Source organism: Mytilus trossulus, chromosome 5, assembly GCF_036588685.1.
Source record: "Mytilus trossulus isolate FHL-02 chromosome 5, PNRI_Mtr1.1.1.hap1, whole genome shotgun sequence".
Taxonomy (NCBI): Eukaryota; Metazoa; Mollusca; class Bivalvia; order Mytilida; family Mytilidae; genus Mytilus; species Mytilus trossulus.
The window spans coordinates 8600632-8672720 of record NC_086377.1 but is presented as its reverse complement, the minus strand read 5'-3'; the positions used below and the strand labels follow the sequence as shown (position 1 = coordinate 8672720).

The window sequence follows — 72089 nt, the reverse complement described above, 5'->3', positions numbered from 1 at the left end:
TTTCAAATGTTTCATTCTAATGACCTAATAAATGTTTGTAGCTGCCAACGATGAATCTTGATTGAAAATGCAGTAAATTGTCTTTTTATCTTTCAAAAATCCCACTTTGAAGGTTAGATGATTTCAAGTATGTTCAATAAAATATGCCGATTGAATTTTGAAAAGACGCTTCTTCTGTTGATATTGAACAGAAGCTAGATATAGTTCACAAGTATTGTCTTGCAACAGGTTGACAACGGAATTCTAACTTAGTTATATCACTATCGTAAAGTATTGTCTAGCAAAATGTTGACAACGGAATACTAACTTAGTTATATCACTATCGTAAGCTATTGTCTTGCAACAGGTTGACAACGGAATACAAACTTAGTTATATCACTATCGTAAGGTATTGTCTAGGAACAGGTTGACAACGGAATACTTACTTAGTTATATCACTAGCGTAAGCTATTGTCTTGCAACAGGTGGACAACGGAATACTAACTTAGTTATATCACTATCGTAAAGTATTGTCTAGCAACAGGTTGACAACGGAATACTAACTTAGTAATATCACTATCGTAAAGTATTGTCTAGCAACATGTTTACAACGGAATACTAACTTAGTTATATCACTATCGTAAAGTATTGTCGAGCAACAATTTGACAACGGAATACTAACTTAGTTATATCACTATCGTAAAGTATTGTCTAGCAACAGGTTGACAACGAAATACTAACTTAGTTATATCACTATCGTAAAATATTCTCTTACTACAGGTTGACAACGAAATTCTAAATCTAAGTTATATCACTATCGTATGGTATTCTCTAGCAACAGGTTGACAACGAAATCCTAACTTAGTTATATAACTTTCGTAAGGTATTGTCTTGCAACAGGTTGACAACGAAATACTAACTTAGTTATATCACTATCGTATGGTATTCTCTAGCAACAGGTTGACAACGAAATACTAACTAAGTTATACCACTATCGTAACGTATTGTCTTACTACAGGTTGACAACGATTTACTTACTTAGTTATATCACTATCGTAAGGTACTGTATTATCTAGCACCAGGTTGACAACGGAATACTAAGTTAAATCACATTCGTAAGGTTTTTAGGAGGTTGACAAAGGAATTAAAAAATAGCAATATAATTATCGTACGGTATTGTCTTGTACCAGTTTGACAACGGAATAATAACTTAGTTATATCACTTTCGTAAGGTATTGTTTTGCAACCTGTCGACAACGGAATACTAACTTAGCTATATCACTATCGTTATGTAATCAACAGATTGACAACGAAATCCGAACTTAGTTATATCACTTTCGTAAGGTTATGCATTGCGGATGTAATTGTAAGCTATCTGTTTAATACTCGACACTTACCCGCTGAAAATATAAGTATATAAATCATAGATCGCAGCATTCTATTTAATAATGGAATATTATCACACAACGTTGGCATTACTTGATTCACATATCAACAGTTAGTATTGTATTTGGTGGCATTATTTGATCTAAAGATCGTCTTATGATATTACATTTTGATGTGGTGGTGGTTTTTTTCAGAATATTGAACTTGTTCGTTAATCGTCAAGCCAGTAATTTATGCAAAAACATGTTTTCTCAAATGCAAGGTGTATATTATCCTCCTTGTGTCTCTGTCATTTAAACGTAAATGCAATATTTTTTGAATAAAAATCAATTGTGTGTTCTGTGCGATTACGTTTGATGTATTACATTATTTGTTCCGGTTCTTTATTACTATTGGACATGTTTTTTTCATATTATGTCAACTCCGATTTATAGATCTTTAAAAAATCATCAGATAAACAGATTCCGACACAATAACTTGTGAATTACGATAGTTCTCCTTTCTCGACAATCAAATGTTATTTTTTTTTAAAATCTCGGCAAGTCCCGCGCTTCAAATAATAAAATTAAACTGTCTCAAGTGGAGAAATATCAGTATACATTGGCTGCAGTGTAGGAATCTATATTTAACAGTCATACATCTCATGGCCAGAAAAAGAAAAAAACATGTTTTGATAGATAGTTTAGGATAATTGCTGCACGTACTAACACACTATATAATGCTATGTCGATCAATGGCAGTTAAGTCTTAAACCGATATCCTAACTTGTATGCAGATTTGATTTGTACATAAATCATACATGCATACAACGAAGAGACAATTATAAAAAAAAATCAAATCAAACAAAGCACAACAAGTGTGCAATATGTAATTGACAAGCATGAAAGTATGATAAATATGGCAATCACGTATATTAAAAAAAATATATAATCTAGAGTTGAAAAGATCTTAAAGTAAAGGATTCGTAAATAATAACATAATATCCGAATCCACTACTTCCTAAAATAGATTATCTAATTCAACCCGATGATGAATCAGAGTTGCAGTTTCAATCTACTATGTTCTATATAAGGAAATTCCTGTACCAATCAGGAATATGAAAGTTGTTATCCATGTCTACTTATTGTTTACACTGATCAATTTTGTTTCCTTCTGGTATTTAACACTTACTATTTGCTGAAAAAAAAGAGAAATACACGTTTGATTTCTCAAGAATTATATTTAGCCATTAATTTTATCAATTATTATGTTCTTCGATATTTATAAAAGGCATGATTAAAGTGCATGTATATTAATGTATTGTAGCTTAATTTTATATTGACACAATATTACTTAAATTAGTGTAGATACATGAAGTACATGTAATATAAAAGATAGACATTTTTATAATAGGAAATAATATCATATTCTTCCTTAAAACGTACTGGTCGAAAACATCAATATTTAAAAACATCAATAGTTGATGCCTTGTTGAGAATAAATCAAAGATAACGCATTTTGAAGATTTTACACACCAAGGGGTGACAGGAATAATCAAACGAAAGACCAACATTGATGTGTGTAATGGGACACGATAAACATATGCAGCGTGTGGTTATTCATGACTTTAAAGTTTACCGTTTAGATCTTTTCTACCATCTGAAAGATATAACAGACCAAATTAGACATATATATATACGACATATCCCCTTTCTCTTTAAACACACTAATATAATGAACTCGTTGCATCGTTGGAATCGTAAAGTAATTAACTATTTTAAACACAATAAAATGAATTTGATTCTTCATAATAGCTGAGGTATAAAGTCTGACTACATGTTCTTTTACATAAAAGCAACATATGCATACCGCTGTTCCAAAGTCAGCAATCGATTTGTGAGAAAACTGATCCGGGAAACAAACTTAAACAGATGGAAACACATAACTATCATAGGAAAGCAACGAAACAACAGAAACACCAAAGTGCAACAAAAAATCTAAACGACACACACAAACAGAGTTAGATACGAACAACAATATAACTATCTACCATGTTCCTGACCAGATACAGCGCATTTTAAGAATAAAATGTGGGTTGAACCCGACTGTGTGGCTATTCAAACCTACATTTGTGAATATATTAAACATGTTAAATATGTTGATAGTTTTAACTAAGCATATAGCCACACTGGTGTTTTTCGAATAAAAAAATGAATTTTCTCGACTGGAAAAAGATATTTGCTCTGCATTTATAGAATCACATAACATCAGGGATATTTTTTATATTTTTTTCAGGTATAATGTTATTTCTTTAATCATCATCTTTATGTATAATTTGTTTGCGTGATCTGTCTACAATTAAACTTTTTTTAATTATAAATACAAACAAATGAACATTGGAGACAATATAACAAGCATTTATCAAAAAGTAAAATCACCAAAATAGTGAACTCAGAGGAAAATCAATATGGAAAGTCCATAATCACATGGCAAAATCAAATAACAAAACGCATCAAAAACGAATAGACAAGAACTGTCATATTCCTGACTTGGTACAGGCATTTTCAAATGTAGAAAATGGGGGATTAAATCTGGTTCTATAGCGCTAACCCTCTCTCTTTAATAACAGTCTCATCAAATTTCGTTATATTTACATGATGCGTTGAATACACAGTCACAATTAACCAGTTTGCAAGTTGGCCAGTTCATTGTTGCATTAACTTTAATGGTTTTTCCAGATTAAAATGTCGCAGAATCCCGTTCGTTCATATAGTCCAGTCACATCTACAACCACAGTCGCTCTCTTTACATTGTTGCCAAACGATACGAATCTGACTTTGAAAAGTAATGGTTAAAAAGTGGTAATATTTTGTGCTAACTTTAGAATCAGTTCCTTTGGTTATTTAGATTGTTGTAAAATTGGAAGAAATTCAAAAGCGTTTTTAAAATATTGTAGTTCTATGATTGACAGTTATATTTTCATAAGAATAAGTTTCCTTCTGACGTCTCGGTTTTGTGACTTGAATGCTCACTACGTGGAGTATTTCAGCAACATCTACTGGGTAATCTTGTTCCCGTGAATAATGTTTTTTAATAATGCAAGTTTTAGTTCCTCCTATAGTTTCATTGGCTACTATAGTACATACGCGTTTGGTCATATTTAAAGGGATACTCTGTGTGCTGGATGGCATATTCTGATATTCCAATATTAATAAATGCTTGTAATTCAACTTTTCTTTTTAGAATATTCGACCCTTTTTTTAAAAAGAAAACTGTTACTGACAATTTTCTGCTAAACCGTTGATAACGGTCCAAAATGTGTAAATGACTCGAAACAGTTATACTTAACTCCGAATTATACACAAGAAACACAAATTTAAAAATCATATAAGGCTAACAAAAACTACATAAATAAAACCCAAATATAAACATTAGATATACCGTCTCGGTACAAAAATCGCACAGAGTACCCAAATTGAACATATTAGTAAAAGTAGCAGAGGTAATGTTGCATATCTTCATAGAGGTTGCATTTCTGTAAATATTGACAATGCAGCTTTCCATATGAACTCCTTTTACGGCTGAAACTGTACCACTTTTACTATCAACTTTTACTTGGAACTATACTCTTCTTCTTGTGAACATATGCCTTTATTCATATTCGACTTTATAGGGGAGATTCTCAGACAAAAATGAAAATAAGGTAGAAGTATCATTTAACTTTATGTACTGCTATATAAAAAATGTCATCTGCCTAATATAATTAAAAGTTATTATGGTGAATGCATCTATATAATAGAATTTTAAAAACAGGACACCGAAGGTTATAGTTACGTTTGCCTTATTTTTTGGCTGATACCTGAAATTCGTTTTGTAACTAAATTTTATGAAAACAAAACATACTTCGGCTATCCAGTTATATTTTTCCGTTTCTATGTAGCAACATTCACGCAAAGCCTGCACATGGAGTAATTACCTCCCAATTGTTACGATATTTCAACGCTTGCGTTTTCTGTCATGATTGCCTCGACAGTGATTTGTTGCGTACACTGAAGCTATTATAAACAGGTTTCTTATTGTAAAGTAGAAATTACCCTTCCGAATGTTTTACAGACGCCGTCAATATTTGGTTGATCGGTACATGTTTGCGTCACAGATCATAACGGACATATTTCAAACTTCGTACATCACTTAAAATTACTGACCATCGACCTCATATATCCTCTGAGCATCTGAAATCAACCCGAATTATGGTTGCGACCGTCTTGCTCAGTATACAGTGTTTTTATGTAGTGAGTTTGGTTGCATGTGTGTTTGTTTGGTTTTTCAATGAATAGACTATTTCACAGTTACCCATAATTCAGCGCGCGGTGGCGGAGTTCCGGTAAAATTAGATAAGGCGACAAAGATGTAAAACTGGACAATTTATATAAATACAGATATAATGTATTTACCAGACACAAGTTGGTTCCTTTTTCCTTTTTCCTTTTTCGATATTCAAATTTTAAAAAATATTACAAGTCCAAACTAAATTTTTTTTTGCTTCAAAATTTTTTTTCCTCAAATTTTTTTTTTCCTCAAAAATTTTTTTCCTCAAATTTTTTTTTTCCTCAAAATTTTTTTCCTCAAATTTTTTTTTTTCTCAAATTTTTTTTTTCCTCTAATTTTTTTTTTCCTCAAATTTTTTTTCCTCAAATTTTTTTTTCCTCAAAATTTTTTTTCTCAATTTTTTTTTCCTCAAATTTTTTTTCCTCAAATTTTTTTTTCCTCAAAATTATTTTTTTCTCAAATTTTTTTTCCTATAAATTTTGTTTCCTCAAATTTTTTTTCTCAAATTTTTTTTTTCCTCATTTTTTTTCGTTTCCTTATTCAATTTCTTTTTCCTTATTCGATTTTCATTTCCTTTTTCGGTTTCTATTCCCTGAATCGGATTCTATTTCCTTATTGGGTTTCTATTTCCTTATTCGGTTTCAATTTCCTTATTCGGTTTCTAGTTCCTTATTCGATTTTCATTTTCTTATTCGGTTTCTTTTTCCTTTTTCAATATTCATTTCCTTTTTCGGTTTCTATTTCCTTATTCGGTTTCTATTTCCTTATTGGATTTTCATTTCCTTATTCGATTTCCATTTCCTTATTCGATTTCCATTTCCTTATTCGGTTTCTTTTTCCTTTTTCAATATTCATTTCCTTTTTCGGTTTCTATTTCCTTATTCGGTTTCTATTTCCTTATTGGATTTTCATTTCCTTATTTGATTTTCATTTCCTTATTCGATTTCCATTTCCTTATTTGGTTTCTTTTTCCTTTTTCAATATTCATTTCCTTTTTCGGTTTCTATTTCCTTATTCGGTTTCTATTTCCTTATTGGATTTTCATTTCCTTATTTGATTTTCATTTCCTTATTCGATTTCCATTTCCTTATTCGGTTTCTTTTTCCTTTTTTAATATTCATTTCCTTTTTCGGTTTCTATTCCCTGAATCAGATTCTATTTCCTTATTGGGTTTCTATTTCCTTATTCGGTTTCAATTTCCTTATTCGGTTTCTAGTTCCTTATTCGATTTTCATTTCCTTATTCGGTTTCTTTTTCCTTTTTCAATATTCATTTCCTTTTTCGGTTTCTATTTCCTTATTCGGTTTCTATTTCCTTATTGGATTTTCATTTCCTTATTCGATTTCCATTTCCTTATTCGATTTCCATTTCCTTATTCGGTTTCTTTTTCCTTTTTCAATATTCATTTCCTTTTTCAATATTCATTTCCTTTTTCAATATTCATTTCCTTTTTCGGTTTCTATTTCTTTATTCGGTTTCTATTTTCTTATTGGATTTTTTTTTTTTTTTTTTTTTTATTTTTTTTTTATTTTATTTTTATTTTTTTTATCCAACATATATAATATACAACAGTACAGTTATCAAAACAATTAGTTCATATATATATAAATGTAATATAATACAACCTATTAGAAAATGTATAGAACTTGAAAAATAACATTTTGTTTGGATTTTATAATTGTATCTTATTAAAAAGGACATACAAAAAAAATATAGAGAATTAATAAATAAAAGAATTTTTTTTTTCCTCAAATTTTTTTTTCCTCAAATTTTTTTTCCTAAAAATTTTTTTTTCTCAATTTTTTTTTCCTCAAAATTTTTTTTCCTTTTTCATATTCATTTCCTTTTTCGGTTTCTATTCCCTGAATCGGATTCTATTTCCTTATTGTGTTTCTATTTCCTTATTCGGTTTTGATTTCCTTATTCGGTTTCTAGTTCCTTATTCGATTTTCATTTCCTTATTCGGTTTCTTTTTCCTTTTTCAATATTCATTTCCTTTTTCGTTTCTATTTCCTTATTCGGTTTCTGTTTCCTTATTTGATTTCTTTTTCCTTATTTAATTTTCATTTCCTTATTCGGTTTCTATTTCCTTATTGGATTTTCATTTCCTTATTCAATTTCCATTTCCTTATACGGTTTCTTTTTCCTTTTTCAATATTCATTTCCTTTTTCGGTTTCTATTTCCTTATTCAGTTTCTATTTCCTTATTCGGTTTCTATTTCCTTATTCGGTTTCTTTTTCCTTATTCGGTTTATTTTTCCTTTTTCAATATTCATTTCCTTTTTCGGTTTCTATTTCCATATTTAGTTTCTATTTCCTTATTGGGTTTCTATTTCCTTATTCGGTTTCGATTTCCTTATTCGGTTTCTAGTTCCTTATTCGATTTTCATTTCCTTATTCGGTTTCTTTTTCTTTTTTCAATATTCATTTCCTTTTTCGGTTTCTATTTCCTTATAAGGTTTCTATTTCCTTATTGTATTTTCATTTCCTTATTTGATTTTCATTTCCTTATTCGATTTCCATTTCCTTATTCGGTTTCTTTTTCCTTTTTCAATATTCATTTCTATTTCCTTATTCGGTTTCTATTTCCTTATTGGATTTTCATTTCCTTATTCGATTTCCATTTCCTTATTCGATTTCCATTTCCTTATTCGGTTTCTTTTTCCTTTTTCAATATTCATTTCCTTTTTTCGGTTTCTATTTCCTTATTCGGTTTCTATTTCCTTATTGGATTTTCATTTCCTTATTCAATTTCCATTTCCTTATACGGTTTCTTTTTCCTTTTTCAATATTCATTTCCTTTTTCGGTTTCTATTTCCTTATTCAGTTTCTATTTCCTTATTCGGTTTCTATTTCCTTATTCGGTTTCTCTTTCCTTATTCGGTTTCTTTTTCCTTTTTCAATATTCATTTCCTTTTTCGGTTTCTATTTCCTTATTTAGTTTCTATTTCCTTATTGGGTTTCTATTTCCTTATTCGGTTTCAATTTCCTTATTCGGTTTCTAGTTCCTTATTCGATTTTCATTTCCTTATTTGTTTTTTTTTCCTTTTTCAATATTCATTTCCTTTTTCGGTTTCTATTTCTTTATTCGGTTTCTATTTCCTTATTGGATTTTCATTTCCTTATTCGATTTCCATTTCCTTATTCGGTTTCTTTTTCCTTTTTCAATATTCATTTCCTTTTTCAATATTCATTTCCTTTTTCGGTTTCTATTTCCTTATTCGGTTTCTTTTTCCTTATTGGATTTTCATTTCCTTATTCGATTTCCATTTCCTTATTCGATTTCCATTTCCTTATTCGGTTTCTTTTTCCTTTTTCAATATTCATTTCCTTTTTCGGTTTCTATTCCCTTATTCGGTTTCTATTTCCTTACTGGATTTTCATTTCCTTATTCGATTTCTATTTCCTTATTCGATTTCCATTTCCTTATTCGGTTTCTTTTTCCTTTTTCATTATTCATTTCCTTTTTCGGTTTCTATTTCCTTATTCGGTTTCTATTTTCTTATTGGATTTTCATTTCCTTTTTCGGTTTCTATTTCCTTATTCGGTTTCTATTTCCTTATTGGATTTTCATTTCCTTATTCGATTTCCATTTCCTTATTCGGTTTCTTTTTCCTTTTTCAATATTCATTTCCGTTTTCAATATTCATTTCCTTTTTCGGTTTCTATTTCCTTATTCGGTTTCTATTTCCTTATTGGATTTTCATTTCCTTATTCGATTTCCATTTCCTTATTCGATTTCCATTTCCTCATTCGGTTTCTTTTTCCTTTTTCAATATTCATTTCCTTTTTTGGTTTCTATTTCCTTATTCGGTTTCTATTTCCTTATTGGATTTTCATTTCCTTATTCGATTTCCATTTCCTTTTTCGATTTCCATTTCCTTATTCGGTTTCTTTTTCCTTTTTCAATATTCATTTTCTTTTTTCGGTTTCTATTTCCGTATTCAGTTTCTATTTCCTTATTCGGTTTCTATTTCCTTATTCGGTTTCTATTTCCTAATTCGGTTTCTAGTTTCTCATTCGGTTTCTTCTTCCTAATTCGGTTTCTGTTTCCTTATTTTGATTTCTTTTTCCTTATTCAATTTTCATTTCCTTATTCGGTTTCTATTTCCTTATTTGGTTTCCATTTCCTTATTCAGTTTCTAATTCTCTCTTATTAAAATTTTTCAAACGCTATCAATGTGATTTAAAAATGATAGTAACGTATATATGCACCCACCCCACCCCATTTATATGTATCTGTATTGGGATACTATTATAGAGCGGTAAAATAATATAAGATAATATGAATGATCTGTTGTTTCAATTATTACTGATAGTTCATGTTTGTCCATCGGCTTTAGAATTGGGTGTTTTCAATAAAAACGTCATTTCTTGTCCAAGCTACTATTAAAAAATATGTGTTTGATCTTTACAAGTATTTTTTGTGCAGTCAATACATTGAATAAGATAATGATTTAGATGTGTAAGCAAAGAAACATACTATTTTAGAGGGATTAATAAGATATTTGATTCCTGCATGGTTCAAAATTTCCAAAATGGCATGTTCCTAGTCCTCTAGTTCAATTGATACCTTTGTATACAATATTTTACAAGTACTAATGTTAAAGTTTAATTTAACTTAAATGGGTTGTTATTTCCCCTTTTTGATAGCAGATGTTATATTTGTATATGAATGTTTTATTTAATGTTTAATCATTACAAATTCTATAAATTAAATAGATTTTGGTATTTATAAATGATTTAAAAAAACATATAATTAATATACAGAAATTATTTTAAAAAAAATTGGAAAGTAACAAAAATTTAATTACCAAAATTTAAAAACCTTTAATATTTATAAGAAGAAGTAGAATACAACAATTGTTAAATGGCTGCTACTAAATGTTACATACAGAGTTTGTCTACCACTTTGTGACGCGCGTATTTGAAGCAAACTCTTTTGACGTCCCATCTACTACCATTAAAGGTAGATTAGAAAAGAAAGATGCTGATGTGAGGAAAATGTTCAAAAGCAAGAACAATCTCCGATTTAAACTTTAATTATCCTTTAAATTTGATTTAGGTAATTGATTAGGACGACTACTTTAAAGACGTTTGAGTTTTAGTATTTTTCTTTTAAAGAAACTTTCATTACGAACTATACTGGTATTATGTGACCAAAACATGTTCATTAATTTTGTTATATTCCAGGACTTATATCTTCTTTATCATTAAAGTATAGTGGGCCCCTAATTAGGAAAGTTGTTTAAAATACAATAAGATATTTTCCTTTTAAGTTATAAAAAAAATCGTTGTTTTAAAGTTTATTCATTAAAATGTACACTCTTAAATAAGTTTGAGAGAATAATCATTGACACAATGGAGCAAAATCATCTTATTTAAGGGAAGAGGGAGGGGGTTAAAAAAGGTAAATTTTAAACGAAAAAATATATTTCTTGTTATTTGGCGAAAAAAATAAAAAAGTGGCGAAAAATATATTGTTTTGGCGAAAGAGGTGGCGAAAAAATAATTGATCAAGGGAAAACCCTGGTATCAAGTAGTTATGGAAATATTACAGAAATATGCAAAATAAGATGTTCATAAAACAATGACAACTTGTACAAAATATCTGTACAAATTATAATTTGTACAACATTACATCTTGTACACAACATATATATATGCAACTGGTATGATCCCTTAAATTGTCATTTCAAAGAAAACAGTAGACATAATACAGCGAGTCTTTAAATATTAAAGTAGTATAATCGTAGTTTATATATACAGATAAACGCGAAAAATAATTGTCTTTTCTAAGGTGGTCAGATAGTTGTGGATCTAAACACCATAATATGGACAACGCTCTGATTGGCTAATTTATTTCTCATTTTTGTTATCTATCATACGAGTGGTTGTACTTGTGTGCATGTTTCAAACCGGAAGTCTTATCTATGACTAAAAGTCAGTCGGATGACGGAATTGATATTCGGACTCCTTTTTTTGTTGTTTTTCTCCAAAAATGAACCATAAGAATGGGCGACAAATGCGACTATGCATGTCATCTTTAAAACCCAGAGGCATGATGATTAATTTATCATGGAAGGAAGAGAAGCGACACACAAAAGGAGGTCTTCTCGTTTAATAGTATAAAAATACAAATATAGTACTAAACAATACAGTATACATAGCTACAAACACAAATTAGAAACAACAGTTTTTATATATTAGTATATATATCGGAGTAAATTTGTAATTTATATATAGTAATTAGCAACCTTGTACACGTATGCTAGATAGCCAGTCAATGTCGTTAAAAACTTCCATTTGTTGTATGCTGATTGCAAATTACTGTATATAGTAAGTAAGAAAGTAAGTAAGTAAATAGTTTATTATAGTGTCACGATCCAATATACATCATCATATACAATATAAAAAAATTCTTTAAAACAATATTAGATCCCTGCCTTTAAGACATATGAGACACTTTCATCCTTTTCAAACTAAAAAATATATACTATAATGTAAAAGAAATATTTAAATAATATATGTGAATATAAATAGTTTCTAAAATTTGGTAATTAAACTAATTGAATTTGAATAAGTATACATAAATATTTGTGTAAACTGATTAATCCATCATCCTTGAATGTGCATGGTGAAATTGCACTTTTATGTTCTGTGTAAATACAAAAATGTAACAGTCTCTCATAGTTCTTTTAAGAATGACACATGCATTCTAAATTTTTTATATTATGTACTTTTATTATATTGTGTTTATACTTTCTATGTATGTAGTGAAACTATCCTTGAATCCTTCATTTACATTATGTTTAGATTGTTTTGAACGTTTATATGACATCTAACATCCATCGTCAATCAATCAATAAACTAGTATGATTTGTGGTACGTGTTGTGAATCTCAAGCAGAATTGCTTTTGATACAGATGTACAATATATAATAATGTAAATTTTTCAGAATCAAATGCGAGCTGTTCATAGCCGTGGTCTCCCAGTCGTTGGCATCGTACACAATGTAACAGTGCCAAGTTCAAATCTAGCAGTATGAATGAATCTTTTTATTGTAATTTTTCTCTCGACCAAAATATTGTTTTAAACTTAGTGATACTATATATTTCATTTTTCATATACAATTGATGATTTTGTTTCTGGATTTACATTCAAAGACGTAGTTTGACTGGCAGTGGCGGATCTAGATGGGTCAAATAAGGCGTTGTTTGGACTTTTTTGGGGAAACTGATTAATCAGACAAGTCTTCGAGAACTTTCCCATTTCCCGTGTATTTATTTTTTATGCGACAATTCTTTACTTATAATGATATTGTTTGCTGGTATTTACTGATTATAACAAACTCATGTGATTCACTATGGCGGAGTTGACCAGTTCGCCGTAAAACGTCACTCAGTCATTTTGAAAATCAAATTTCAGTAACACATAGACTGAGGATAACAATCATGACATCTTCAAAACGAAACGGGATTGAACAAGAAAGTATTGACTTGAAGTTCTATTTCACAATTCCACGAGACAGAAAGTTATACTCTATTACACTTTCATGAAAAAAAGTTCCACAACATTATTACTTACCTACGGAAACCTGTGTAACCCCAAACGCCCCAGCCTATTTTTACTAGAAATAACACAGCTGAATGATGGTCCCCAGTCTAAATAGATTTAAAGTGTAAGGAACGAACCATTTGTTAGAGAAGGCGGTCTGAGATATTTGAAAGAAAAAAAAATGACTTGGGTTTTTGTCTATTAAAAACTAAAATTTTGACCGTATCTGGATTGAAAACAATAATCTTGTCCACTTTTTTGTTATAAGAAACGAAAGTTTCCAACAAAATTATTTAGAATTATATAAACATGATGAACAAAAAAACGGGCGTATTTTTTGGGGGCGGGGTTTGCATGTGTGACTGGAATGTCTGTTTCGGCGAACTGATACTGCATATTAAATACTTTTTTCAAGACCGAAATGCCACCGGCTGCTGTGTGTGATCCATTTGTCAACCGTCATTCATAAACTCGCTGTCATTTTAGAATTATGTCGTAGCCTTTTGTTAATTTGGAACCCCGCATTTCCATTAAAAAAATTTGGCGAAACATATCAATAATGGATAAAAATTGCTTGTTTGTCTTTCTTCAATCGTGTCGGTCGTATTGTAAATTTCATTGAAGAGCCCGGCGTATATATTTTTGCCGGTCAATATGCTTTTTGCTATCCGCCGTTTTTTCTCTACCTTCGAAAATATAGTTTAACATGTGACTATCTCTAAACGAATCAAATATGTTAAAATATACGAATTAATAATATATATATATATATAGTGTTTGTATGATATTTTATTAGATAACAAGTGTGGACACAGATGAGTGTGGATTTGTTTTTCGTTTATTTTTTGTACATAAATAAGGCCGTCAGTTTTCTCGTTTGAATTGTTCTACATTGTCATTTCGGGGCCTTTAATATCTGACTATGCGGTATGGGCTTTGCTCATTGTTGAAGGTCATACTGTAGTTGTTTTAATTTCTGTGTCATTTTGGTCTCATTGGCAATCATAACACATCTTTTTCATATGTATTTGCTTACTATTTGTATGGATCTATGTATATTACTTTATGGTGGATCGTCAGTATCATTAGTAAAACTTTTTGTCAAAATGTCGAATTGTTTTTTTTAGTAATGAAAATGCCTGACATGATGCTTGGGGCTAGATGAGCTAGAAAGAGAACTGGTGTTGTGGTTTTTTCTTCAATTCTTTGATAATATTTCCTCCAAAGCTTGTCAAAGCAAAAAGGAGTTTTTACTAATGTGAAAATGATATCGTGAAAAGATCCTTTGTCAGCATGCTTCAAAGACTCATAACTGTTCTTAGAGTAATCTGGTAGAATTCAAGCATGTAAAGTGGATATTATGAGCATCTAGTTAATGTGTCTAGATATCTAAAAAGTTATAATATTCAATACAAAAATGGTAGTGCAAAATTATTCTCTTTTTATTTTTTTGGTTATAATATATGGACACAAATATAAGTGATACCATTACAGTATTTGTTGTGGTATGAAAGTGTAGTAATTAACATTTACTGTAACAATGTTAGTGAGAGCCGTGGTGTAGTGGTTAGATCATCGAACTACTAACTTAAAGGTTCCTGGTTCGATTCCCGTTCGGGATGACAATTTCAGGGACTCAATTTTCTGCTCTCCCTTGACACCATTTGCGAGTATGGTCTTAAGGAAACGATGATAGTCCGTCGCAAGGGGACGATAAATGGCTGACCCGTGATAAGAGAGAGTCATATCTCTTGCACGTTAAAGACACCCTTGTAGATTTCGAAAAAGAGTAGGCTAATGCCGCTACAAGGCAGCACTCTCACCCGCAAAGTGGAAAGGGATTAATATAAGTTGCAAAACTTGTTTCCCAATCCAAACATATGTTAATTCACACAAATTAAGAAATAAACAAATAAATGAAAAAATATTGAACAGGTACAATGAAATATAATAGTTTTAGAAATCAATTAGGCCAGATAGGCCTAAATTTGTTCTTCTTCACATAATTGAATGACCATTTACACTCAGGTCCTAGTCTTTAGTAGGCAATACAGATGTATTAAAACAACATAGCATAATATTGTTTGAAGGGGGAGTAGCATTGTCCGGTTTTTTCTTCTTCAATTTGATCAATAGACACTTAATGTTTGGTTCAAATCGAAATAAAATGCTTTTTTTTTTATCTCCCTATTACATACTAGTACATTGTACATAGAATGAATACTACTTTGACAAATCCTTGTACATGAGATTGTATGTCAAATCTTTATTTCACAAAGAATGAATTGCACAGCAATGAACTCAGCTCAAAGCAAAGCACTTTAATGATACACTTAGACAGAGAGCTCAATCCAGTGATATACTTTGTACTACAGGTTCTTCAGGAACATCATCGACTAAAACCATATCTCACCAACATGACTTACTACATGGTTGGATCTGACAGAAATCCTGAAAAAGACATGAATTTTATCATCGTATTTTAAGTATATATACACAGATTAAAACTTTCGCATTTGTGGCAAAAACATTCAGTATTTAGCAACTTTCAATCGCTTTATGCACAAATTAATATAGGTTGAGTGCCTCTCTTGTCGGCAATAAGAACATACCTCCACTTATTTTTAGTCAACTGATGAAGAAACATTCAAAACTATAGAATTTTATTTAAGACTTATCAGTGTCTATTTGCCATCGCCACTGAATCAATGATATATGTACACATCTATACATGTAAGACTAACATTAAAGTATATCCGACTAAAACTGACGTTCGGTCTTTACTTCATCCCAAAAAGCTCGCTATACTTTTCCTTTTTTGTCTTTTGTTCGAGCCTGTATATTGACCTCTAGATATCTTTCAATTACATCCAGTTTGGTGCGTGTTGATGTTTGATAGTTGTAAATATAAGGAAATAGTAACCGAATAAGGAAATGAAAATTGAATAAGGAAAAAGAAATCAAATAAGGAAACAGAAACCGAATAAGGAAAAAGAAACTGAATAAGGAAATAGAAACCGAATAAGGAAAAAGAAACCGAATAAGGAAATGAAAATCGAATAAGGAAATGGAAATCGAATAAGGAAATAGAAACTGTATAAGGAAATGAAAAAGAACGAATAAGGAAACGAAAAAAAAATTTGAAAAACTTTTTGAGAAAAAAAAATTTGAGGATAAAAAATTTGAGGAAAAAAAAATTTTGAGGAAAAACAATTTTGAGGAAAAAAAAATTTTGAGGAAAAAAAATTTTGAAGGAAAAAAAATTTTGAAGCAAAAAAAATTTTGAAGCAAAAAAAATTTCGTTTGGACTTGTAATATTTTTCAAAATTGAATATCGAAAAAGGAAAAAGGAACCGAATAAGGAAATGGGAATCGAATAAGGAAATGGAAATCGAATAAGGAAATGAAAATCCAATAAGGAAATAGCAACTGAATAAGGAAATAGAAATCGAAAAAGGAAATGAATATTGAAAAAGGAAAAAGAAACAGAATAAGGAAATGAAATTTGAATAAGGAAATAGAAATCGAATAAGGAAATGAAAATCCAATAAGGAAATAGAAACCGAATAAGGAAATGAAAATTGAATAAGGAAAAAGAAATCAAATAAGGAAACAGAAACCGAATTAGGAAAAAGAAACCGAATAAGGAAATAGAAACCGAATAAGGAAAAAGAAACCGAATAAGGAAATGAAAATTGAATAAGGAAATAGAAATCAAATAAGGAAATGAAAATCCAATAAGGAAATAGAAACCGAATAAGGAAATGAAAATTGAATAAGGAAAAAGAAATCAAATAAGGAAACAGAAACCGAATTAGGAAAAAGAAACCGAATAAGGAAATAGAAACCAAATAAGGAAAAAGAAACCGAATAAGGAAATGAAAATTGAATAAGGAAATAGAAATCAAATAAGGAAATGAAAATCCAATAAGGAAATAGAAACCGAATAAGGAAATGAAAATTGAATAAGGAAAAGGAAATCAAATAAGGAAACAGAAACCGAATTAGGAAAAAGAAACCGAAAAAGGAAATGAATATTGAAAAAGGAAAAAGAAACCGAATAAGGAAATAAAATTAGAATAAGGAAATAGAAACCGAATAAGGAAATGAAAATTGAATAAGGAAAAAAAAATCAAATAAGGAAACAGAAACCGAATTAGGAAAAAGATACTGAATAAGAAAATAGAAACAGAATAAGGAAATAGAAACTGAATAAGGAAATAGAAACTGAATAAGGAAATAGAAACAGAAAAAGGAAATGAATATTGAAAAAGGAAAAAGAAACCGAATAAGGAAATGGAAATTGAATAAGGAAATGAAAATCCAATAAGGAAATAAAAGCCGAATAAGGAAATGAAAATTGAATAAGGAAAAAGAAATCAAATAAGGAAACAGAAACCGAATTAGGGAAAAAGAAACCGAATAAGGAAATAGAAACCGAATAAGGAAATAGAAACCGAATAAAGAAACAGCAATCGAATAAGGAAATGAAAATCGAATAAGAAAATAGAAACCGAATAAGGAAATAGAAACCGAAAAAGGAAATGAATATTGAAAAAGGAAAAAGAAACCGAATAAGGAAATGGAAATCGAATAAGGAAATGGAAATCGAATAAGGAAATGGAAATCCAATAAGGAAATAGAAACCGTATAAGGAAATAGAAACCGAAAAAGGAAATGAATATTGAAAAAGGAAAAAGAAACCGAATAAGGAAATGAAAATCGAATAAGGAACTAGAAACCGAATAAGGAAATCGAAAACGAATAAGGAAATAGAAACCGAATAAGGAAATAGAAACTGAATAAGGAAATAGAAACCGAAAAAGGAAATGAATATTGAAAAAGGAAAAAGAAACCGAATAAGGAAAAAGAAACCGAATAAGGAAATAGAAACCGAATAAGGAAATAGAAACTGAATAAGGAAATAGAAACCGAAAAAGGAAATGAATATTGAAAAAGGAAAAAGAAACCGAATAAGGAAATGGAAATCGAATAAGGAAATGGAAATAGAATAAGGAAATGAAAATTCAATAAGGAAATAGAAACCGTATAAGGAAATAGAAACCGAAAAAGGAAATGAATATTGAAAAAGGAAAAAAAAAACGAATAAGGAAATGAAAATCGAATAAGGAACTATAAACCGAATAAGGAAATCGAAACCGAATAAGGAAATAGAAACCGAATTAGGAAAAAGAAACCGAATAAGGAAATAGAAACCGAATAAGGAAAAAGAAACCGAATAAGGAAATGAAAATTGAATAAGGAAATAGAAATCGAATAAGGAAATGAAAATCTAATAAGGAAATAGAAACCGAATTAGGAAAAAGAAACCGAATAAGGAAATAGAAACCGAATAAGGAAAAAGAAACCGAATAAGGAAATGAAAATTGAATAAGGAAATAGAAATCGAATAAGGAAATGAAAATCCAATAAGGAAATAGAAACCAAATCAGGAAATGAAAATTGAATAAGGAAAAGGAAATCAAATAAGGAAACAGAAACCGAATTAGGAAAAAGAAACCGAAAAAGGAAATGAATATTGAAAAAGGAAAAAGAAACCGAATAAGGAAATAAAATTTGAATAAGGAAATAGAAATCGAATAAGGAAATGAAAATCCAATAAGGAAATAGAAACCGAATAAGGAAATGAAAATTGAATAAGGAAAAAGAAATCAAATAAGGAAACAGAAACCGAATTAGGAAAAAGATACCGAATAAGGAAATAGAAACCGAATAAGGAAATAGAAACTGAATAAGGAAATAGAAACTGAATAAGGAAATAGAAACCGAAAAAGGAAATGAATATTGAAAAAGGAAAAAGAAACCGAATAAGGAAATGGAAATTGAATAAGGAAATGAAAATCCAATAAGGAAATAGAAGCCGAATAAGGAAATGAAAATTGAATAAGGAAAAAGAAATCAAATAAGGAAACAGAAACCGAATTAGGAAAAAGAAACCGAATAAGGAAATAGAAACCGAATAAGGAAATAGAAACCGAATAAGGAAATAGAAACCGAATAAAGAAACAGCAATCGAATAAGGAAATGAAAATCGAATAAGGAAATAGAAACCGAATAAGGAAATAGAAACCGAAAAATGAAATGAATATTGAAAAAGGAAAAAGAAACCGAATAAGGAAATGGAAATCGAATAAGGAAATGGAAATCGAATAAGGAAATGAAAATCCAATAAGGAAATAGAAACCTTATAAGGAAATAGAAACCTTATAAGGAAATAGAAACCGAAAAAGGAAATGAATATTGAAAAAAGAAAAAGAAACCGAATAAGGAAATGAAAATCGATTAAGGAACTAGAAACCGAATAAGGAAATCGAAACCGAATAAGGAAATAGAAACCCAAAAAGGAAATAGAAACTAAATATGGAAATAGAAAAGGAAATGAATATTGAAAAAGGAAAAATAAACCGAATAAGGAAAAAGAAACCGAATAAGGAAATAGAAACCGAATAAGGAAATAGAAACTGAATAAGGAAATAGAAACCGAAAAAGGAAATGAATATTGAAAAAGGAAAAAGAAACCGTATAAGGAAATGGAAATTGAATAAGGAAATGAAAATCCAATAAGGAAATAGAAACCGAATAAGGAAATGAAAATTAAATAAGGAAAAAGAAATCAAATAAGGAAACAGAAACCGAATAAGGAAATAGAAACGAAAAAGGAAATGAATATTGAAAAAGGAAAAAGAAACCGAATAAGGAAATGAAAATCGAATAAGGAACTAGAAACCGAATAAGGAAATCGAAACCGAATAAGGAAATAGAAACACAATAAGGAAATAGAATCCGATTCAGGGAATAGAAACCGAAAAAGGAAATGAATATGAAAAAGGAAAAAAAAATTTGAGGAAAAAAAAATTGAGAAAAAAAAATTTTTAGGAAAAAAAATTTGAGGAAAAAAAAATTTGAGGAAAAAAAAAATTTGAGAAAAAAAAAATTTTGAGGAAAAAAATTTTGAGGAAAAAAAAATTTTGAGGAAAAAAAATTTAGAGGAAAAAAAAATTTTGAGGAAAAAAAAATTTGAAGGAAAAAAAAATTTAGTTTGGACTTGTATTATTTTTCAAAATTGAATATCGAAATAGGAAAAAGGAACCGAATAAGGAAATGGAAATCGAATAAGGAAATGGAAATCAAATAAGGAAATGAATATTGAAAAAAGAAAAAGAAACCGAATAAGGAAATGAAAATCGAATAAGGAACTAGAAACCGAATAAGGAAATCGAAACCGAATAAGGAAATAGAAACCCAATAAGGAAATAGAAACTAGATATGGAAATAGAAACCGAAAAAGGAAATGAATATTGAAAAAGGAAAAAGAAACCGAATAAGGAAAAAGAAACCGAATAAGGAAATAGAAACCGAATAAGGAAATAGAAACTAAATAAGGAAATAGAAACTGAAAAAGGAAATGAATATTGAAAAAGGAAAAAGAAACCGAATAAGGAAATGAAAATCGAATAAGGAACTAGAAACCGAATAAGGAAATCGAAACCGAATAAGGAAATAGAAACCCAATAAGGAAATAGAAACTAAATAAGGAAATAGAAACTGAAAAAGGAAATGAATATTGAAAAAGGAAAAAGAAACCTAATAAGGAAAAAGAAACTGAATAAGGAAAAAGAAACCGAATAAGGAAAAAGAAACCGAATAAGAAAATAGAAACTAAATAAGGAAATAGAAACTGAAAAAGGAAATGAATATTGAAAAAGGAAAAAGAAACCGAATAAGGAAATGAAAAATCGAATAGGGAACTAGAAACCGAATAAGGAAATCGAAACCAAATAAGGAAATAGAAACCCAATAAGGAAATAGAAACTAAATAAGGAAATAGAAACTGAAAAAGGAAATGAATATTGAAAAAGGAAAAAGAAACCGAATAAGGAAAAAGAAACCGAATAAGGAAATAGAAACCGAATAAGGAAAAAGAAACCGAATAAGGAAATAGAAATCGAATAAGGAAATAGAAACTGAATAAGGAAATAGAAACCGAAAAAGGAAATGAATATTGAAAAAGGAAAAAGAAACCGTATAAGGAAATGGAAATTGAATAAGGAAATGAAAATCCAATAAGGAAATAGAAACCGAATAAGGAAATGAAAATTGAATAAGGAAAAAGAAATCAAATAAGGAAACAGAAACCGAATAAGGAAATAGAAACGAAAAAGGAAATGAATATTGAAAAAGGAAAAAGAAACCGAATAAGGAAATGAAAATCGAATAAGGAACTAGAAACCGAATAAGGAAATCGAAACCGAATAAGGAAATAGAAACCCAATAAGGAAATAGAATCCGATTCAGGGAATAGAAACCGAAAAAGGAAATGAATATGAAAAAGGAAATGAAAATCGAATAAGGAAAAAGAAATTGAATAAGGAAACGAAAAAAAATGAGGAAAAAAAAAAAAAATTTGAGAAAAAAAATTTGAGGAAAAAAAATTTTGAGGAAAAAAAATTTGAGAAAAATTTTTTTTTGAGGAAAACAAATTTTGAGGAAAAAAATTTGAGGAAAAAAAAAATGAGAAAAAAAAATTTTGAGGAAAAAAAATTTGAGGAAAAAAAATTTTGAGGAAAAAAAATTTGAGGAAAAAAAAATAAGAAAAAAATTTTTGAGGAAAACAAATTTGAGGAAAAAAAAATTTGAGAAAAAAAAAATTTGAGGAAAAAAATTTTGAGGAAAAAAAAATTTTGAGGAAAAAATTTTGAGGAAAAAAAATGTTTGAGGAAAAAAAATTTTGAAGCAAAAAAAAATTTAGTTTGGACTTGTAATATTTTTCAAAATTTGAATATCGAAAAAGGAAAAAGGAAAAAGGAACCAACTTGTGTCTGGTAATGTATTTTTATTTTTCTTCTATTCACTATATATATATGTGGTTTTTAGGTTGATTCTGACCAATGCTTATACTCCCAATTTATATTTATATGCATCTATTATTGTTGCTGTTACCAATTATGTAAATCAATTGTATCCGATTTCATGCCCTGCATGGGCCCTGTAATTTGGTAAATAACATATTCCATTCTATTCTATTCTATAATATAATATAGGTTAATATACAATGGCTTCTTTCCACACAATAAAAGTGCAGCGACATTACTACAACAATCTCCTTTAACACCTCAAAGACATAAAGATGTAAAGTCTTTGAATTCATTGGACTTAAAACCTGCAAATAGTTCTAGACTTCTGAACCATATGGTGTGTATTTTGCACTTGCGCAGTTGGGTTAGAATAATTCAGGGAACAATAGCATACTTGTACCTTCTAACCTTTAATCATTATCTATTTTACCAAATCAAAGTATGAGAATGATTAAATATTCTATAAATATGTAGTGATGTCTGTCCAGGAATTTAGTAATGGACATCACTAAGTACATGCCATATTTAAATAATTAAATATGATGTATGCAGTTGCAAATCATTCATCTGTATGTACTGTGTAATTGTTTATTTTGAAAATAAAATATGAGAAAAATAATAAATGTAAACCGAATAAGCATGATCAGTACTACAAAAAGTTAAGGGCTGATATCTTACCTATTTCTCCCAGCAAAATTGAAGGATGGTTCCTGCTTTCATTTGATAATCATTGATTAGATTTTCATATAAAATACAGAGATTAAAACTTAATGCAGATGAAACAACTACCCACCTGTACTCTTAACAGAAATTGACAGTAAGATTTAAGGTCATCAACAAATCTTAAAAAACCTATGCAATATAGTCGTTCTTCTGGCAAAATTATTAAAATGTACATTTTTAGGTATTTATTGGAAAGTAACATGCATCTGCTATATAAATATGGGCTATTCTTGACAAGATAATGCCAACATATTGGGTAATAGCCTCATTAAGTCCTGCTTAATAACCGAAATCGTCACAATTTTAGCATTTTTGTTTAATTTCAGACGGTTTTCGTCTCAAATAAAAATTGGTTGCATTTGTTTTAATTCTTTATAATGAAATATAAAATGTACTTGATGATAATACATAACATATATAAAGGTTGAGGATGAACACGGATGCGATCACTTTCATGTTTGACAAAAATCATCTGAAAAGTGACATTTTTTAGGCATATTTGAAAGATTTTTCATTTTTCAGCCTGAAACGGACCGTTTATAATGACTGAATCGGTTAAAATCTTTCACATAAACTAAATGAATCAACTGAAATAGACACTTAAGGAGGGTCGTCGGAACAAAAATTTCAGCAAAAAATTATACTTTACTTTTTATTACAAATTTTATTATAACACTATTAGTTATTAATTTATGATTTGGTACAAAAATCAACCACAAAAATCGATTCAGTTTGGCCCCCGATTACTTTTAAAATGTTTATATCATTGAAAGACTCCAAATTATCTCCCTTTGGTGCAAAAATGGCTTTTAATTTTAAATATACTTTTTTAACTCATCGGTGACCTATATTTTCTAATATATGTTTCAAATAAGCTATACATAAACTAAATAATTGTAAATTAAAGTGATTTCTGTAATTATTTTCTTATTTTTATATTACCGCAATTTCATCTATTAGTTCAACAGAAAAAAAAGGACATTAACAAAAATGTATGCTTCTTCCGGTGGCAGATTGTGAGCTCAAATGAATGGTGACCCCATTTTTTTTTTTCATTTTTCTATTAAGTATGGGATAAAGTTCATTTATCAAAAAAATATAGCGAAATCCTATATTAGAAATAAAAATTGAACTTTACCCAGGAGCCCCCTAAAGTGCTTAAAAAGTGTCAAAAATCTTTCGTTAGATGAACCTGAAATTTGAGGCAAAAATCGGCTCTTACGAGATAACTAAAGACACCCGTACCACATACCTATTAGTGTATTGAAGAATTATTGGTTGCTTAATTTAACATGAATCACTTCTGATAATTTGAATTCTTTTTCATTTGCATTGGATTTTCAAGTATGTGCTCAGAATGTGGAATATGATTATTATTATCAGTATTGCTAGTATCATAATTACATATTAAATTTAGTTAGATCCTTTTGATCTCATGCATATGGTTCTTGCATGAACATTGAAGGTATGAAAGAATCTACAGCAACATGGTTGATCGAAATGTAAACAAAGGCAACATAATTCTAACAGACTTATCTGATTCAAGTATTAAATAAAATTGAGAATGGAAATGGGAATGTGTCCAAGAGACAACAACCCGACCATAGAAAAAACAAATTACATGTAGTATTTGCAGACATGCAAATCATATAAGAATTAAAAACCAATTGTTCAGAGAACAATTGAAGGTCTTTCCATTGAAAACAATGTATTTTAATATGAAAGTTGTAAAATTAAGTTTAAAATGTCATTTCAATCGTCAACTGATAGGTTATTGTACGCTGATTCCAGAAATATATGGTTTCTATACAATATTTTTTTTAAAAAGGGAGATAATTTGTTACTTCCGGTTTGAAAAATGCTACTTCCGATAATATTTGAATATTTAATTGACACTGATTCCAAAATGATCTGGTTCTATATACTTTTTTATTAATAAAGTACAAAAAATAGCTACTTCCGGTTTACACAAGGTCACTTCCGGTTGTTTTTTTCAAGGTTAAATGGTTTGATACCTTTTGTCAAAAGTCTCATGGCTATATCATGTATACATATGAGCTGAAAGCAAAGGTCAAAAACTAGAACGTCAAATTAATCTATGACCTTGAGATCAATTTCAAGGTCATAAACCAAGGACCTCAAATCAAAAGACCATAATTCTTAATAATATTTGGTTAATCCGTTATATCACCAAACGAGTATTTTTAAATACAAGAGGGGAGAAAACTCACTTTTACGTTTAACGTACTCTTGCAATCAAAATTTATGTGTTACGACATGTCGCAACTAACAATTTAGAAAAAATAATATGTCGATATCTTATACGGTTTCTGGAAATTAGTGGAAATAAGCCAAATTCAAAAATTAGAATATGAACTTGACCTTTGACCTTGACCTAATTTTTATTTTTTTGAACCAAGGACCTCAAATCAAAAGATCCTTGGTCTCTAGCACTTATGGTTTACAAGATAGAAATGCATATCACTTATATCAAATGCATAAGGGGAAATAACTCTCATATGGAGCGTTCATATCACTTCGGTCAAAATAGGACAAATCATGCGAAGGATATAACGAGCAATTTTGTAAAATAAATATGTCATAATATTTTACGGTTGCGAAGGAGATGCGCTAACAAGGAAAACAGTGTTTGGGGAGATAACTCCTACAAAGAAAAGTATTCGTTTACGCAGGGTAAATTTCAAAAGCGCATAAACTGTTCGATATCATATACCAAATATCTAAGGGACATATTGCGAAACAAATGTTTATCGCAAGAAGAAAATTAGGCGGAAGAAAAAAAAAAAAAAAAAAAAAAATAATCAGAAGAAAAACAATAGGTCTTTCCACAGAAAAGTGGAAAGACCTAATTATTGAATTATAAGTGATTTACTGTTTACGACTTTTGATGATATGATTAGAACCTGCATGACATAGTCTACTATTATTTCGATAATCATGCCATGTTCCTGAGCATATTAGACAACCACAAATCATGATCAGGTTTACTTCAATCAGTTTTCCAGAACGTCCTTTTCTTATAATACCCAATGTTTTATTAACATGTAGTTACATACAGCAGTGTTGGAGTACATGGGACACACGCATACTGAACATTCGGGAATTAAAACAAATTAAATGATATAATTCGCCAATCAGACTCTAAATAATAATATTTGTATGCAACAATTTCTGAAATGTTCATCATTCAGCAATTTCAATAAAATATCCAAGTAATAACATAAATCTTTGTTTATAAGATTTTTCCTGGAGTTGTGTTTTTCCTTCTGTCATGACTCAGTTTATGCTGCTGCTTGAAATGAAGCTTTTGAGCAGAATTATTATAATCACTATGATGGACTCCTATCTGAAAATGTTAACTGACGCGCTGTTAATAACGTTGACCGTTATGTTATCGTTTTGTAACATCAAACCACACTTATGTTGCCAAGGTTAAGCCACAATACCGTGTTTTATTCGCCAGTTACTAAAAACAACGTATCATTTAATATTTATATCATTAACAACATGATAAATTTTATATGTTCACTACATGTTTCCCTGACAGATGTTTGTTATTTTGACATTTGTTTGTTCCTTCCTAGTGAACAAACAAGACTGATGTTGAAGTCAGAAACCCTACAAGCTTATATTCTGGTGTTTTGCTAGTGTATTTAAAACATTTGTTAGGCTTTAAACTCTATACATGACTTTGATAATGATAAAACTACTCCTGACAGAAACAACATTTTAGTTAACTTTTTGAAAAGATTATTTTATTCGTAGCTATAATCATATATTATATCAATAAAAAATATGTACATACAAAATAAGAACATTAGGTTTTTTAGTCCTGTTAGTTGAGAAGGAAATACATTTCTACTTTTATTTATTTGTCTGGCAAATGCTTGTTACTGTTTTTTGATATAACCCATCAATCTAAAAACATGAGTACCATGGACAAATATTATCAAATATTATCATTGTAATGAATCATATCAGTAACAAAATATGTACATACAAAATAAAAACATAAGGTTCTCCAGTTTAGAAGAAAACACATTTCTACTTCTATTTCTTTGTCTGACAAATGCTTGTTACAGACTGTCTCTTAACTGGTTTCGACATAACCCATTAATCTGAAAACATGAATACCATGGACAATTATAATTATTACAATGTATGCACCATAATTACATTATATCATTCCAAAATAATCGTAATAGTATAAATTTGTTGTTATTTGTACTCTATGCGATTTGATTGCAATTGGTTTATTCTTCATAAAACTAAACAGTGTGTGCATGTTATATACTAACTTAACCAGGAGTGACTGTTGTTCATGTTGATTCCGTTGCTTGCTCTTGGATTTTGTAATGATTTGACTAGATAAATAGTAGGTTTTGATGTTGACATTCGGTTTTTATTGTACAAAACTCATACAAGTCAAAGCTTCCGATGTGTTGAATACCGTACTCTATTGCTCAAGTTGTATTTAAGATACCTTTTAACAGTTCATGTTACTTCTGTATAGTATTGATTTCTATAGCTTATATTTATACTTTATACGTTAAAATGTTCTTTGTTCAGTGAGTAGATATCAAGTACAATAACTTACCAATCGTTTTAAATGGAAACAAATTATGCCAGGCCAGCCATTAAAAATAACTTAACAATTAGACAAGTGTCTTTCTAAAGAATATATTTGTAAACATAAAGTATGTCATCCGTCTTCTATCGTGTCTCTATGAAACGCAAGTGAAAAGATTTTTCTGCAGGAAAAATAACATAGAATATGTGGTTTGATTTTTAAACGAGACAATTCTCCAAGAGAAACCGAATGACAAAAAAATTATAAGTCACATAACCTTCTTTAACAACGAGCCCCGAAATGACAAATGTAAAACAAGAGACTAACGGCCTAATTTTTGTTCAAAACGAAAAAAACAAATATGTGAATTACAGGCTGTTCACTTGTGATAGGCACATACTCATAATAACATTAAGTAATGCCTATCATATGCTAAATGGAAGAATAAAACAATAATACGCATGTCATATTTAATTTAATTGATAAACTAAATAAATACTTTAATCTCTACGTCGTTGTATGACGATTTCATACTATGAACTTAAAGTCATCGAAGAGCAATATGGATTTTATGTTTTATCTGCAGTACTTACCCGCCACATGAACATCTACAATGAGAAAAAAAAAAAACACTTAATTATATAAAACATGTCGCTCGGACATCCTTATTAAACTTTGCGTTAACTGGTTCAACAGTTAAAATAAATGTATAGTTATTTAATGATGAAACATAAGATATTCATTGGATTTAAAGCTTAAGATATGAACGTTCTAATATAAATCACAATACACAAGTATTGGAGAAAATTATGGAATATGTGTAATCATCACTATCTGATATTATTCTTAAAAAAAACAGAATTCAAAATATCGCCTGGCTTCTTATAACATTTATATAAGAATGGTTTTTTTTTGGAACTGGCTTATATTTTCCCATTCTTTAAAACACCACACACACAATTCGCTATATGATGTCCATTCATTCTTTTTGTTTGGTAAACTTATCACTATATACTTATCTGTTACATAACACTTACCGATAACTGAAAAATATAAAAAAAAAGTTTGAAATCTAAGGAAAAACTTTACAAAATCCAGATACACATAAAATATCTTCTCAAAACATCAGTTATCAATTTGCTAATTTTTAAATATTGCTTTAAATTGCTTGTTTGTTGCTTAGATGAAACTGTGTGAATATTGTCGCTACTTAAACGATGCTTAAATATAAAACAAAATGACAAACCAAGTTGTTAATATGACTATCTCCCCCAAAAAAGTAAATGACTGTTCAAACCGTTTATCGCTCTTGTACTCTGTACTTGTTTTGGCTTTCAAACTTTTTTCATCTGAGCATAGTTTTTGTGAGGACGTAACGCACGTCTGACGTATACATTTATTTCTAACCTGGTACCCTTTGATGGCTATTATTCGTTTGTTTCTCTGTCCTATTTTTCTTCGATTTATTTATTGTAGCCCTGTCGTGTAATGTTGTCATTTTAATGTTATTATTAACATTGCCATTAAAACGGGAGGTTTGACATGCCACAAAAACAGGTTTAACCCACCATTATTTCATAGAATGCCTTTTACAAAGTCGGGAAAATGGCCATTGTTACTGTATAGTTCGTTTCTGTGTGTGTTACATTTTGGTGTTGAGTTTCTGTTGTAACGTAGTTCTCTTATATTTGATGCGTTTCACTAAGCTTTAGTTTATAACCCAGATTTGTATTTTTCTGTCTCTATCGATTTATTAATTTCGAACAGCAGTATACTATTGTTGCCTTTATTTGAGACAAAACAAATCATAATAGCATCAACTCTGTATGTGTTTTCTTTATATGATGCTTATGGTAATCATATAGCAATCATAGTACTGTAGCAAAAAATCTGAACTTATTATGTCTGACTTGTTCCGCTTCGTCAAGTGCACGGTACTTTTATCAACATAAGCGCTTCGGGCGTTTTGAATTTTTAAAGTGTTTTGCTTTTTTTGATAGACAGAATAATTATGGAAATTCAAAACATACAGAATTGCTGACATTCTTTTCAACATATGTTTACAAAACACTGGCTGTACACATAAACAAGCACATGGCTCAAACTTTAAAAACTCAGTATTGAATATCTTATCATGTCTAATCACTTAACAAACAGTAAACTCACATAAATACTGAACTTCGGGTAAAATTCAAAACGGAAGTAATCTAATCAATTTATTCTCATATTTGAAAAGCTGAGAGTTGTTATTTAAGAACACAAACGCTGTGACATTACTTTTAATCTTTATAAAAGGTTTTTTAAAAAAAAACCCACAGACAATGGTTATCTACTAACAAATGTTCATTCTCAATTTTATTTAAAACACTTCTAAACTAATTTTCTTCATAAAATGGTACTAGTATGTTTATTGTTTAACTTTACTACTCTGCTAACGCCATTGTATAACTATCGTTATATTATAACTTGCATATATAATTGTTTTCTATACTTATCTGTTTGCTACTTGACACTTACCCGCTGAAAAATTAAAAAAATAATCACTAAATACAGCATAATATTGAATTATAATTCAAAAACGAATAAAGTTGACCTTGAGTTGTTTAAACCATTTTTAAGTATGTTGATATGTTAAAACAGTTCTCCAAATAAATTTGTTGTTAAACTTTTTTTAATTTCACCATCTCTGCTTTCAGTGTCTCTCATGCAGTATAATCCATGAAAGAGGGCTGAAAGGTACCAGAGGGACAGTCAAACTCAAGAATTGAAAATATCTGATTTGTTCCGCTTCGCTATAAAACATGACTCAAAATACTGATTTTGTTTTTGTGTATACTGCTGTTTGTCATGGCATTGTTTCCTTGTAGACGAACCTGTCTGAGATACAACATTAAGTTGATATGATTTTTTATTAATCTAATAGTCTACTTCTACCATTTTAACAAAACCTTATATTATAAATTACTAATGTCCATACCTATTTGTTTGCCTAACTTGACACTAACTTGAGGGACAACTTATAGAAATATAACCACAGAAAACAGCATACAATTTAGCAAAGAGAGATAACAACGACAATATAAGAATACCATAGGTAGTTGTGTATAGAATATTTTGAAGTTTCATTATTGAATTAGTTTATAAATCAAGCATGGCAAACATTGGAATGTGATAAACAGTATGTGTATGAATTAAACGTGTCGCTTTATAAAGTAAGAAATCATTTGAGAACTAAGGTTGCACCACACAAAAGTTAAGTTGAACTGAGGTTGAGTAAACTTGTTTCACTTATGCTTTTTATGGTCTAATATTTCAACTGTTCCGGTTATCACATGTCATTGGCTTAAAACATTTCTGGTTATACCATTTTAACGATACTCTAAATCTTCCGACTCTTTTGTAGTTGTAACGCACGTCTGTGTGACATTATTTAAAGGGTATGTGTATTGTATTGCCTAGCTATTTTAATAACAACATTACATCAAACAACTTCTATTATGAATTGCATAATTTATGTGATTTTTGTTTTTATACACCAAGACTTTCGAAAGACACTTTGGTGTTTTCATCCTAAAACAAGTTGACGTAAGGTAGTTATAATCAAAGATAAATAAGTACGAATCGCCAATTGTGAATTAAAATAACATACTATATGAAGTGCAAAAATGAAACACAAGATGCAATATTTACCGTATAACATAATGTTTTAAATAATGTAAAAAAAATGTTGCTACATCAAAATGCCATATCAATTCTCATATAATAGATAACATGGCTCCTTAAAATGGGTTGTATCATTTTAGAACCAAACAGTACCATGATTGTGTATACGTACACTATACACTTATAACATAAAATAAAGGATACAAGAGGGACGAATTTGTTTTTATATATATTTTCCCATTTAATAAAAATAAATATCAGATACAATTTTTAATATCACATGCTGTTTTATTTTTCATTTTGTTTAAACTTATCACAACATACTTATCTGTTTGCTACTTGACACTTACCAGCTGAAAAAAATCAAATACATAATCATTGAATACAGCATAATATTGAATTATAATTCAAAAACGAATAAAGTTGACCTTGAGTTGATTTAACCATTTTTATTTATGTTGATAGGTCAAAACAGTTTTCCAAATAAATTTATTTTTAAACTTTTTTTATTTCACCATCTCTGCTTACAGTGTCTCTTATGCAGTATAATCCATGAAAGTGGGCTGAAAGGTACCAGATAGTCAAACTCAAGAATTGAAAATATCTGATTTGTTCCGCTTCGTTATAAAACATGACTCAACATACTGATTTTGTTTTTGTGTATACTGCTGTTTGTCATGGAATTGTCTCCTTGTAGACGAACCTGTCTGAGATACAACATTAAGTTGATATGATTTTTTATTAATCTAATCGTCTACTTCTACCATTTTAACAAAACCTTATATTATAAATTACTAATGTCCATACCTATTTGTTTGCCTAACTTGACACTAACTTGAGGGACAACTTATAGAAATATAACCACAGAAAACAGCATACAATTTAGCAAAGAGAGATAACAACGACAATATAAGAATACCATAGGTAGTTGTGATAGTAGATTATTTTGAAGTCAGATTATTGAATTAGTATATAAATCAAGCATGGCAAACATTGGAATGTGATAAACAGTATGTGTATGCATTAAACGTGTCGCTTTATAGATTTAGAAATCATTTGAGAACTAAGGTTGCACCACACAAAAGTAAAGTTGAACTGAGGTTGAGTAAACTTGTTTTGCTTATGCTTTTTATGGTCTAATATTTCAACTGTTCCGGTTATCATATGTCATTGGCTTAAAACATTTCTGATTTTACCATTTTTAACAATACTCTTAATCTTCCGACTCTTTTGTAGTCGTAATGCACGTCTGTGTGACATTATTTAAATGGTATGTGTATTGTATTGCCTAGCTATTTTAATAACAACATTACATCAGACAACTTCTATAATGAATTGCATAATTTATGTGATTTTTGTTTTTATACACCAAGACTTTCGAAAGACACTTTGGTGTTTTCATCCTAAAACAAGTTGACGTAAGGTAGTTATAATCAAAGATAAATAAGTACGAATCGACAATTGTGAATTAAAATAACATACTATATGAAGTTGCAAAATGAAACACAAGATGCAAGATTAACTGTATAACATAACGTTTAAAATAATGTAAAAAAAATGTTGCTACATCAAAATGCCATATCAATTCTCATATAATATATAACGTGGCTCCTTAAAATGGGTTGTATCATTTTAGAACAAAACAGTACCATGAATGTGTGTACGTACACTATACACTTATAACATAAACTAAAGGATAAAAGAGGGACGAACTTTTTTTTAATATATTTTCCCATTTAATAAAAATATCAGATACAATTTTCAATATCACATGCTGTTTTATTTTTCATTTTGTTTAAACTTATCACAACATACTTATATGGTTGGTACTTACATGCCCCTGAAAAAAGAATTATAAATTCAATTAAAATCTGATGAATAATTTGAGAGAACAACGAAAGGGGAAATACTCATCTAAAAACATCAAGTACAACGTTTTACTTGTGCATATTAAGTTCAGCATTTTGTCTGGAAATGTTAATCATATTTAGAAGATACTGTAGTTTTCAAATGTGAGAGCTATTACAAAAAAGTAAAAATATACAAATAAAAAGCAAATTAAATGATAAAAATGAATATATTTCTCCCATAATAATTGTAAATGGATATTTAAACTTTAGGATTTATTATATATTTGGAGATTATAACAATCATAATATAAAAACAAATCTGTATGTTTTGTATTCTATGGTATCCAGTTGTAAATTATATAACAATCATGTTAGAAAAAAACAAATACAAACGAGTTCTTAATTTTATCAATTGCGTCTGTATTATATTGGATTATTTACGACAAAACACTAACAACAAATACTATCTAATAAGCGAAGTTTTAACAACTTTATGGATTTATCAGATATTTCACATTGTATAAAGATATACAGTATTTATAATGCCCAAGTGTCATAAAGTTCAATGCAGGTTTAAAAATATTTCATGTAAAACTAAATTAATTCAAAACCATCTATAAGAAATAGACTGAAAATGAAAAAAAAAAATTTTCAAAACCTGATTTTGAATCATAAATACCTTCTGCCAAAGTTTTTGAGAAAATCCTGTGAAGGTTTGACAAATTATTTGATATGTAACAAACGATAAACCTAGACTCCTATCTAAGATCCTCGAGAAAATGTTGTCCTAGTGTTAGTTCAATCAGTTTTGTGTATGTTCTCTATTGACAATTAACTGTATTGGCTTTCATGGTCTCTAAAATCACCCCGTCTTTTTATTTACTGTTGTTTGTCTCTTTTTTTGCCATGGTGGTTGTTACGTTTACATTTGACGAATGATTTTGAATGTCTCTATATAATCTTCCGCCTCTTTAATGGCGAAACGTGCGTCTGTATTTTGTATTCATTTGCTTGTCTTTTCTGTCGTTCTGAGTACAATTACGTTATGAGTTTGAACGTTTCTTGGTATCTTCTGCCTCTTTCGTAGACATAACGGGCGTCTATCATACATCATGTTAAAGGTATACAAAAAAGAAGGTGTGGTATGATTGCTAATAAGACAACTCTCCACAAGAGACCACACGACACAGACTTTAACAACTACAGGTCACTGTTATGCCTTCTGACAATAAGCAAAGCCCATACCGCATAGTCAGCCATAAAAGGCCCCGATAGGACAATGTAAAAAAATTCAAACGAGAAAACTAACGGCCTTATTTATTTAAAAAATGAACGGACTTGTTTTCTCTAATTAGATTAATAACTTTGGAACAGCGGTACTGAGAATATTTCTCTCTTAATATGGTATTTTTATTGTTTAACTTTGCAGCCCTACTAACACTGTTATAAACATATTATTACATTATGAAGTGCACATTATATAAGTGTAAGTTATACTTATCTGTTTGCTACCTGACACTTACCAGCTGAAAAATCAAATAAATAACCATTTACTACAACATACCATTTAGCAAGGAATTTAGTTATCTTCAATATAATTATTTGAATAAATAGTAATGTGATAGGAGAAGATTTGTAGGTGACAGTTTGTTTTTGTATACATTTTAAAAGTATAGTCAATAACATATAATGATGCCAGTTATTGAAATGTAAAAGTTGTGTGATTTGGCACTTTGTACCTTTATAATTTGTTAAGAAACATAAACAAAATTTGACGTCAGATCGATATAATCATATTGACATATACTTCAACAGTTTTGGTAATTATAGTCATAGGTTTGCACATTTCGGCTTCCAGCATTTCCAATGACGGTAAATTTATAAATCAGTGAATGAAATCACACCATGTTTTTGTTTGACGACTGTTGTTTGTAGTTTTGTTGGATTAGGATTAAGCCATAGCGGTGTCAGTTTATATTCGACCAATGCATTTGAATGTCTCTTTGGTATCTTTCGCCTCTTTTGTAGACGACCCACTAGTCTCACATACATCACGTTAATGGCATGTGTATTGTTTTACCTTACTACATTAATCACACGTTATGTAATGTAGATATATAGAAAACAAAGCAATCCTGACTGTTGTATTTGGTATTCAATTGATTGTCGTTTTTCCGTTCGGGGTACAATTACGTTATGAGTTTGAATGTCTCTTGGTATCTTCTGCCTCTTTGGAGACACACCGCACGGCTATCATATATCATATTATTATTGTTTTACCTTTGTATTACTATATATACTTTATATAATGAGCTACAGTATATATAATAATAATTTTCTGTTTGTTACCGGGCACTTACACGCTGAACAAAAATCAGTCAAAATAATCATTATAGTGAACAGCAAATCAGTCAGCCAATAACAAAAATCGTCATTGGATTTAATTAAAAATGTAATGCAATAAAAGTACAACATTTTGAGACTATCGAGTGTTTCGTCAGATAATTCAATAGTAAAGTCATTACTATGAGTTTAATTTGTTTTCTCATGTTTCCTCATAGTGATTGAGATTATTTCAAATTGTAAAGCTTCCTAACTAATTTATATAAATATCTGTATACACCAACACAAACAAACAAACCAACATATACAATAAGACGCTATACTTATATGTTTTCTACTTGACACTTACCGTCTGAAACATATCAAATAAATAATTTAAAAAATTGATAAATCGACTAAATGTAATTAAACAAGTTATGCAGTAACATGGTGAGTGTGCGGTGCAAACCCTGCAATGTTTACGTGCTGTATAAATAGGAATGTGACAAATGAACAAACATTCGACATGACACTTCTATATTTTTACTTAGTGTTTTGTCCGAGCAACATTTGATTTACCTATCCGATATGGTAACTAGATAGATAAAACTTTTAACCACAGTTCACATAAACTTGACACATAGTAAACGTCGCAGAGTGTCTTTATCAACGAGACAACATTATTCATTAATCTTTTTTCATGAATTTTTAAATTGTAAAACCTGGTATTTATATATGTGCAATTAATCTCACAACACTAGTACATCAACATGATTGTTTTGTTTGATATGTGTTTCTTTGTATCTCTATAGTATAAACAATGATTGTTTTTTTGTTGTTCCTGTTTCTTTTTATATTTCTAAGACATGTGGTTCCCAGTTTATTATAGATATAGAAGTTTGACTGTCACTCTGGTATCTTTCGCCCCGTTTTTGGTACATGCATTCACTAATGTAGAAAATGATTGATTAAACTTTGTGTTATAACTAGCTGAACCTATTAATCGTATTGCAGTATCATATGATTCGAATAAATTGACAACAATATGCACGGGTGAGCAAAATAAAAGACACAATGGCTTAAAATGGGACTTGTTTTCGATTACAGTATAATAGACGTCAAATGTTTATTTTCTCGAAATATGTTTTAAACCAAATACAATGGGCATTCGAAAATCATAAAAACCAAAAAAACATACACCATAGCAAAGAAAAAAGAAAAAAAAAGCCAAACAACACGTTTAATAAAAAAAAACACCAAAGAACACTTAGACCTAGCCATCGTCGTGTCACAATCTATTGTAAGCTTATTTTTTGGAACAATTTGACGAATTGCGAATTTTTAATATTTGTCTTTTACAATAGACGTAGATCATACTTACATATCAGCTCTCTTATCCTTTCTGAAAGATGAAACAGATCAATAATATCAGTTACACATTCTCAACAAAAATACTGATAGATAAGTTGCTGTTTATCCAGAAAACATTTCCGAAGCAATATTAAAAGTTTCTATAAATTTAGGAAAGTTTACTTTATTTTACCACCTATTGTTGAATTGTATCGTGAGATAACCATGTATGAATATTACATTATCATGATAACATTGGCGGCATACACCTTTCTGCATCAGTCAACTAATGACTCAAAACTGATAATTGACTCAGCAAATATAAGTGTCTGAAATTTAATACAAACGTAAATCGTCTAAACTCATCAAGGAGTTGGTTCAGTAAGACCCCTTTTTGACCCCAAAATAAAGCAGTTTTACAAAATTGTGAAAATGTAATCTTTTAGCTATTTATTAGAATGCAAAATGCTTCTGCTACCTAAATTTGGGCTGTTTTTTACAATAAAATGCACATATGCTGTGTACTAGCATCATAAAGTCATGCTAAATTACTGAAATCTTCACAATTTTAGCATTTTAGTTAAATTTACAATGGTTTCCGTCTTAAATGCAACTGGTCGCATTCGTGTTCATTCATAATATTGAAATATAAGTTGTATTTGACGATAATTCATGACATATATAAAGGTTGAGGATAAACACGAATGCGACCACTTTCATGTTTGACAAAAACCATCTAAAAAGTGACGTTTTTTGGCATATTTAATAGATTTGTTATATTTAGGCTTGAATTGGAGCGTTGTAAATGACTAAATCAGTTAAAATCTTTCTTTTACAAAAAAACAATTGAATCAATTAAAATAGACACTTTAGTGTTTAAAAAAGTGTCAAAAATCTTTCGTAAGATGAACCTGCAATTTGAGGCCAAAATCAGCCCTTACCGGACCTACTCCTTTTTGCTCCGTTTAGAGCTTTATGTCATCTACATTATGCCGTTTCAGCGTCTTAAATATCTGAAACATAACCGACGAAAAAGGCAAATGTCGTGTAGTTTGTAATACATTTCAATGTACAAATATTCTTTGTCGTTCATTGTTGAGGATTTTGGTTAAGCTCTTCTATATTTTTTTATAAATTTTATCCAAACAAAACTGCAATATTGAAGAAATGAGTATTGTATTGTTTGACCTTTCGCAATTGTCCTCGCACCATATATGTTTCCCGTTACAAATAGACTACGAAGTAAAATTGAGAATGGAAATATAAATGTGTCAAAAAGACAACAACCCGACAAAAAGCAGAGAAAATGTAAGGCAACCTATGGGTCATAAACACAACGAGATAGTCCTGCAGGGCTTTAACTGGCCTCTTTACAAAATAAAGTGTACTAAATTAGTTCCATTGACGTCATATCAAACCCCAAAACACATAAATTAACTCAAATTAAATTTGAAAAAGACTAACAAAGGCTCAGAGGCTCCTGAGTTTGGAGAGGTGCAACCGTCTGATCAACGTCGACAAAACAAACACACAGTTATCCACATAGTACCAATAACGGCAAAATTAGTTTATTGCAGTTCAACGTCATAAATATTTTGAGAGAAAACAAATCCCGGTTACAAACCTAAAGTCGAGAGAAACACACCAATTATATGAAGTCACAGTTGAACAACAGAAACACTGAAGTGTAATAAAAACAAAGGTCAATGCAACATACATAGAACCGAACTATTTGAAAACAATTTCAATATTCCTGACTTTGAACAGGACATTTTCAGAACGATTGGTGTGTATAACCTGGTTTTATGTCTAGCCAAACCTCGTGCGCTTAACTCAGTTTAAAACAGTCTGAAGTCAGAAAAGGTAACTTAAAAACCTATGCAAAATGGCAATGATGCATATATCAACAAAGACTATTAGCAGTTACTGACATGCATGCTAGCTCCAGACCACTACTTAACTGATTAAAAATGAATTTCTCAATAGTATGCATATCATGAACAATACCCGTGAAGGATTTAGTATCAAATAGATATCAAAAGTACCAGCATTATTATTTAACACGCCAGACGCGCGTTTCGTCTACATAAGACTCATCAGTGACGCTCAGATCAAAGTAGTTATAAAGCCAAACAAATACAAAGTTCAAGAGCATTGAGGACCCGAAATTCCAAAAAGATGTGCCAAATACGGCTTAGGTAATCTACTCCTGGGGTAAGAAAATCCTTAGTTTTACGAAAAAATCAAAGTTTTGTAAACAGAAAACCACCAAATGCGCCCTATGAGTGATTAAATATGAGTACCAAAACATGCCGTCTAGTAATATTATTATACATTCATTTACATCACTGTTGACGCAGGCGAACCTATGTTGCTCAATACCTGTATTTACAAGTCAATGCTGCTCGTTTCACTCTTATTGGTTTGTTCATCAATATTTCTTATTGATTTCTTAAACAGTGCAAACATCTGTTAGGCGTAAGCATTTTGTGAGAAAAAAAACCAAGTTATTATGCACTTCATTGACACTTGGGAATCATACATTTGATACGCCACATGATATAGATATAAAACTTTGTGTCATGTGCATAAAACAATTATAATGAACTTACCCACACATGTTACATCTATAAAGGTATGTCCCCTGCTCCTTTTGTTTCACATCCTGTTTGTAATCGCTATAATGAGCAATACAATTGATTGACTTAAAATTTACTCTATTTGAAGATGATATTAAAATCCAACAAGCTATTACTAACTGGTACACACATAACCAGTGCAAAAATATCAAAAAGCATTTGAAATATATACAAGAGTCAGAAACCAAGTTAATGAATCTTGAATTAATTGAAATAATAATATATAAGAAAATAAATCAGCTCACACCCAAACTGAAATACATTTCTTTTTCCGGGAAATTATTGCTTAAATTCAGAAAAGTTTCGTATGGTTCCGTGTAGAACTGAAACTGTTTACCCACGAAGAGTATCACAATTCACCATTTGTTGTAAGTGGGGGTTGTTGTTACGTAGCGTGCCTAATTTTTGACAAGACCTTATAATTATTTTCGACTTTTATTTCGCTGTAATGGTCTTATTGATGTATGACATTTCTTTAAACAACATCGGATGACATCACCAAAACAATATCAGAGTTTACACTAACAAGGACACAATACATTAACGTCATTCTTTTTTATATTCCGAATCCATGTAGAATTAATCCTGATTTGCATATACTTTTCATTCTCTTTGCCTTTCTTTCCTACAGACAATAAAAAACTGAATGAAAAGACGAACTATCTATTAGAGAATTCTCGATATCTGACTTTACTAACGTCATACATAAAGTATACGTAAGAAATCACAATTAAGACTATATTTAAGATTGAATTGTCTCCCTTTTTCCTGAATGCATTCAGCCATAATTTCGCCTTTATCTTCATATTTTTCCTTAATCTAATTAGGATATTTGAATTAAGACAACATTAGTGGAAAACGTTTATTTTCAGTTAGGGAATCATGAATACGTTGGACAATTAAACAATCTTTTGTTGGTTGATACTGTACGTGTTTGATAGAAACAAACCGATCAAAAAACAGATACAGTCCAATGCCATTAATTCTGCTTTGTGGTCTGGTGTTGTCTTTTTTGAAATGTTTTAGTCTTTCATTTTTTTCATACGTAGTCATCCCGGGCTTTAATATCTCAGATCGTTAATCTATGTCATAGCTTAGACTATTTCTTACGAGTTATGTATTGTGAATTGTTGCAACTGTCTTTTTAAACTGATTTTTACCAACTGCTGTTGCATCGCTTTCTTAACTTAGGAGAGAGTTCTGAGTCGGTAAACATGTTTGTCCACCGCAATAATTTATGCTCGGTCATATGCTTCTCAGTGCTTGACTAAATTGCAGCTTATAATATTTGTGTTTGGTTTGCACATGTTTGCTTTCTCGTTTTAATTCCTTTTCCAAAAAAGAGATTTCATCAGTGCACAATTAGTCGATCTTTAAGCTAGCATGCACGTCTTAAACTTGAAAAAGCAGTTTAGTTTTTTTTTAGTATTTAATGATTCTGGTAACTTAAAATTAATGACCATTAAATCGCAAGAAAAATAATCGTAACAAATGGAAGCAAAGGAAGGTATAAAGAGCTGATATCCAGTTTAGGATTCAATAACTGGAGACACTGCTATACATCTGTTATACTTTATTTAAATGTCAAGGGTTAATAAAATAAGTCAAAGCATATTATTATTATAATTTATCATATATTTAGTACAAAATACAGCTATTTTGAATATCTAATAAAGGTTGTTTTTCCAATCTGTATCATCTACCCTGTATCGCATACCCCGTATCGCATAGTTAAACCCGTATCGCATACCCCGTATCGCATGGTAAAACCCGTATCGCATACCTTTTTTTTCTTTTTCTTTTACATACAGTAAGTTTTTTGTTTTTTTTTGCTTAAGAAAAAATTTCCTCAAAATAGGTCATTTTTTTAATGACGTCATTGTTTGGTATGTAACGTCACGAACGTCAAGTTTTCATATTGTATGTGACGTCATGAATATCAAGTTTGCATAGTTTTTGGCACACTAAATGCAACTATAAAAAAAAATACAAAACACTCAAATAAATACAATAATAAACAAAATATTTTTAAAACAGCAGCAGGCAAATGGTAAGGTAACCCAGGTGCTTTGTATAAGCAGTTATTTTAAGGCTTTGAAACAAGACAAAAGCAGAACTGAAGGTAACCCAGTGCTTCGCAGCGGTTGACAATGTTTTCTCGGGGTACCAATCTGCTCTATCACTCTCTCAGCTATATGTTATTTATATAATACTCTTCGGTTGAAATATATGATAAAGCGTATAATACATGGCAAAATCCGTATCACATGCCGTATCACCCTCGACCAATATCATTCCTCGGGCATAAAGGCCTTTGGGCTGATATTGATGTCTCGGGATGATACGACATATGATACGGATTTTGCCATGTATTATTCTCTATATAATAATTGAAATAAAAAATCTCAAAATACAAATATCATCTGACTTTGTTGACGATATCCACGATATTCACACCAAAATAGGTTGTATCTCTAATTTAAAGTTGTGTTTGACGTAAAGTTGTGTTTGGCGTATAGTTATCATAACTAGTATTTTGAAGATTTTTTTTAACCCCGTCAGATAAACCTTATTGTCAAGTCAGAATCACCATGTGTGAAATTATATAAAAAAATCGAAAGATGAATATTTATGGTTGATAAAAACTTCACGCCAACATAATCATTATACATGTGTCGTATATCTTATTTCAAGATAGTTCTTGTTTGTTTATTGTCGTCAGTACATAATTAAGGCAATCTGAAATTGAGCCCTGGGTCTGGACTTAAGCTCAATAATGAAGGTCATACGGTAACCAATAGTTGCTTAAATCAACATTTCTCCCCCTTGTAGTTAGCTATCTGATTGTTTATATTGTTAGATATCGACCATTCATCTTTTTTGGTTAAACAAAGGATTTTTTTAAAGTTTTATTCTTTATGCTTCATATATACTTCATCAAATTGTCTGTACTAAATAAAATACCCCTCCGCACCAAATTTTTAAACAAATAAAAAGATTTTGCGTTCCTTCTATGATGTCAAAATTAGAAAGAAAATTAACGGAACATCTGAGTGGCAATCTCCTGGTTTTATTGTACCAAACATCTCTTTAAACAAGTATCTACAGTAAGGTTGAACACATAAGTAACAAAGGTTTTTTTGGGGAAGAACTTCTTGCAAACACGTTAATGAAATATCGAATGAAATAAGTGTGGACACAGGCTCGTGGATTGTATCCAACATATAAAGAATAACACGGTCAAACTCATAAGACCCAAACAAATTCGAACTTAATCTGGATTTAATCATGGACATTTGCCAGCCAGACAATACCACCAGAAAGACAGATATACAGACAGATAAGACCATCAGACCGACAAGACCATCAGAGAGACAGACCGACATAAAAAAACACCACCAGACAGACACACAAACAAGACCACCAAAGAGACACAGGCAGACAGACAGACATACAGACATACATACAGACAGACAGACAGACGGACAGACGGACAGACAGACAGACAGACAAGACCACCAGACAGACAAAAACACCAGATAAACAGACAGACGGACACCAACACCAGATAAACTGACAGATAGACAAGATCGCCAGACAGACAGACATACAAGACCACCAGATAGACAAGACAACCAGACTAGACCACCAATCAGACAGACAGACAGACAGACAGACATGACCAGACAGACAGACAGACAGACAGACAGACAAGACCACCCGGTAGACAGTCAAACAAATATAATAAAGTCTCCTACAGCTCCACTTCACAGGTCAGGAACTTGTATAACCAGTTAACACTGGATGAGTAACGATCTACATGTATATCAATCAATTAAATGTTATTTAGATAATTAAGCACAAGTCCCACACAAATCGATTTAGTTTAATTAACCCAAGTTAAACTTAAGGATGATTGCTACTCTATTTTAAAATAACAAGCTTTTTAAAAGACTGTTATAAAATGATAGTATACAATTAAAGAAACTATAAAAGCTGAAAAAAATGGACGGTCCGTGTGCATGTTTTCGAGATATAAGTCGTTGAAAATTTGGCGGGAAACAATTTTCTCTAGACTTTTCATGCATTTTACATTGGCCACAATCTATTTAAAAACAACTATGCAAAATAACAAGGATTTTATAAGATTTTGAAAAATGGCTTATTTAAATATATGTTATGAAAATATGAATAAAAAGGGGGTTAATGGGCAAAAATATTCGAGGCACATTGAAGGGTAAAACCAGAGGATTGCGAAAATCTGACAAAATGTCTAAAAACTGTGTAGCAAACCTCCTTAATCAGCCTATATTTGCGTCTTGGTTTTAAACGTCATATATAAGAATGTAACATAACGTTGCTATAAAATAAAGAGAAAAGCAAATATATTTGCGGGTTCCCAAAAGGTACATGAAGGACCGAATATCTACAGATAAGCCTTTTTCAAATGATTTTTACATTTCGTTCTTATATTGTACTATAACACCACTGTTCCAGTTTAGGGGGAGGATTGGGACTCCGCTAACATGTTTAACCCCGTTTTACTTACATATGTGCCTGTACCCAAGTCTAGAGCCTGTAATTCAGTGGTTGTCGTTTGGTGCCGTGTTACATATTTGTTTTTCGTTCATTTTTTTGTACATTAATTAGGATTTTAATAATTTATTGTTAATCTTTAAAGAATGAGTCTATCACAGTTATTGGTCTCTTCAAAACTGAGTCGATCCAGAGCTTTACATTTTGTGTAGAAAATGCATATTACTATATTGCAGATAAAAGGCCTAGACAACAATTCATTGACGGTTCATGTAATTGTTGTCGTAACTAATAAAGCTACGACTGGATTACGAACTTGACAGATAAGAATTAATTGGAGATTAGTGATACGAAGCAAAAATGTAATTTGTTTTTAAACAACAATTTCCTACAAGAAATAGTTTTCTGTGATATAAATGACTTTTTGTTTTATTCATATCACCCTTTTGACGCTTTTATACCCCCTTATTGACACCATGTAAACGGATTTAACCTTTGAGATTAAAACATTTGTTTTATCAAAGAGCATTACACATTTGTTTCAGTCAAAGAGCTTAAAACATTTGTTTCATCATTAGATTTTTTTACATAAGGTTGTACAAGTTCCGGTTAGATAAAATTAAAAAACAAGGCAGGACAGAAATTTTGATTTAAAAAATACAGGACATGAGTTTCGATTGAAAAAAAGGCAGGATGAGCAACTGGGCAAAAAAACCAGGACCAAATAAAATAAAAATGCAGGACAGAAATTACAACTTTAAAAAAATGCAGGACACAATTTTGTTATCGTAGCCCCCCCCCCCCCCCCCCCCCCCCCCCCCCCTTCCCCTCTCCTAAAATCAAATGATAGCTTCCTGAAATATCAGATGCATGACATTAGGTGATGTGAATATACCACTTACATTGTGATGCGGCAAATGGTCTACCATGATAAGAATACTAACAGCATCATTTAATTTCAAAAGGTTTTTCGAGAAATCATGCATTGAAATTTGCGCTTCAGAATTTTGCAACATTTCGCGAAACTAAATTGAATCTGTAGGAAAAAAGACTTCATCTTATCTGTGAGAAGATATATTTAAACTTCAATGTTGGATTACGTTATACAGTCAATGTTAGTTTCTTTATCGTCCCTGGAGTGCCGATTGGGAGTCTCAACATCTTTCCGCCTTTTTGGTTCTAAACTTCTCGGATGGGTAGATTTGTATAGAAATAGTTCTAGGTGTTTTTTTGTTTTTTTTATCTTGGGTTACAATGCAAAATCACTGCAAGTTCCAGCTCAGGCCAACTCTTTACTAGAAGATGGAGTAAGTTAAAATAGTTCCGGGACAGAATCGATCAATGTTGGGCGTTATAACGTTGCAACTACGAGACAGGGCTTTACGGGTTGGGGTGCTTTCTATAAGGTCTGCGTTCTCAAATTCATATATGGACTTGACTTGGATGTAAAATTGTCTCATTGGCACTCACACCACATCTTTTTATTTATATTAATAGGTTAAAATTCTAATTTGGGTGCTTTCTGTGACGTTTTCAAGTTGTGTTATTAAATATCGGCCTAGTGTAGTAGTGCTCATTTCACACTTTAAAGTATTGCCGCTGCTGCTGTTGCTTCATGTTGAGTCGTATACAAGGTGTTTCCATGTAATGCTTTTACTTCCTCTACAGCTCTTGTGCTCACTACCTTCTTGTGTGTGTTTTGCTGCTGCCGCTAGTCGAGGATAGAGAGTTGTTGTTGCTGCTGCTTAAAATACTCATATTAAGATTTTTTTAATAGATATAGGAAGATGTGGTGTGAGTGCCAATGAGACAACTCTCCATAATAAACTTTTTTCAATGCTCCTGCAACTTTTGTCGTTCTCATTTCACTTCCTAAGTAGTTATGCTGCTGCTGTTGCTTGAGGAAAGAACGAACAGAGGGGATTTTTCTTTAAATTCATAAACATATAAATAAAGAAAAAAAATCATGCAATGAGTTTGAATGTGATTTCTTTTATTTGATTATTTAAAGCAGCAAATTAACAGCAACATCATAACTATCCCAAGCAACAGCAGACTACAATGAAAATAAGAGCAAGCTATAAAGGGCCCCAAAATGACCATTAATTTTTTGTATCACAATTCAAACAGGAAAACCGACGCTCTAATCTATTTGCCAAAACGAGAAACATTTATCAAACATACCAACAAACGACAAGCACTGTTCCTGAATTAAATTCCTGACTTGGGAATATATGCAGCGGATTTGAACGTTTTAACAGGGGCCAACCTTCACCCTAAACCTGATACAGCACTGTACCAGCAGTATATTAATATTACAAACAGAAAAGACGGACTATAGAATATTAATTAAAAACGGCTTTACTCAGACTATAAAATAAATGAATGTAATATGAAATCGTGTGTACCAGTGTATGACTGAAATTTCCTCAAATTTACTTTACATAAGTTGTAATGACTCTTGCTCTTTCTGCATGAAAGAGAATAAACTTTCAAAGAGGAAAAAAATAAAATTGAAGCCATCAGCTACATTTCCTTTTATCTGTTTTGACTTCTTATAATTTTAAAATCTTGATTTATATCCTTGCATAAAGTTCAAAGTTTGTTCGATTTCCTGTAGTATGCGCTGCAACGCATTTAAAAAAAATGGAATTGATGACTAGGGACTCTACAAAGATCTTCTAATAATCTAAATAAGTGTCCATCGGTTGATAAATAACATTGCGCATTAACATAACAACTGTAAAGATACACATGTCGTCTTCACCGAAAACTTTAACAAATTAATTTGGAAAAAAATGTATCAAATATGACACCTTAAATTAAAACATACTGATATATTTCATTTATTCTATAAAAATCGTATCTTTTAGCTTACTGTCAAAAAAAATATGAATCTGTTAAAACAATCACGGACTTACCATCTTACGCATGCAAAGTCAGTGATTAATAAATGTACGTTTTCACCTGTTTAACGGTCTAAACATGATTTTGGGAAAAGAAAGACAATCCAAATTATTAATTTTCACTTTCATATGTATAATGTATGTTGAAATGACGCTTGGAAGGTATAAATAACATGAAGTTTACGCTTCATACGTACAAATACCATTGTTAAGTAACATTTAACGTATAACGTAGATACTTATGTCGCTTGTGTTGTTTTCTCTATTAAAACATACTCTTGTTTTAACTTGTTGAAGAACTATATACGATTACTCCAATCATTTTGTAATGACTGATAGTTCTCAAGTATACAATACAATTGAAACTCCTTGTACTAATTCAATATGCATTTCGGGAATGTGACTGATAACAAAAGTCGATTATGAAAGTGACTACTGGATTCGTTAACTTCTTAATCTACAGTCGTATGTCAATGTGACTCCTGAAGTCGTTTACCCCTGCATCAACAGTCGATTGTGAATGTGAATGCTCAATTTGTTGTACTCTTCAATGACAGACGATTGCGAATAACTGTGTGAATCAATAATGATTTTTATGTTAAAAAGAGGTGAAAATATCACAAAGAGAACATTTCCATTTGAGGAAAGATATGACATAAAATACTATTTACAAAAGGACAATCTACACTTAACAAAACAGTATGACTTCCTTATGTTGTTGTAAACATGATGACTTCTGATTATACTATGTACAACGTGCCTCAAAAGTCCAAATAACTTTGATGAATGTCTTTTATATTTGTTTATATTATATAAGTATACAGAGATTTTATTTATTTCAACTAGACAATCAGACACATTTTAACGATCAGTGTATTTACAAAAACTTAATGCAACAAAATCTAAATATTATTGAAAATAATTTATGCTACTAGTTTGCGTTTGCATATCATAAGAAGATTTATTTACTTAAATGCAATCGTGCTCGAGCCTGTGTGTTCTAGCGTACGTAGTGGGAAAAAAGAGGAGATACATAAGCCATAGAGACATTCTATAAGTATTATTTCAACTAGACAGGCAGGCACATTTTAACAAGCAGTATATTTACGAAAATTAATTGCAACAAAATCTAAACACTATTGAACATAATGCATTCTACTAGTATGTGTTTGCATATCATAAGAAAATTTATCTACTTAAATGCAATCTGGTCCAATACAGTGTTTTCTAACGTGCGTAGTGGAAAAAAGTAGAGAGACATTTTAATTGATTTATCGAAAATAAAATTAAACGGTAAAGTGGTGTACATAATATATAAAACAAACTTAATCAGAACCGTTGAAACGTCAAATGGCGAGGTATGCAAGAAAATAATGTGTAATTCACTCACAGATTTGATAACAAGTTTATATTGCCAAATATGTAACTTTAAAACTGTTTAATATACACAAATATTTCCCTACCTCTTGGATGAAGGCAATTCTCTTTCTTTGTTCATGATTCGTTGTGTACGCATTTCACTAATAAAAGATAAACAGAATTTTTTTTTGTTTTTTTTTCATGAAATGTTCTGTCAAGTGTCAGGAGTATGACAGTTGTGAACAACTAGTAATTTTCGTTGTATTTTGGCGTTTGTTTTTGTAGCAGTATAGCGTTAATGTTGTTCTGTTGCTTTCCACTTGTAGTTAATGTGTGTTTCCCTCAGTTTTGTTCGGATTTTTTTCTCAGTTTAATCGATATATTACTATTGTAAAGCGGTATACTTCTTTTGTCTTTATTTCTTTTATAATATTACATAAAATGCATGCAATTAGAATAACATATTTAAATAACGAGAAAAACAGTTATATCTGTACTAGTTTGGAAGCAAGCATTCGCTACATTGAAGACCTGTTGGTGACCTTCTGCTGTTGTTTTTTATTTGGTCGGGTTGTTGTCTCTTTGACACATTCCCCATTTCTATTCTCAATTTTATTTTTGCATTTCTACATATGTTTACGTATTGTCGAGATTGGTAAATGTAAATGTATCAATATAACTTAAAATGTAAAATGCCATAGACCCCGCATTTATCTACTGGAGCACATCTTGAATCCATAACATTGAAAAATACATTTGTAATGAACACATATTTGTATTTCATGAATTATCTCTTCTTCGTCTATGATATCATATCCCGACATAAGTTGATATTTTAGAATACAACATAATTTTGATTTTGCAAAAAATACCTGTCTCATTAAGAGACTATGGTTATATTGAAGCATGTATTACGACCACAAAATGCTCAGTCATTTTTAGTAGAATTACCTGATTATGTAGTTACCAAACAGCTGTTTAACGTCGTTATCTGTTGCGGACTTAGCAGTATACTTTATTTTCGGAAATTCAGGTATAGGCTTTACCGTCAGCTTTGCAATTTTGTCTGTAAGCTGCTGTAAAGACTGTAACAATTTTCCGTCGTTTCGGGTCTTGTTGAGTTCATCTGTTTTCTTGTCTAAATCGCTTCCTGTCTTCAAATTAGCTTTAGTATCTGCAAATACATTTGTTAATTTGTTCCTTTCCTTCCTGGATTGATCCTTGACCGATGCAATCATCTCTGAGATACATTTATCAACCATAGCTTTTATCCTTGAACCTTCTTCTGTAATAGCTTTGACTTCTTCTTCAACATTCACATCAAATGCCTGTATACCTTCTTCTATCTGTTTAATGTTTTGGGTTTCCTCATTAACTTTTCTTCGTAGGTTATTTTTATTTTTCTCCTTCAGCTGTAATATGCTGTCGATAAACTTTGAAAATTCATGTCCTTTATGACTTCCAGTGACACAACTGCTGCATACTGCTGTATTACATGTATTACATACAAAGCTTACGTCTTCATTGTGGTCTTTACATTTCGATCTACCTTCCGGGATCGAGCCTGTTGAAGACTGGAACTGGTGAGTTTTTGATATCTTCTGTCTATTATGAAACGTTTTACAATTTTCACAAAAGTACTGTTCACACTCCAAACAGTATTGTGATCCTGGAGCACTTACACAAATCTCACAAGTTTTAGAGGCCGCCTGTGCCATTTTGTCATGTATCGTCTTCGTTGTATCATATACAGGTAAGGTAAATATCCAATGATAACAACGTTCTACATTTAAATCAATGAAGTTTCAATATGTGTGTTGTGTATTTAAATGTAAAACTGTATATACTGCATACCTCGCAAGTTATAATGTAGATATGTTATACATACTTTACATATATACATTTTATTGACTACTGTATTATTAGTTATGTTCGGTTGTATTGCTGATATAAGTTCATAATTAGAATCATCAAAAAGAAGTATATTATTATCCTGATAATAATTACAGTATGTATAGATAGACATATCATCCTAGGTTTGGTGTGTACAAAAACCAAAATGAAATATTTGAAGTTCAGCATACTACCTTACATACATTTTATTTTATTTCATGCAAAAGTCCTTGTGTTTTTCATTTATATTTGTTTAGTTCTTGTAAACTCAGTTTAAATAAATCATTTCTGCTAAAAATTCGTTTGCATGGAAATACATGTACGGTTAATGATACTGTTATATTAGTCAACACGATATATATATATATATATATATATAACTGAGCTATACGTCTTCACGATATGTATGAAGGTCACTCAAATTTCTTTTAAAAACATCCCAGATTGCATGTAGTTATTTCAACAGAATCGAAATATCCAGATATACATTTTAAGATGTTATCAATGTAAATTGCCATCTAGCATTGGAGTGTAAACACATAAAAAGAAGTTATATTAATACATGTGTAAAATTTAAAAAATAGTATATTTCAAGCTAACACAAATATTTGTAGTCTTCAAGCCTCTTTGTACATGCTGTATCAATTCACACTAGAAGCCCGATTTCAGTCTGAAACGGCCATTTTGGTCTGATCACATCTTGATTGACTGGATTTACCGCTAGAGAAATTCGTCCAGATATTTCAGATCGTTTAGTCGCCGTTCAGATCGATAGCCTCATCAGGTAAATCAGTTCGTTAAGGCGTATCAAGACGGAAAAGACTGAATCATCTAGCGGGTTGTTTAGACCCGTTAAGACCGTGTAAGACCAAAACAGACCATGGATACAAAGTTACGTCAAGATGTTGTCAGACCGTGTCCAGTCGTGTTCAGATTTTAATCATTTGGACACAAAACGAGTGAAACTTTCCCATTGTTTATCAGGGGTTGCTCCCCTTTTAAAAATAAAATAAAAGTTAGAAAGAAGACGGTTTATGTTAACTGAAAGTCTACCACGTCCCTTTAATCATGTTAATTAAATAAAAAAAATATTCAATTTGAATTCTTACTACATCCTATTTAACATGTTTTGTATATATTTTAAAAAATAGCTCAAAGTCATACTGCTGAACAAACCGCCGCGAAATGACTAAAAAAAATTCAACAGATTGCCGAAATAACATTTATTTATTGAATGTAAGCACCTGAACCTTTATATTAAAGGTTTACAAGTGATTACAATACATGTTTTTGCAATTACAGACTGTCGTGGGTGGTGAAAAATTTGTCATGTTGACGCAATAGATCATTTTTACACCCGTATTAAATAATTACGGATGTCGGCCGTGAACACACAGGCACTTGTCTCAGAAAATAAATTTCCTATATACCTTATTATAATAAGGTATATAGGAATTTTTTTTTCTGAGACAAGTGCCTGTGCGTGAACACTTGAAAACGCGTGATCTGAATAATTATGTTTAATTAAATTTAAGATGTAACATTTTTTAATATTGTAAATGAATGCATTCATTTAACTTTTAATGTTGGCTATATATAAAATTGCATTTGAGTGAGGCAGGGAAAAATATATATAACTAGAATCTATGTCTTTTCTCGTTTTCCGTTTACTGTCATGCCATTGTCCGTTCATTTTTGCCAGACTCATGCGTTTGACTTTCCATCTTTATTTTTCACTTAGTCTATAATTCGAGAGCCTTTTATAAAAAAAATATTACACACCAGAAGACTTTGTTAAAAGATAAAGTTTGAATATTATAGCAGAAAAAGACCAGTGTACCTGAAGTACATTTGAAGACCAGGTTATATATATTACATGAATACAGCATAATAAAGCTGGTTTAATTTGAATTACTATCCATTAGGGACATTTTCTGACGATAATTAATCAAATCTGAGAAGTTTGATTAAAAACGGAAAATAAGCCCGTAAACGATTTAACGTTACCGTACCCTCTTTACTTGTCGCCGCATGTCGGCATCTTCAAATGGCAAATTTATTTTACACAAATTCGTTGACATGCCATGATGGTAGATGGACACTACAGCACAATATAAGCTGAGCTGGAAATTACAATTGGTGAGTAGAAATGAATAATATTTTAAAACATGCCTATCAGACATGAGAATAATCATTGATCCGGCCAAGAGTTTGAAGGAAAGATGTTTACATTTGTGCATTTGTTACATTTGTGCATACAGGTATGAATTGACTTTCTAATACACCACATTCTTGTACAGTAACTTGTTCAAAGGCAAAGTAAGAATTTGAGCTTGTAAAAAAATTATTCCTGTGATTGGACCCCCCCCCCCCTTTTTGGAAGATCAATGCATGATTTGAAAAAGGTACATATAAACTATGGTTTAAATCCTCCCTTTTAAAAAAGGCTGGATACACACCTGTTTATTGCCTAAACCATTGTGTGTATTCACAATGGTTTGGTTGGGGGAGGGGGGCCTATTACCAGACCTAACCCCCTGATGGAGTAACCCTAGTCCAAATAATTATGACGTCTGGCAAGGCTATTTTATTTTTTTTCTGAGACGCCTTCCTAGGACGTTGTAGGAAGGCGTCCCAGAAAAAAATTTAAATAGCCTTGCCAAACGTCATAATTATTTGGACTAGAGTAACCCTACATATTCATATTTATTGTATGTTTAATAATGTATTGATAACTGTCACGTCCTAAAATTTGCATGAAATATCTGTCACTGGATTTTTTATAACTCAAAACCAACCAATCTTCACATGTATGTTACAATGATGATGCACCTATTTATATAGCCACTGGTGTCCAGGGTGATGTACAATAATTATAATTTATCACATATTTGTTATGAATACCTTCAAGGCTTGGGCTTGCATATGCAATAACCTCTAAATTGCCGGGGGCAAAAAAAAAGAGTATATTGATATTGTGCCCTGATTCCAAATGATGTGACAGCATTGCTTCCTTAACGACAATTTTTTACACTTTTGTGATAAGAAATTTAAGATAATTTTCCAGGCATGTTTCATTAAATTGCAGGCGCGGATCCAGAGGGGGGTTCCAGGGGTCGGAACCCTTTCTCTTTTTGAGGATCAATGCATTTGAATTGGGACATGTAATTGGAACCCCCCTTTGTCCTGGTTTTCAAAATGGCTGGACTCTCCCCTGAATTGTTATCAATGATTTGTTTTGCTCTAAATTTTGTAGAACTTAAATATAACATGTTATAATCTATGCATACCATTGCTTTGTCATGTACATATGTATGTAGTAATATTCTACAAATTCTATTTTGAAATAAAAAAAGTATTATTAAAAGAATTTGTTGAATTATTATTACTACAAATATCACAAATCAAATACATGTAGTTACTGTAAATTCAGAAATTATTGCTTGCAAATTATTGCGAATTTTTCATTTTAGACTTAAATGCGATTTTAATTTTTACGATTTTGTGAACAATCCTGTTTAATTCATATAAAATATCACAAAATGTGCGTTTAAGTTATTGCGTTTACAACTCAGTCGCATTTTTCGCAATAATAGAAACCTCACATTAATTTCTGAATTGACAGTAGTATATAAAATAGTATTAATGCTATTGACTTATTTAATTTTATACATGTTATAGAAGTCGCATGTAATACAAGTTATAAATACTTAATTCTTAATGTAAATTTTTTTTGTAGATAAGATATCACATTGGTTTGAGCATGATTCCCAGCAAGATTATGAAGGGGCATATATATCATATATACATAGGAAGTATATAGTGTCACTAAATTACTCTCATACGGTACCTCACCTCTGTAGCTGTAAATTGCGAAACGGTGGATTCATTCATAATTTTGAGTTACTTATTGCAATTGGAAATAACGTTGATAAAGCTAAACAGCATTATGCCATGATGTTGATGGCATGTTCTGATTGGACAAAAAGGAAATTGTGAATTGAACAAATAGCAAACTTGAAATTCATAGGAAAAAAAGTATGAAATTGGAATAATAAAAATTCATAGTTTCAGTGATTATCTTACAATCATCATGATCTTTGTCAATACTACAAGTGCATCATCATGATCATATATATCTGAATTCACCTTGGATAATTATACATTTAAAATAAGAATTTGGATATAATAAGAATTTCTGTGCTGGCGTTGCTACTGTTGGCTTCATGTACCACCAGCTGGGAGTGTTAAACCTTTTTGACCTTTCGTGAGGGTCTGTCACGGTCCGTCACAATTGGTTAGTGTCATATATGCATAATTATGGAAGTTTCACCAACCTAGACAAGCTTTACAGCCCTGGCACGGTTGTTGGTTGCACTTAGAGTCAAATGACAGCTTGCTGTATACATTTGTAGTTCAAATAGTCTGAATGAATCTACATGTATGGTGACAATCTTCTAAATTACTGTTCATTCTGAAACTGGCATTTTATACTAGTACATGTAGTAGTCGAACATATTAAACAATACATGTACTTCAAAGTATCAATTTATTTTGTCTCGCCTTACATGAAAGTCATGAAAGTTGGTTGTATATATGCAAGAAATATGTATTACAGTCTTGGGGTGATGATGTAAGCTATTTTTAATAGAGCTTTACATTTATAAAAGCTAAAAGAGCTGGTTCAGGGAATGAGTGTAAAATATACTGTTACATTTTATTACATGTAATTGGATACATTTTATTGTATATGAGTACCTTGCAAGGTCTACTTGTCTATCAGGTTAGGTTGACCTGACCTTAATTTTATTTCATGGATAATCTAAGTGATTTAGGTTATTTCAGTTTAATACAATGTTAACATGGTTAGGTTTGTTTCTCAGATACTTTGTAATGAAATTAGAGACTGGAAATGGGGAATGTGCCAATAAGACAACAACCTGACTACAGAGCAGACAACAGCAGAATGTCATCAATGTTTGAATTGTTTCTCAGAAGCTGTAAGCTACATTGAACATGTTGGAAACAAACATAATTTTTGTTTTGCCTAAGGAGATATGGTATCAGGGGTGAATCCAGCCATTTAAAAAAGGGGGGGGTTCCCAACCCAAGACAAAAGGGGGGGTTCCAACTATATGTCCTCATTCCATGATCGTCCAAAAAAGGGGGGTTCCAACCCCCTGAACCCTCCCCCTGGATCCACCACTGGGTATGAATTTTGATGAGACGACTTGCATTACTTAAACTATAAACCATGTAGACCAAGTGATTTTCTTTTTAGTCACTATATAATAGGTCACTGCACACCCTTCAGCAAAGACCAAAAACTTAAACTTCATGATGAGCACCCTATAAATGGCTCTGCTTGGAAAGAGCTAGGCTTCTAACAGAGTTAATGTAAAAAATTCAGACGAGAACCCAACAGTGATGACAACTTGATTTATACTAGTATACATGAGCTACAAACAAACAAATATGTGATAAACAGCAATCAACAAAAACACTACAGACAAAAAATTAAGGGGAGACTATTTAAATATAAAAAAGAAGATGTGGTATGATTGCCAATGAGACAACTCTCCACAAAAGACCAAAATGACACAAACATTAACAATTATAGGTCACCGTACAGCTTTCAACAATGAGCAAAGCCCATACCGCCTAGTCAGCTATAAAAGGCCCCGATAAGAAAAAGTAAAACGATTCAAACGAGAAAACTGACGGCCTTATTTATGAAAATAAATGAACAAAAACAAATATGTAACCAAGGATTTGTATAGTGTCTCACTATACAAATCCTTGATGTAACACAAAAACAAACGACAACCACTTAATAACAGGCTCCTGACTTGGGTTTATTTACTTTAATGTAAACTAAATAAAATTAACTAATGTCTTGTACAAGTATTACCCTGACGTTCCGTGAAAATTGTTTACAAAAATCTAATTTGTCCATAATTCTTTTATGTAATAAACTTATTTAAATAAATTCAGACCTTCACCTGTCTGATCGGGCACAGGACGTTTGCGCTTTTTTACCTGTAAAACGATAGGACATTTGCGCTTCAAATACTATGGACATTTGCGCTTTTAATTTTGATTCACCTGTATTAAATTGACCGGACATTTGCGCTTTTTACCTTAAGTGGTCTACCTGTAATCTTAATGAGAAGTAATCATTAAGTTAAAAAAAATAACTTATATTTGTCATTATAGTTAGTTCACATTTACACAGTCTTGAACATGGAGTTTAAAGTTATAGAGACTAGTAAATGAAAAAAATGTTTATGATTATGTACATTAATGAACAGGCTCCCCAAACAAGAATTGAGAAGTAGAAACTCGATCATTTATTTAAGTACCAATCAGGACAGATAACAAGAGCAAGATTTGTTCACTCATTGGGCTTCGAATATCAAGCTATAACTGACCTGTAATTGTGATGACAGTACATGCATGGTTTTATTTCATAAGAATGTGTACTTTTAGCTGTACATAAACTTTTAAACAAATATCAACAATATGACATGTTTGTGCTATGAAATGATTTTTAAACTTTTAACCATAAAGAATGACTTTAACTCTGCCCGGTCAAACCTGCCGGTCCCAAGCCCGGATAAAAGAAAAGGGAAGTCATAGATATATATATAAAAAAAGCGCAAATGTCCTATGTGAAAAGCGCAAATGTCCATTTTTAAAAAGCGCAAATGTCCTATGTTTTGAAGCGCAAGTGTCCACAAAAAAAAGCGCAAATGTCCTATGAAAAAGCGCAAATGTCCCGTGCCGGTCTGATCACCAGCATGGCTAAAGGTATTATTCCCAGATGTATTGGCAGGTGACACCTCCAGGTATTCAAGCGATTTCCTGTCGGACTTGCAAGTTCATGCATCATTTCACTTCTGTCAGTGTACACGACCGAAAACTTGAATCTTTCCATTTTAAACTTTCAGGTGCATAGGTAATCATTTGATAATATACATCTCTGTCCTGCGTGTCCGATAGTGATACACTAGTCATTACTGTTTATAAATAACATTTCTGGTGTAAAGAATATTATTCATAAAAATTTAAATAATTCCAAAAAAGAGATTTGATAAAATAAAAATTTGCTTACACATTTTTTCCAATGGTAAATTTGGGGAAATGTAAGTACTCGTTGTCAAAAGTAAAGGCCAGTTTGAAACATACAAGAAAAATTGATTTAACAAAAATATATATATACGCACTTATTGACCATTCTTTTATACGCCTTGATAGAAAGTTACGGAACTATAGATAGTTGCAATTTAGAATTATATACATTTTTACATTGAACATAAGAAAGAAATAAAATTGAGAATGGAAATGGGGAATGTATCGAAGAGGAAGCGGAAGGTCACCAACAGGTCTTCAATGCAATGTAACGAGAAATTCCCGCTCCTGGAGGTGTCCTTTAGCTGGCCCCTAAACAAATATATACAAGTTCAGTGATAATGAACACCATACTAATTTCCAAATTGTACACAAGAAACTAAAATTTAATAATACAAGACTAACAAAGACCAGAGGCTTCTGACTTGGGACAGGCGCAAAAAATGCGGCGGGGTTAAACATGTTTATGAGATCTCAACCCTCCCCCTATACCTCTAGCCAATGTAGTAAAGTAAACGCATAACAATACGTACATTTAAAATTCATTCAATTCAAGAAAAGTCCGAGTCTGATGTCAGAAGATGTAACCAAAGAAAATAAGCAAAATGACAATTAAACATAAATAAACATGCAATTTGCCCCCTCCCTTTTTGGGAAAAAATTGGTTGCTTATATAGGGAATCACTGAACCGTGACTGGAGCGGTCTCTCTCTTAGGTCAGTCAGTGGGCCATCACTTACGAAAATTCCTGGATCCGCCACTGAGCATGTTATCATGGGATGTCGATGGACTATTGTATACCAAAAGAAGAAGAAGAGAACCAATTTGAATTAAAAACAGGTCGATATTTAACCTGCTCTGGTTCGTCAAAGTAATGGACAAAGTAAAATCACAGATTTCTATTTAAATAAAATTGTTCTCGAACAAAGGAAGGAATTCGTCATCACAATTGTTGGGTATAATGTATTATAATGTGAACATCGTTCTGAAGTACTGTATGCCAAATTTTCTGTTCCAACATGCACGTTATATATATGCTACTGGACGTCCCAAGAGAATTTTCTGTTCCGACATGCATGTTACCAAGAGATGTGAATATTTTCTTGGAAAAGTATTCAGTAACAAAGTTTCAAATTAATATCGGGATTTATTCTTTTCTTGATATATTCAGTAACAGCAAAAAGAATAACTTGACTGCTTGTCCGCTAAATTGGGCTGTTCTTGCCAGATAAAAGACTTATAGTTATATAACTCGAAAAACTTTTAATTTGTATTTTTTTTTTAATTTATTTTCATCACTAGATAGCTGAAATTTATTGGGAAACTTGCATTTCGGGCATATTCTTTGCTTCTAAGCTCGAATTAAAGAGTGTTATAAACTTTTTCAAATGTTGAATACGCAACCAACAAATGGAAGTTTTTAACGACCTTGACTGGCTATACAGCCCTTGCACGGTCGGCCCTGGCTTGCGCCTTTTTGGGCATTAAATAATTTAATATGTTTACCATGTGGTAATTTAAATAATTTAGAATGATAAGAAAGTTTAATAAAAACAAAAATTTAAAAAGCAAAAATTTGGATAAATAAATGAATAAAAAAAGTAAAAAATTTAAGATTAAGTAAATAATAAAATAAAAAAAGAATATAATACGCAACCAAATCTCCAAGTATTATTTATGTTTCTGGTAAAGGCGTTTGATTGGGTATTAGTTTGAGGTAGGCGTGTTTTCGGAAACATTCCTCCAATCAGACCTATTTGACATACATGTGTGCGCTGATGCGTGTACACTGGATATTGTAACGGCACGTGTGACTGTCTCATATCGAAATCTGTCGAGCGTGACCAATGTTTATTGTAGAATTTTTTGTCATGTGGTCAAATTATTTGACATACAAGTTTTAAATTTACATTTTGAAAGATTATTTTCGGAAGTTGTCCCGTATATACTATTCTAAAGTGTTAGAGAAAAAAAAACAAGACTTTAAAGGAAAGATACATATCAACGGAGAATATAACCTGAGAAAACTATACTAGTCTACTAGCATAATAGTCAAAGATATAAAACATGTATTATATGGCTCTGATATTAAATTTAACGTGTTCTGGAAAATTTTGACAAAATATAATTGCACGAATTTTTAATCGATCGCTGACCTTTAATTCTAGAAGTGACTTTTGACTGTTATAAACATGCAGAGACAATTCTATGCATTATGGTTTAAGTTTACAATGAACACACTATAGTTATACATTTTCCTTTTAAATAGCAAATAGACAATCACCTTTCGGATAGACTTGCTTTTTCTTTCTTTTCGTAAAAATTATCATTCGTCCATTTAGAGACATAAATTACAAGTTATATATGTCTCTGGTTTATTATATTTGATTACTTCAAAAATGCTTCAAAATACTATGAGCCTGTATTGGGGTCCCAACCGATCACACAAAAAAAAGGGGCGAGTTCCAACTTTATGTCCCCGTTCAGATGCATTGATCGTCTTATAAGTTTATGACTCAACGGTTTCCTCCAACAATATGGTTTGATAAATTTCTTTCGAAGTTCATTACTTTTAACATACTAAAATAAAATGATATTCATCTTCAATTACTTGTTTATCACACATAATACAAAATCTCGGATATGTCTCAATATTATAAAATCGACAAGTTTCTATATTCAAATAGTGAGCAGATATATGCGGTATTTACAAATGAATGGTTTTATAAATATAATTTACAGTATGATCTTAATAAAATTGTTGGGGTCAAATACATCTATGCAACATACATTTAGGCGAGTCTTCAAAAAATAGTACATTTCACTATTAAAGCTACCGTTTAATCTATCTTTGAATTCAAATTAAAACAAATTCACTTTTTTTACACCCTGATGTAACCGTATTTTTAAAGTGTTGTCATTCGTATCAATAAATTGTTTAATAAAATTGAAGTGCATGAGTATTATTAACGTCTAGGATAAGTGTGAGATTTCTCTGTTGATGGGAATAAACAAAATTTAGCTGAATTTGTATTATTTAAATTAATGAAAAGGCAAGCTAGTGTGTGTTTGAAATGATATTGTTGAAATGGATTTATAGCATGAAAAATGTGTGTAACTGATTTTACGTTGACTTGGACTGCGAATTTGAAAATAATATATTTGTGAAATCACATTCTACAAGATGACATATTTTGTAAGTACGTTTAATATACTCTATAACCTTTCATTCTAATTATAGTATCTTTGAAATGCATTTTATAGCGGACTATGCGGTATGGGCTTTGCTCATTGTTGGCGACCGTACGGTGACATATAGTTGTTAATGTCTGTGTAATTTTGGTTTCTTTTGGACAGTTGTCTCATTCGCAATCATACCACATCTTCTCTTTTATATTTATATAGCTATTACTTGCAACTGCCACATGTACATGTTCTAGACTCGTGTCGCTGAAAGAGGTCTCCTTTCAAGTTTGAAAATAGGTGGAAAAAAGCCACACCCACTTATAAGATATATACATGCTCTCAGTCTGACTGTTGCATTTTGAACAAACGAGTGAAAGTCCAGCGCCATGTAGAACAAAATAGTTTCAACATTCATTTATCATTATCATGATCTTGACCTGCATGGATATATGCATTTAACTTGCAACTGTACGGTTAAACAAACGGAGTGGCTATTCGTCCGGCTAGCCGGACGAATAGTTAAAAATCTCTATTCGTCCGGCCATCCGTCTGCGGATGCGCAAATCTTCAATATCAGCAAAAGTGTCATGTGACGCGGAAAGTGTCCCGGATGAGGTGTCGGATAACACACGCGGTGTCGGATAACACACGCGCGTATGCAATGGACGTTTTGAGATTGGAGATAGTTACTTATATTTAAAGATGTCATAGAGAAAACCTGAGAGAATGTGATTGCTTTAAACAAATGTAAACAGGAGTGATTCTAGAACAATAGCGTGTACATGTTAATTGTGAGGAATCTGAGTGAGGAATAAGCTTGAAATCGAAGTGAAATTGATGATTTACCCCCATTTACCTTATGGAGGCAAAACGCATTCGGAAAAAATACTATATCAAACTTGCTTGAATGAAAATTACTATATCAAACTTGCTTGAATGAAAATTACTATATCAAACTTGCTTGAATGAAAATTACTATATCAAACTTGCTTGGATGCATTATTTTCAAGTTCTGCTACAACGGAGATATATGAACATACTGATGTGCCTTGACAGTGAATAAGACACAAGGGTTGGAGTACCCACCCCCTTTTTTCTGTTATATCTATACACAATTTCCAAAACAATATTATCGAAAACAAAATCCTACTTTTGGGGACAGGTTACACGTGCCTGCCCTTGTCTCTAATTTTCTATGAATTAAAAATCTCCGAACAATTTAAATGAAGAATCGTGCATAATCATATGGAGACCTTCCTTTAACCAAACTTCACAGAAACAATAAATTCAGGATCTTTTGGAATCATAGATAAAGCCAATAATGATTGGCCAGACTATTTACCTTTAATGAAATTCTTAGGCAGAACTACAAAAGAGAGAAACATCCCCCCTCCTACCCAAATTCCTTTAGAATATTAAAAATAAAAAAATCTGAATCAAATGTATAGTTTTTTTTTTTTTTTTTATTAGAATGAGTTCTTTTTCATAAAACGATGTTAGACAACATTTTTTCAAACAACTCGTGCTTTATTTAAAACCTTCAAAACACAAAGCTATATCTTGATTATTATGTTTTTGGCCGGGCAAATAGCGAAAAACCGTAAAAATGCTATTTGGCCGGCTTGCCGGATGAATAGACATTTTTGACTATTTGTCCGGCTAGCCGGACGAATAGCCACTGCCTTAAACAAACCGGTTATTGATGGCTGCACAAAAATCTTTAACCTTAGACAAAACATGAAATTAACTGTTCAGGAAAAACGAAGTCCATCTAGTAGTAAAATACGGAAAAATGAAAATAAATATATGCAAAATTTTCCCCTGGATAATGTGTTTTGGACATAAAGAAGCCAATGTCCCAATTTCCCGAAATTCCATTATGTTTGACAACTTTTTTGATGTAAAACAAAACTTTAACCACAGACTGGACCTAAATGCTGAATTAGTCGGCGTGAATGCTGACGACGGACCCTTTTTTTTTTACCAATTAATTAAATGAAATTGCGCCATATTTACCTGTAAATATTTTTTTACCTATAGCAAAAGAAAAGCAAATGGTATGTTGTCAGAGCTACCTTAAAAAAATAATAAATCCAGAGCTCTTCAAAATTGAAGAAGAAAACTAAGAAAAGAAAGATTTAAAATATGTGCGTCAGTAAATGTATATAGAGAGAAGAAAACTTCACCGGCTCAACTTAAATTCCAGCCGAATTTCACTGAATAGTGGATGCTATTGGTGTTGTTACAAACAAAGATGATGACTTTGTATTGTGTAACGATCCAGAAAGCGGGATAATTTTATTAGGATGCAAAGCTAATTTAAAATTTAAAATTTCTGTGTACAATTTCAGAGGAAGATATCTATAAAATTTGTCCAAAATATTTCAAACAACTTTATACTATACATGCATGGCTTCAAGATAGGACATTATATATGTGTCTATTCTCAACTACAAATACCAGCCTTTAGTTCAATGATGTACAGAGACATTTTAAGGTGTAACTGTGTATATTTATACAAGTGAACGTTTTAATTCAGCATACTTTTTGTTATTAAAATGACTTTAACTCCGCCAGTCGGTAAACTGCCGATCCCGAGCCCGGATAAAGAAGGAGGGAAGTCAATCATTTAGTTATTTTATATAAATAAAAAAAATTGGCGCAATTAGATGATTATTTTATTGGCGCAAATGATACCTATAGTTTTGAAAATTAAGTGGCGCCAAAGAAGTATTGGCGCAATTAAGTTGTGGCGCAAATGAGTTACTTTTTGGCACAAATAGATATCGCCCGAAATAATAGCTTAAACCCTTTCAAACTATTCTATTAATCTCTCCATGCCATATGGCATAGGTTATGATTAGCCCTCGGGGAAAAACAGTCAAATGAATGGATAATTATTACAAGTACGTGTATTCCCGACAAACAATGACAATTACCAAATTCGTTCATTACGTGTAAATGAATGCATTTTGTAAAAACATTAAATCTGTATTTATATAACTGTACAAATCTCCCATGCAGAAACATATATACACATGGAAAAAAGTATTGCAACACCTTAATTTTTTAAAACATGAAAAATTAGTCTCTTATTTTGGATGGAATATGATAAAATATTTGTAAAATAATATTGAAACGTAGTTAATGATAAAATTGGCTTTAAATCGAAAAAAAAAATGTATGAAAAAAATTTTTTTTTCGAACTACAATTTTTATAACAAAATGAAGTGTTTTTTGTACAAAAAAATGCATTTTACAAGTTTTACTGTAGACGAACTTTACAATGTCAGACATTTCAAAATTAATCTTTAGAAGATTGTTCACATCATGGTTGGAAGAATTAGTACTTTGAGCGCAGCTTCCATTCAATACGACGAAGGCAAGCGATCTATGGTAAAAAAGACATTTAAAGGGCACATATTTATCTTTCGTCTGACAGCACGTATACACCGCAGTTATCGTGAATTATATAAACATATAAAAAAAAAAAAATGTTTTTTTTTTTTTTAAGACAAAACAGAGAAAAGAACTGATAAGTGCGGGTTTTCCATGCGCCTTGCCTCCTTTATGTTTCGATATTTTAGAAATTAATTATTCTTTTATCTATTATAACACGTGAAAACTACACCGGTGAGTTCCATATATGTCTTCAACTTACAGCTGGTCCTGAAAATGCATGAAATATTTGCCACTGGACTTTTAACAACCAACAATCAATCACACTACAACTTAAAGTATATATAGTAGTGAAATACAAAATGAATATTATAATGATACAATTAGCAAAATAAATAGAATACAAATACACACTACTTTATTTAACTGACATAATTTAAAGGAATACTCTGTAAACTATATAAGAAGAGAAGCGAAAAGTTTCTTTTGAATACTTAACAAACTTCCGAACAGTTCATGTTTTTTTGCTCAATTTAAAATCTTGAAAACATAAGCATGTATATTAAAAACTGACGATCAGACATCACTAATACGTGTATACACAAATTCATTAATTCTTTATTAACGTTTAGCCCTACGGCACCTTTCTATTAAAGAATGATGATGAGAGTAATTGTAATATATAATAGGCATGTACTTTCTTACGTTACGGATCATTGATTTTGTTACCTGTTGACCCGGTTGATTACTAGCACGTGCCATCGAACTCAACCATTTTAACTAAAATAGATTTTGTTTAAGTTAACGCCATATGTATACTAAGTACAGTATACCTATCATATGGATTAGAAAATACATATTATACGGTGATACTTTAACACTGTCCCGACAGAGACTGAATGAATGCAGTATGATGATCAGGTTTCGGGATCCGAGAAGTCTTTTTTCGAATTTCCGGATGTCGGGAATATTTTTTTCCAACTTAAATAGAATAAATCTCACTAAATTAATACACATGCAAACAAAAAGCAACAGCTTCAACGGTTAACTAGGACATATATCAACAGAAAACGAATTAAAGCAAATGTCATACATAAAACCAAAATATGCATGTGTTAATTTGCCTCCGGTGCATTTCTGTGGATCCTTAACTTTTTTAGGTTACGTTTAGGATTTTCCGTTACTAATCTTCAAATACGAAAAACATTTTCACCGGTGTTCACAACATTTTAAGGTTTATGGCATACATGCTGGTGTGTATACAATTAACATACGTCCTTGCATTTAATTACCAATATACATTTATATAAACTAACATTTATTAAAAAATAAACAACATATATAGACGAATAATTTATAAGTTCCTCGACAAAACAAGAAAAGAAATAAAGAATCAACAGAAGATTTAATTTTTCTTTGTAATTAATCAAAATAATACTTCAAACAAATCCTTATATAAAAAAAAACATATATACAAATTAATCTAAAATGCATTATCGAGTAGAAGGGGCGCAACTCGTGTTATCAAACCGGTATACTAAACGGATCTAAACAGGGTCTGAACATGTTGAACGTAATTTTGTATCAATGGTCTGTTTTGGTCTGACACGGTCTTAACGGGTCTAAACAACCCGCTAGACGATTCAGTCTTTTCCGTCTTGATACGCCTTAACGAACTGATTTACCTGATGAGGCTATCGATCTGAACGGCGACTAAACGATCTGAAATATCTGGACGAATTTCTCTAGCGGTAAATCCAGTCAATCAAGATGTGATCAGACCAAAATGGCCGTTTCAGACTGAAATCGGGCTTCTAGTGTCAGGAGGACAATATATATCAATATATCTAAACAGATAAAAAAAAAGACTATCAAAGTCCTAGTCATGCAAGGGAAATCATCATATATCATTTTATGTATTGAACATCTATTAAATGTGATTTTTATTCCGTCCTTCATTGTAACAGTGTATGTTATCATACTAGAGGAATAGAAAGAGGCTTACATTGTTTATTAACAGAATCAGCAGAAATAGAATGATGGTTTTACATATAATATAATTCATGTCTTGAAATTAATACAAAATCTACCAAGCACACCATTAAATTGAAATATCACGCTTGCAATCACGGGTAAAATTCACTTCAACCTTTAGGAATACCTGACATTCTTCAAATGACAAATATAGTAAAAAAATGACTAATGTTCTTAAATCAAAGATTTACAAAATACACAATTTGACATTTAACAATTATGCATGCAATAATCGGAAATAATTAACTTAGTGCGTGTATCCCTTTAAGTTCAAAATAAAAGATATTGATTCATTCCATTATTTCATAAGGTGTTATTGTTTTGAGAATACAACTATATATTAATAATATATTTTGACTGAAGATATGAATTAATAATAGACCAACCAGCCATTCATGATAAAACAAAGACCGACATGATGCGCAAAAAATGAATGTCACTTGGAACGGAAGCAGGTATCGAAATTATCTAAAGTTTAAAAAGCTAAACCGCTATATAGTTTTCGAAAGTTGTATGACCTTGTTTTACAGTTGTTACATGTTTGAAACATGTAACTATAGGTAAATTCAAAACGTTAACAACAACGGAAGATATAGTGTCGCCTCAGTTGTATTTTGTCGATTGGAACAATTAACTTGTCTAAATGTAGAAAAATTTTAATAATCTGAAATAGCATGCAATCGAATAGATTTACTTCGTTAAAACAGTTACAATATTATTTTGTTTAATGTTTAAGTAGTGGACTCAAATAACCAAAATTAAAGGATATGTCATGAAGTTGAATTCGATAGCTAACTAAATTACTGCTCTATGACACACTTGATGATTTCAACTTTTCGATTACCAACTGCGAACTTCTCATGAGTACAAACTCAACTCTCTACAGCAAAAGAGGGACGAAAGATACCAAAGGTACAGTCAACTCATGAATCGAAGAAGAAAAAAACATAAAACGCCATGGCAAAAAAAGAAATAAATAAAAAGAGAGATGACAGCACACAAGACACAACATAGAAAAATAAGGGCTAAGCAACACGAACCACACAAAAAACTGGTGCATCGTAGTTTTTTATATAAATTTGTATTTGTCCCGTCTGATTATGCCTCTAATAAAATCAGTAATCGTCAATTTCAATAATATTTGCCATCTATAACATGTATAACTGATTTGATCGATTTCCAAGCAGTAGTGTTGGTTGTAATAAAGGTTTTAAGCAAAGCATCCCTACTGGTAAAGACTGATTTATCTCTTTAGAAATATTACTCACGACATTCTGATGTTAAGGAAATAAGTAAAATCACTAAAATAATGAACTCCGAGGTTTGGAGCATAGCGTTCAAATTGGTAAAGACAGACATATCTGGTACAGTAGACCGTTAATGAAAAGCTTTGTCACAAATAACCATGCGTATGTTGCTACGGTTGTAGCAAAGCCCCAAAACATTTTGAAGAACACATTACTTTTACAATTATAGTGCAATACGTAACATTATCGGCAATCATGAGGGAATAGTTGCATAGCAGATGTGAATATGTCTAACGTAGAACAAAATCATATCAAACATCATTTTCAAGCTACACACTAAAATTTAAACCATTCCTTTTAACAGATCGCAAGAACTGTTTGCCGAAAGATTTCTTTGCAAGGCAAGGCAGAATTACGAATGGAAATAAGATACTGTAGTCAATCAGCTGAAATACCTGCTGTCGCAAAACATATAAAAGGAAACTTTAATTTCACAGTTTATTTTCTAAAGTAAAACATTGTAAAACGAAAACATATTTGTTTCTATATACATGATATAAGCAAAACATTATATAAAACAATACAATCAATATTCATATACATTTTTTTTAAAAGTGTTACACTTAAGGGCATACGATTCAGTTACAGGGGAGGTAATGACGTTTATTTGAAAACGAGGGCATGGACCGCTATCTTTTGTAAAACGACATTTTGTTTCATTAGCAGGAAGATTATGGGGACCAAATTTTATAAAACTGTAAACAGTGCAATTTTTAAAATTTTGATAAATATACATAAAAAAATTACTTTTTTTCTTAATTTATGACCATTTGATAAATATGAGATATTTCTAAATTGAAAATGCATAAATTTGTAAGACACTTATAAAATACAGAAGTTACAAATTGATTAACGAAAAACAATTTTTGTTTATTTTTTTACCACATCTTCTTTTCTTATATTCGTCAACTGACTGAGTGAATTGTACGCTTAGAATGAAACAAACTTTCTGTTTTCACTATAGTTACTGTGTTTTGCATTTTGAAATAACAAATTGGTTTGATATACTAATAACATCTTCAAGCACTTTTGTTCATTTAGTTATTTGATATTGCATAACCAAACAAATAGTGGGTACTGATGTTCATTTTCGATAGTTATGGAACAGAAGTCATACGATTCAAAGCTTTCGATGAGTTTAAGATTCAATAAGCACTGTATTTTCCCTTTAAAATAAGTGGATTTATAATTGATCCGCTAGTAACAATACCTAGCAGTTCTGTATTTTTATTTATATATCTAATATATTTAATTTTTTTTTATTCAGAATCCGTATTTGAAAAATTCTGTATATGCCACATAAATATATCTGTAATTAAACATATCTTATGTTTTCAAATGATTATGTCAGAAAATTAAATCAAATGAATATAAAGTGTCTCAAAGAAACATATTAATGAAAAATGAACATGCTATACTCCGTTGAAAGTTTAAGTGTGTTTAGAAATACGTTTTATATTCTTTCCATGACTCTCCCAGGTCATTTATTACCAAGTCATAGCATAGGAATATAACTCGTTAGCTTTATTGTCAGTACTTACATTTTACAACAGCTAAAACGACAAAATAGTATTTCAATTAAACCGACTGTCGTTTACATAGTAATGAGTGAAAGCATAATTAATAAAATTAAACTATCAGGGAAATGATAATTTATAAAAATTGTGCAAAACTATGTGTTATTCTTGATAATAATGATGTTTTGTTCCCGGCGGATTACCCTGACCTCACAACTTTTTGGAACTTTTGGTCCTGAGGAAGAAAAGCCATAGTTTAAAAAAAATGTAAACAGTTGATTTGTAAATATGACCAAACATTCAAACACTGATAATTAACACTAATTTTACCAAGAGCTTGAACACTTTTTTTGTTATTTTATTCTTTATTAATGATATGTTACGTTTTAAGTTGTTTTCTTAATTTACAGCATTGACTTCCATTTGTTTTGTTCAATTGAAATACCCATAATACATGTACAAATGTATTACAAAACAAATTTGTTTCTGATTTTGTTCTGCAAAATATCCGTCCATACATGTAAGTGTGGCATGCAAAAACGGTAAAAGGAGTACACCTAATGTAGCTTAGAAATCGTTTAATTGAATACGCAACTTTCAAATGCTTTTGTATGGAATATTGAACAAATTTTAGGAAAGATCTAACTATATTTGACCCATTGAAATAAGTCGAACGTCTGCTGTCAACATATGCAATGTTTGGATTACACTGACGATCAACATGTGTCTAGAGTTGTGCGTACTGTGATTTGGATGTTTTGATAGATTTCTCCGTCTAACTTGCACATTACAATATTCAATAATGTTTGGAGACATGTGCTTTACGTGTCATCATATTCGATGTTAACATTAAAAGATCAGCCCATTAATTTTTATAAAGTCAAAGAATCCTACTGCTTCTAATGTACGAATGGATTTGGTACTTTTATATGATTGCGTCTATATTTATTATAACGTTTTCCATATTTTTCCATATTTTTCAACATTCACTATACATTGATATAGATTCATACTTTTTTTAAACTAATAACAATATACTTATCATGTTTGTTACAATCACACGTACTATAAACTGAAAAAATAAAGATACAAATTAAGTTTAAAATCTAAAACTTTATTTTTACAATCAAAAACCGGTAAATACTCAAAAACATCAGTTTATAAATGCATCTTAATTTTGTTCGACAAATTGCTTTAGAGAAATGGTTTTTATTTAGTAGAAACTGAATGGTATAGCTATTCAAATGAAGTATAAACAAAACAAATGACAACCCAAACATGAATATCTATATCCTCAGACTCCAAAAAGCTGTACATGGCTATTTAAACCATATCATGGTCTTCTCATGTACGATAATCAAAACATTGATAGCGTCATTTTTTATGTATGGATTAAGTTGTTATGATGCCCAATTGTAAATAATGAAAAAATCAATGTACAAAAAAACCAATAACAAAGTATGTCTGATTCGTTCCGACTTATAAGGTATAAGTCAATTTTATGAGAAGAAAAAAGGCATTCGGATATATGTAAGTTTTAAAAAAGTTTGTTTTTTTGATTTTTTGAAAGCAGTATTATCAGTGAAATACACAACACATAAAATAGTAGACATTTTATTTCAACATATAAGCTGCGTCAAATAGAAAGAAGGCCGTTTTGTGACCTATAGTTTTCAATTTTTGTGTCATGTGGTCTCTTGTTGGGAGTCGTCTCATTGACAATCATACCACATCTTCTTCTTTTATATACTTATGCAAATGAGTATCTTTACATCTTTTTAACCATTTCTGGTTGAAAAAGTATGTCTGTATAAAAATTGAATTCAACTGTTATTAAAACCCTACATAAGATTGAAATGTCGGTTAACTACTGTCTTTGTGATATAAAGATAAGGACATTAAGTGGTGTGACACTATGAAGTCTTTCATTTTTTACCTAATTGCCACATCTTGGTTCAAAGCAATCTGCATAAACAGAAACATTTAACGTTTCTAAAACTAGGTCTCAAATATCATAAATATGACAGATCATTTTAAAAGCGGACTCAAATGGTGTGATGTGTTTGGCCGAATAAATAATATGCACGGTTTCCGTAAAATCTAAAATAAAAGTTCGGGTAGGTAAATTAATGTTTTTCTTTTCTTTTCTTTATTTTTTTAACAATATGTCAAATGGAGTAACATCATGATTTATACAAGTTTTATAAAAAAAAAAATATATTTAGGGTGGGCCGTTTTTCAGAGTAAAAAAAAATAGAAGAGGTAGGGTAACTGGATTCACAAACATATTTTTTTTTTTAAATCATTATTATCTTTCCAAATGGTAATTAAAAAAAAACCTAGATATATTGGTAATTTGCCGATCAATTAATAAACATTTTTAGAATGTTTCTCTCTTAAATAGCATGTTTATTATAAAACTTTACTTCTCGATCAACAGCATGTTATAAACATCGTTAAATTAAGAATTGCGTTTACAAGTTTACGCTTTATTTATCTGTTTTTGAATTGTATTTGCCGAACAATCCAAATAAATAATCATAAAATACAGCATACTATTTGACAACGAATTATATAAATGACAGAGGAATATTGACCTTGGGTTGATTTAACAAGTTTTATGTATGTTCTATATTGTCATTTAGTTCTTCAAATATGTTGGTTATTATGCGTCATTAGGTTTGATTATCTCTTCTTTTAGCCTCTCCTATACAGTGAACTCAATCTAAGAAACCGTGCATTAAATCGTCACGTTTGATTTTCGTTTTGTTGTTTATCTGCAAACTATTGTTTGTCTCTTTATGAATGTGCAATGTCGTTGCAAGTTTGAATTTGACAACTGAGTTTGAATCTCGCTTTTGCATCTTTAGACTCTTTTGTAGACAAAACGCGCGTCTGAAATAATCACTTAAATGGTATGTTAATTGTTTAACTTAACTATTCTTTTACCACAATTGTATCAAAAAAATAGTTAATGAATCGCATATGCAATTATACGCCATACTTATCAAATTTGTTCTTGACACTTACAGGCTGAAAAAATAAAATAAATAATCAAAATTTATACAACACACCACATGTACCATTCAGTAATAAGTTAATACAATCAATAAGATAAGTTGAATAAATAGTACTGTGAGAGAATTACATTTTAAAATGGCAATTTCTTTTGTCAGATTATTGAAAAGTATTTATGTCAGCACTGATGCCTAATATTTATATATGATATTTTTATTATTTGTTTCCTTATACATTGTACATTAAGACTGTGTTAAGCAAATTTGGTTCATCATCCTCAAGAAAGGTGACATTATGTCGATATAATCATATTGATATATGTTCTCTATGGACATTTTCTTCAACAGTTTTTGGTTATTATATGTCATGGGTTTTATACATTTCTGACATGGGCATTTCTAATGAATGTCAAGCTAGAAAAAAAGAGCATTAAACACTATGTCTTTTTCATATACTTTTGTTTATCTTTATGTCTGAATAGGTTTTTGCAATGTCATTTTAAGTATTCATTTAACTAATGTGTTGTAATGTCTCTGTGCTCTTCCGCTTCGTTTGTAGA

The 72089-nt window shown here is 30.8% G+C and overlaps 1 protein-coding gene and 1 long non-coding RNA gene across 2 annotated transcripts; one reads left to right on the top strand and one right to left on the bottom strand.

Annotated features, from left to right (window-relative positions):
• Positions 1-26940: 26940 nt before the first annotated feature.
• LOC134717563 (probable E3 ubiquitin-protein ligase MID2) lies at positions 26941-49822 on the bottom strand. Its single transcript, XM_063580054.1, has 10 exons — positions 48997-49822; positions 36637-36657; positions 35626-35628; positions 34457-34459; positions 32918-32923; positions 31434-31436; positions 29938-29940; positions 28458-28463; positions 28014-28028; positions 26941-26968 (listed from the first exon to the last, which is right to left on the bottom strand). Exons 1-10 carry the CDS (start codon positions 49761-49763, stop codon positions 26941-26943), a joined length of 855 nt encoding a protein of 284 aa, XP_063436124.1. The 5' UTR covers positions 49764-49822.
• Positions 49823-51955: 2133 nt separating this feature from the next.
• Positions 51956-54480, top strand: LOC134718504 (uncharacterized). Its single transcript, XR_010107394.1, has 2 exons — positions 51956-52077; positions 53678-54480. It is a non-coding gene; the product is annotated as an uncharacterized LOC134718504 (long non-coding RNA).
• Positions 54481-72089: the final 17609 nt, after the last annotated feature.

Bases quoted from the DNA above. Each gene is read 5' to 3' on its own strand.
- LOC134717563 (XM_063580054.1), bottom strand. From the start codon at position 49,763: ATGGCACAGGCGGCCTCTAAAACTTGTGAGATTTGTGTAAGTGCTCCA. The intron at 36,658-48,996 runs GTAATTCTACTA...TTCATCTTTCAG, and splicing joins TTTGGTAACTACATAATCAG to AAAGGATAAGAGAGCTGATA.